This window comes from Diabrotica undecimpunctata, chromosome 1, assembly GCF_040954645.1.
Source record: "Diabrotica undecimpunctata isolate CICGRU chromosome 1, icDiaUnde3, whole genome shotgun sequence".
NCBI lineage: Eukaryota > Metazoa > Arthropoda > Insecta > Coleoptera > Chrysomelidae > Diabrotica > Diabrotica undecimpunctata.
The window spans coordinates 179,204,129-179,266,778 of record NC_092803.1 but is presented as its reverse complement, the minus strand read 5'-3'; the positions used below and the strand labels follow the sequence as shown (position 1 = coordinate 179,266,778).

General features: G+C 33.7%; 1 long non-coding RNA gene across 1 annotated transcript; it reads left to right on the top strand.

Annotated features, from left to right (window-relative positions):
• The first annotated feature begins 3,486 nt into the window (after positions 1-3,486).
• LOC140432638 (uncharacterized) lies at positions 3,487-40,135 on the top strand. Its single transcript, XR_011949827.1, has 3 exons — positions 3,487-3,545; positions 27,428-27,508; positions 39,800-40,135. It is a non-coding gene; the product is annotated as an uncharacterized lncRNA (long non-coding RNA).
• Positions 40,136-62,650: the final 22,515 nt, after the last annotated feature.

The following is a 62,650-nucleotide window of genomic DNA, read 5'->3' as shown; positions in this document are numbered from 1 at the left end:
GATCCATGCTTTAATTTCCTCCCCTGTCCTCATGCTCCCTCTTATTCATCTCCACAGAGATCAGATAATGTACTTCTCTCCATTCTCTCTCTTCTCTCGTCATTATGTTTACCATGCTTTTCGCATCCAGCCTGAAACCCATTCGCCTCTCTAAGACTACTCTCTTATTTGCCCACCTCTGACAGTTGAAAAGGTAGGCGAGAGCGCCCGGCACCCCCTAAAACGATACAGTCCGCCAAGGCAGAATTGCCTATCATATTTGTAAAAATGCCAAAACTACCATGTCCGGTCAAAAACCGCATCAGGAAGTAGTCCAGTTTCCTGAACTTACATTTCTACCATGGCCTCAGATCGGGAATGAGCTCCTTCCTCCACCTTGCCTTTCCGCTATCATTCACGCATCCTCTCTGCTACTCCTTTATCGTTCTCTCTCTTTTCCTTATCTATATTTTTATCCATTCTTCTGGCATACTCCCTTGCTCACTCTTTACACAACAAGACGGTCGGTATCACCGCTCCAATAACATACAGAGCCTCATTTGAGGTAGTCCTGTAGACGCTAGATACCCTAAAGAGTATTCGTCTTTGCGAAGTCTCTATCAGCTTGGTATATTTTGCAGTGTTCAGCCACACAGTAGCTGCGTAGGTTACCACCGACTGAAAAACTCCATTTAGCACTCTTGTTTTGGTGCTACTTGGGCCTCCAATGTTCGGCATTACCGCCGTATCAACGCCTCTAGACTTCGGTTCGCCTTCTCCACCGTTCTTTTGAACGTATACTTCGAACTTTAATCCTTTCGACAACCAGACTTCGAGATACTTAGCGAAGAGAGGATTTGTCCAGGCTCCATTTGATAACTACCACCCCAGATTTCTGAGGTGCTGACTGTAAATCATTCTCTCTGATCTATTTTAAGCTATTGCTATTCTAAGCATCCTTCTGTAACATTATCATCATCAGCCGTTTTGAGTCCACTGCTGGACATAGGCCTCCCGTAAATAATTTCAATGCATTCTATCTTGAGCACTCTGAATCCAGTTGTGCTGAATGCGCTTGATGTCATCTGACCACTTTGTTGGAGGACGTCCTCGATTACGATAAGCATCGTGTCTAGGTCTCCATTCCAGAATTTCCTTCCATCTTTTAATCTGACACCATGCCCCGCCCAGTTCCATTTCAATGTTGTAATCCTCTAAACTGCGTTAGTAACACCAGTTTTTCTCCTACTTATTGTATTTGATACTCTGTCTCTGAGGGATATATTCAGCATTGACCTCTACATCGCTCTCTATGCCACTTGTATTTTATTGATTACTTTTCTGGTAAGGGTCAATGTTTCTGCTCCATACGTTAGAACTGGGAGTACACATTGATCAAAGACCTTCCTTTTCAAGCACATGGGAATATCTGATCTAAAGACTTCTCTCAGTTTTCCGTAAGCCGCCCATGAAAGTCCTATTCTCCTGTTTAGCTCCGTTGTTTGATTATCTCTTCCTAATTTAATCTCGTGGCCCAGATATTTATAGCTATACACCTGTTTAATTTGCGTGCCGTTAGTTGAGATGTTTTTCGCCAGTACTAGGTTGGTCATATATTGTGTGTTGTAGAAATTAATTTTAAGTCCAACTCGTGTACACGAGCTCTGAAGGTCTTGAAGAAGCTGGCAGGCATGATCTACATGGTCTGCAATAAGGACTATTTCATCTGCAAATCTCAAGTTGATCAGAAACTCTCCATTTATGTTAACTCCAATATTCTCCCAATTATTGTTTCTCATAGCACTCTGCAACAAAGCGGTGAATAGCTTAGGAGAGATGGTATCTCCTTGCCTAATACCCCTCTCGAATAGAAATGTATTTGTGTTCCCATAATACATTATAACTGGAGCTGTTGCGCTATTATATATATTCCGAAGAAATGTATGTTCCTTCTGTAATACCAAATATCCAATGACTGAAGCTTCTTTATGTGTTCTTGCTTCAATTTTCAGCTTTCAAATCTATATTGTAGTGTAGAATAAAACGTTACATCTCAGAGCTCTTACTCTTAGCTCGAATTCCTCAGTATTCTCTCTATTCTAAGTATTCTCAGTATCTTAGTGTTCTAATCTCAGCACTTAGTATTCTTAGTACAGTATTCACTTTCGTCTTCAACGTTTGTATTTTTGGGGATTTAAAAGGTGGAGAGTAACCATTGTTTCGATGTATATTATGTTTTGTATATTGTGTTAAACAAATATGCAAGTCTAGGGTTATATCATTTATGCATTTTAAATTTTCTACTGCGATTTGGTCTGGACCTACTGCTTAGCCATTTTTACTGTTTTTTAATGATATTTTAGGTTTATCTTTTAATATCACCATCTGCTACTTCTCTTCTGTTCTATTGTCTTTGGACCATTAATTGATATTCATCTTTTTAATTTTTTGTTAGTATTCAACATTAGTTTTCCATTTGTATCTTTCAGAATTCCAGATTTTTTTCCTATTGTTGTGAGTTAATTGTTTAGTTTTTTTGTATGTTAAAACTATCATGTCTTTTCTGGTATTCTTTTATTTCTTGGAATTGTCCTTTTAATCACTTTTCTGTCAAATTCTTAATTATATATTTTATTTGTTTATCCACTTTTTTGTACAATTGAATATTTTTGTTTTTATGTTCACATCTTTCCTTCATTAAATCTAAAATTTCTTCTGTCATCAGTTGTTTCTTTTTATATCCACTATTTCTGGTTGTTGTCAGAATTTCTTTTTGACTTTTATCTACTTCTGTCTTTATTAATAACCATTTTATTAAAGAAAAAAACAAGAAAAAATCCAAAAATTGTTAGCAAACCACTTTCAGAAGAATGGTCTCAACCATCAATCGATTCAGTTTTAAAACCGCCAGGCGATGTCTTATGAGTGGGTTCCTTAATTTACTTGTATCGATTTGTGCATCCGTTGTTCTTCGTTTTATTATTTTCATTGTGAGCCTAATTTTAATCACTACTGGGTTGTAATCTGAAAATATTTTTCAAATTTGGTACTTAAAGTAATATTTTATAAATCCAAATCCAACGGATTTTTACACGAACTAAAAATAAAACAATGCAAAAAGAAGAAAGAAATAATTTAAAGTTGTTAGTATTGTAGTAAGTTATGTATAGCTATTTAGAAGTACGGCATGAAGGCCTTACGTCTGAATAGAATGCAAGGGGGATTAAAATTATAAAAAAATTACAAAGTTAAAGTCATAAAAGCAGTTTTCTTGGCATAAATTTGTCTAAAAGGCATATTTGTTCACAAATAACATATTTTTGGTCTACCAAAGTGTTTCTTTAAAAAATCTAAACTATCAATTTCCTATCAAAGCATTTGTATCGCCTGATTTAATAAGTGTCACCTACTTAATATGACGTTACGTTAGCTAATATAATAACTCACAGCTAGACTTATGTTTTACAGGAGTATGTTGAACTGCGTTAACGCATTCGAACAGCATCTGCCAGTTACCGAACAAGCTGGTCTGGTTGTGGCGGAAGAGAAAACCCAGCACGACTCATGTAAGAATAATTTAGTAGCAAAGTAATCTGTATTGTTTTTGCATTCTAAATTGTGAATTGGATTGTTGACTTTACACATGACTTGATGTTGCTCTTGCATCCTAGTGCAACTGTTAAATTAGAATGTTTGTTTTAAAGAAAAAAATATTAAGAGAAAATAAATAAAATCTTACGGTAAATGCAGAAAGTAACAAAAATATTTCATATTATTTTTCTTGTGATGTACCTTCACGCAGTAATAATATTTTTTAATTGAACTACTCCTTAGTTTAACTTTCAAAATTTGTTTTTCCCCTCTATATTTTGCAAACATTTAAAAGACAAAGTTTCATAAAAATATTTGACCTTTTAAAATTAAACAAGAGTTCTTTTTTATTAGTTTGTTTTGTGTTTTGTAGTAGTACAATGTTATTTTTAACTCACTTTTGTGGGCGAGAAGACCCCATAGATGATTTTAAAACAGAAATATTTTTTCACTTATTACTATTAGCATGATTATAATGACTTAGTAGAAGAACAAAAAGGGAACCAAAACGGGTTTTTTTAAATTCAGTCAATAATTGACATGGTGATCTATCTTGCTAAGGGAACATATTTTACTTCTTTATTTGGAACCTTTTTTTAAAATGTCTTTTTTCAAGCAAACCAATAATGATATATAAACCAAATTTTTCTTATATCCTAAAACACGTAAGCCAAAACCTTACGACTTTGTTATTTTGAACAACTTTGCCCGATTAAACACAGCATGAAAGGCTTGCAACTCCTTTGAATGATATTCAAAGGAGGTGTATTATTGGAGTAAGGTGTATTAATTCGTGAAACCAGGAACCACTCCACCGCACTCCAATGCTCCAGACCATCTTTTCCCCCTACAGCACTCTTATCAGCCAAGTGCTTGTCGCATAGGAGTCCTGGGAACAATAACTCCAACACGATATCCTAATACGATTAATGCAGGTTAGCGTGAGGCGCTTTTTTTCTGCTTTCTCTTTTGACAAATCTTCGAACTGAAATTGCTACTCAGGTCTTAAGTCTGCACTCTGGGCTACGCGCACTTCGGCGACTCGGTGCTCGAGAATGTGGGCCCTTTGTGTCCGGTTTTTGAAGTTTTGTTAATTTTTTTGAATGGATTTAGCCTTTTGTTTGTGTTTTGTAACTACTTTCCACTCAGCCAAGTGCCAATTTAAGTTTAAAATGAAGTGGCGGATCAATGCCTCATTCTTTGTCACATTCCCATACAGACATTACGGTTTAATGTGTTAAAACAATTTTAAACAACGCTCTAAAACGTCGTTGTGTTGTTTTCTGTCGATTGGGAACAAATGCTGCACTTAATTGGAATAGATCTTTCTAATTGGCAAATATTCATGCAAATGTTCAGTAAATGTACAGTTTTGTTAAATATTTAATTCCTCTTCTATCTCATTGGTGTTTGGTTGTATTTTTTGGGACAACTATCGAATTTTTGTTTAGCACCATTTGTGACTGTACAACTGTTCTTATTATCATAATACTACAGATTAAACATAATATTGTCTGCGATATAGAGTCCGAATTATATTTAACGGTCATTGCTGTACTAGGACAGTACTTTTTTAACAAATTCAAAATCCATTGTAAAAGTACCTTCACTCTAACCACTTTGATATATAACCAAGGTTTATTGTTTTTTGATCTATTTGTGTTAATTGCTCTTTGTCCTATTAGCTATATACATACCAGATGAATGAAGAACCAGTATAGCAATACCAACATACAAAAAGGGACCAAAAACCAACCCAATTAAAGATTAATAACGCTGCTCTAGTCTACAATAAAATAAAATCTTGTTAAAAAAATTAACTAACACAGCAGGAGTATCAGAAGAACAACAAGGGTTCAAGACTAATAGATCTACAACCGACGCAATCTTCATATTACGACCACTAGCAGATAGAGAAGTTCATATTTTTTACCAAACCCCTTTTCCTGTGGTTTGTAGATCTCACAAAAGTGTTTGACAGAGTCCAACTGAAAGGCGTAAATAAAAACAAAACATGGACTGGCCGAAAAAATAAACGTGCCGAATGTCTTTAACATGATGATGGACAAGATCGTAATGGGAAACAGAGCTTTGAGTATCGTCTACTATGCGGATGATGCAATAATTCTAGCAAAAAATGAAGATGACCTCCATCGTCTACTTTACAGATTCGATATGACAACACACAAGTTAAACATGTTAATATCCCACGAAAAGATCCAGTCAATCGTTATAGCCAAGAGCCCCATCAGATATAAACTAATGATTAACGAATAAATTATACAACAAGTCATGGATTTCAAATATTTCAGAACAGATATATTGTATGATATATATACTGTAGAAGAAGTGAAAAAATATGTCAACAAGTCAGCCCGAATATTGAGATACTTGAGGGATATTATATGGAGGAACAAATATATGAGCGTAGAGAGCAAAATCCGAATATGTAAAGCATGTGTAAAGCCAGTACTAACATAGGTAGCGGAAATAAGAGCTGAAACGTCGGTCGCTTACAAAAAGATTGATGAGAACTACAGAATTTAAATTAAGAAGCATAAGAAAAATTTTTCTCAGAGACAGGATGTAGTGAGATAAAAACGAAGTCGACGCAATAAATGGAGAGATCATGTTAACAGAATAGCCCAGGATAAATTGCGAAATGGACAAAAACACATTAACCTGATACAAAATGACCACTAAGAAGATCCCCAAAGAGGTGTTAGGACAGCTGGACATGAACATCGCAAGATCTAGGATAAATAATAATATTGTAATAAACTTGACCAGGTCCTACAAGAAGAAGAAAAAAACAACTTAAGTTTTGCCGAAGATATAGTCGTAATAGCTGATGATCTTTGAATGACAACAGAGATTGTACGAACTCGTGGTTACAGAAAATAGAGGTTTAAATATAAACATCTCGAAAACAAAAATATTGACAAATTTGGTACCCAATCAAAACATTAGTATTGGTGGACAATAAATAGATCTCGTAGATAAATATTAGAAAATTAAAATTGGCAGAGATAATCAGATACTGAAAAGAAAAATTGATCAAACTGATAAAAATGAGCTGCCTATATGCCGGAAAAGAAAGAAAAGTGTTTGATCAATGCGTTCTATTAGTGCCGACCTACGGAGCAAAAATAGTTATCTTAACAAAAATTTCAGCTACAAAATTAAGAGTCACACAGAGAAGAATGCTACAACCCATATTAGGAACAACTCTGCGAGACAAATTAAAAAATGAAGATATCAGAAAAAGAACCGGTGACTGACACCATCGAAAGGATAACCATACTAAAATAGAGATGGGCATTACACATAGCTAGAATGACAGATGGGCGATGGACATAGAAATTGTTAAAATGGAAACAAAGAGAAGTGTCCTTTTTTTAATTAAAAAAAGAATAAAAATAAAATTAGTACCTTACTGTATAGGTGGTTGACATACAATTTTATCTTGAAAAATCTGTATAAAGGTAGTTCCACACGCAAAGGGAAAACCTAGGTGAACCTAAAAAGATGAGAGTCTTCACGCACTACGAAATATACAAAGGCTGGCTTTAAGGCTTTCCAGATAATGTGTTCGCGTAATGGCGTCAATGGATGATGTTCTTGCTGTTGTCAATTTGGTGTAAGCTATCGAAAGTAAACTTATTAAAATAACCGAGGTTCAGTCCGAAAGATTGACACAATTATTTGCTGATGAGTTAATTCCTTTTGATTATGTTTTGCACGGGCTATGATTGTAAAATAAAACTGCATCTAACAACTCAGCTAGTACAACTAACTGTTAACGAAGTGTTTTTTTTTTTTTTTCGTGGCGTATGAAGGTTTAAAAATGTTTTAGCTTAATCCGAAATATTGTTACTTTCTCCATAACTATTAAATATATTTAACTTTTGAACAAAATTTTAAAATTAAATAATTACAAAGATTCAAATACAAGCAATACAAAAAATATATAATTAGTAAAAATACAATACTATTAATAAATGACTGGCAGTGTTTTTGGCATCTGCTTCCTTATTCGCCATCTTCTTTAGGAAGATTGAAAAATATCAAACTGTTATAAAGAACTTTATAGAACTACATTTAAGAACGATTTTCTAGTTTTAATTTGTTGAGCTCCAAATTGTAATAACCCCACATATTGCCAGTATTTTTTTGCAATTTTCGAAAGTTCAGAACGTTTGCTCGAACAAACAAATTCAAGTAGAAATGTTCAGGTCTAACAAGGCGGTATATTATCAATTCTATTATTTAACGCTTACTCTGAGAAAATCGGACTGCAAGGTATGGATCAGAAATAGCAGGGATTAAAGTAGATGGGTTTTTTTAGTGAAAATATTAGATATGCTAATTCATCATCTTCTTTGGCTCGACAATCCTCTGTGGATCCTGGCCTGCTTTAAGATTAGGTGCCATTCTGTTCAGTTTCTGGCAACGTGATGCCATATTCCGATCTCTAGTATCCCTAAGTTGGTCTCAACTCTATCTAAACACCTAATTCGCGGTAGGCCTCTGCTTCTTCTTTCTATAGGTGTTGCTGTCGTTAGCTTTTTATCAATCATGTTATTATGTCATCTAAGTCGCTGTATTTGATACGTTAATGAACGTTACGATATGTAGTTCATTAAAGAGTTGGTATAATTTGAAATATTTAATCTTTTACGTCACTGCCCTTAATCGTTTGTAGCTCCAAATATTTTGTGGAGTATCTTACGCTCGAATATTCCCAGAAGTCTTTCATCCTTCTGCGTTATGTGAAATTGTTTTTGGAGTCCAAAGTATGCCCTATTTGTAAGGTTTATTCGTCTTTTAATGTCTTTACTTGTTTTATTTGTAGTAGTCACTAGTCAGCCAAGGTATGCGAAGCTGTCAACACGTTCAAAGATACGACTTCCAAATGCTGATTCCCGTTCCTCATTTGCTACAGGATTTTTAGTAACCAGCATGTACTTGGTTTTTTCTTCCTTGATGACTATAACGACCTATTTCGCCACCGTTTCAAATTCTAGGAAATATTGCTCAACATCTCGCTTGCCTCGGCCTATGTCAATGTCATCAGCGTATGCTAAGATTTGTATCGATCTATTGTAAATAGTACGAAACGGATTGGGAACACCAGAGGCTCTTTTTGCTTTAAATTTGTTAACGCAACGATGCAGAGACATGAATGTAGAGGTATATGCATGTTTTATTGACAATCGAAAAGCATTTGACTGCGTTAACCATCAAAAAATGATCGAAATTCTGAGAACAACTGGAGTTGACGAACAAGACTTGCGAATTATCTCAGAACTATACTGGCACCAAACAGCAACAATTGAAATAGAGCACACAACATCCGAAGATATACAAATCCGACGACGAATGAGACAAGGTTGCGTCTTATCACCACTACTGTTTAATTTATATTCGGAGTCTATATTCAGAGAAGCATTAGACGAGGTCCAAGGCGGAATTAAGATTAACGGAATCAGCATAGACAACATCAGATATGCTGATGATACCGTCTTAATAGCAAGCAACGCACAAGAACTACAAAATATAATAAATGCGGTAGTTCACCACAGCGAAATGTTCGGTTTAAATCTAAACGTTTCCAAAACTAAAACTTTAGTATTTTTAGAGACACCAATAAACGTACAGGTGTATGCCAAGGGTCAAATAATAGAACAGGTAAATTCCATAAAATACTTGGGAGCAAATATTAATAGTCAGTGTAATCCAAAAAAAGAAATCCTATTAAGAATCTAACAAAACAAGCAAGGAAAACATTCATAAGCATGAAAACATTTTTTACAAGATCAGACCTTAGTCTACAGCTTAGAATCCGAATGATCAGATGCTACGTTTTTTCTGTCTTACTGTATGGCTGTGAAAGTTGGACAATGGACTCTGAAATAAAAAAAAAGAATAGATGCCTTTGAGATGTATATATACAGAAGAATGCTGAGAATTTCATGGGTACAAAGAGTTACTAATGTTGAGGTACTTCGTCGCATGTGTAAACAAAAAGAATTACTAAGAACAATCAAAGAGAGGAAAATGCAATATTTGGGTCATGTGTTGAGAGGCGAAAGATACGAATTACTTCAAGTTGTACTGGAAGGAAAAGTACAGGGCAAACGATCAGTAGGGAGACCTATAAGATCATCCGCAGAAATCTTTTGCGCAGCAGTTTCCAAAACTACAATTGCCATTTGGATCGCCAACCTTCGAAAGGACACGGCGTCGTGAGAAGAAGATTGTAAATAGTACCGCCATCTCTAATTCGTGTGTCTCGGACTGTCTTTTCTAAGGCAATGTTAAATAGAAGGCAAACCAGGGCATCCTCTTGTCTGAGTCCATTTTTTATCTCAAAGGATCGAGAAGTTTCTTCCTGTATGCTAAAGCTGACTTTTAAGTTAGACATTGTCATTCTCGTTAATCGGATAAGTTTTTCCGGTATGCCAAACTCACAAATTTGTTGGTATAAATGATAGATATGCTAATTACACCGAAATAATAGCGAATATTTGGAGAATATAAAAAAAATAATGAATAAAATATTAAAACACAGTGGAGAAAAGGGACTCTTCTCTAAATTAAAAATAGTAAGCTTTTGGAAAATAGTAAGAACAATAACACTAACGAAATCCTATTCTTAGGTAGATAAACCTGAAAATAAAATTGAAAAAAAAAACATACCAAGTTTAGAACAATGAAGAAGGTTCTTTGTAGCAGAGATTTTGAGATAAGCCCAAAAAATACAATTGACTGCATGTTACTTATACAATGTTCCATACTATGGAGTTGAATCGTGAACATTGAATCAAACTACTTTGATATGTGGAGGTATAAAAGTATTCTGAAGATCGCATGGGTATTAGATCACTCATGGTGAATGAAGAAAAATGTTGATATTACATTAAAAAAAAATAAAGATACAGTTTTCCGGACATATATAGCGTGGAGAAAAATACGGCATCTTGCGGTTCAAATTTAAGGCCAAATAGAGGACGGAAGTAACATAGAAAGAAGACGAATATCTTGGTTGAAACATGAAAACGTTGAAAACCAAAGAGAAGGATATGGTTACAGCTTAAAACAACTCTTTAGAGCACTTGTTTTGAGAGATAGAGCGGCCATGATGACTACCAACCTCCGTAACAGAAATGGTATTTAAAAAAGAAAAAAAAAATCACGAGAAGGTGAACGTTATTAATAAGAGTTTATGACGAATTCGTCGATGTAGATAAAATTTTATTTTAAAAGAGCTTGTTTCGGCTTGAACAAAAGTAATAATTTCAGCAGTTGAATGAATGCATTGATTATTGATTATATTGTGAAAATTTGTACGGAGTAGAGGCATGCACGCTCTCTGAAGCTTCTTTAGGAAAGCTCGAAGCCTTGGAGATGTGGTGTTACAGGCGCATCTTACGAATTTAATGGGTGGATCGTGTGACTAATATTTAGTTTCTACGTCGAATGGGCAAGGAATGCGAGATCAATAACACAATTAAAGAGCGCAAATTAGAATATCTTGAAGATGTTATAAGAAATAAACACAGATATGGCTTATTGCAACTCATTCTTCAGGGAAAGGTATTTGGAAAGAGAGGACCTGTTTGGAAACAGAATGATAATCTACTAGCTTTATTTTAACATCTAGTCTCAATTGATCTTTAACTAACCACGTCAACATTTTTTAGGTTAAATTTAACTACTTCTAAATGTGCCTATCTTCTAGAGATGTTGGCGACCACATTGACCCATCTTATTCTATTCACAGCAGCTCGAAATAGATCTATTGACGTTAGACCAGCCCACTTCTTAAGATTGGCCACCCAGAATGTACGTTTACGTCCAGGGCCTCTCTTACCCTCAATATTGTCTTGTAGAATCAACTGTAGACGTCGGTATTTATTATTACGCATGATGTGGCCGAAGTAAGCCAATTTTCTGTTTTTTATGGTGTTAATAATTTCTTTGTCTTTTCTTAGCCTCTGGAGAATAGTTATGTTACTTGTGTGGTAACATACTTATATAAGACCCTCAACATACGTCCGTAGCACCACATTTTAAGTGTCTCTAATCGTTTTATGGCATCTTGTGTAAGGCTCCAGCTTTCTACTCCATAGAGGAGGACACTTAAAGATAAGTTGCAGGGAATCTTCCTAAAGCTGTTGAAAGAGCTTCTGGCTTTTTCAATACGAGTTTTTATTTCGTAGCTATGATCACAAGTATCCTTAATATTGCAGTCCAAATAGCATACCTTTTCCACTCTTTCTAACGGTGTATCGCCTATTGTAATTTGGGCGTTTTTGTTGGAGTTCTTACTAATGATCAATATTTTTGTCTTCTTACAATTTAGTTTTAGGCCGTATTTGTAAATTTAGCACATTTTAACAAATTTTTATAATTAGCATATTTTTATAACTTATGGATTGAATACATAAGAGCACCAGTTTATTGATGAAGCATTTACTCTTTATATCATAATAGTTCAAAAAGTAATTCATGTTTTATGAATGACAAATGATCTCTCTTTATATTCGAAGAAATTCTAGAAGTTTTAAAATTAGATTAGATTAGGCAAACAAATATTATTTTAACATGGTTAATCAAATGAAGGGGGGAAAAGATACAACCATCTTATTTAAGAGACCGATATTTAAGTTTCTAACTTAAGCTATAATTACAATTTCATTGTAAACTTGCAACGTTTTCCCATGGATGTTTGAATCTTTGTAAAATAAATGCTTTTTGTTTTATAACAAAAATTCTCAGTAGAAAAATGTTTAAAATTTGTATGTATGTATTAAATTCGAATGTATTTCGTTTAATTTATTATAAGTAGTATCTGCATTATTTACTTTGCCTTAAAGTTTATTGGCTTATTTGAAGTTATTAAATCATTTAAAGGGCATTTACTACTTTTTCGTGAATAATGTGATTTAAAAGAATATTTTTGAACATATTTTCTAAACCAAAATAAAATTTTAAACTCGTTTACATCGATTACCTGTATCTAATTTGTTAATACTGATACTGGATGAGTACACAGTGAAATAGCTGGTAAACTAACCAGAAGAGAATAAACTACAAAATACTTCGGTTCCGAGCTGGCCGTAGGAGTTTCAAAAAGCAACGTCCGCCATCGAAAAAAAAGTGAATTCTAACACAATATACTAGAACACATCACTTATTGGGAAAGTATACCCTGACAAGCACATGGTAAAATGTATTGGATCGACTTGAGCTGAAAGAACTGAAGTACTGAGAAAAACATATGAAATCAATTCAGAATCATAACAAGCTTCCTTACTGGACATGTGCTATTCAATCGACACCTGCACACAATGGGGCTGTTTCATGAAGACTCAAGTTGCAAAATTTGTAGTGGAGAATCTGAAACAGTCAACTCTATCTTACATGACTGCGAAGCATTAGATCGTAGGCGGAAAATACGATTTGGAGACTATCAAGTCACTCTAAAAACATGTAGTACCGACTCCACTGGATCTGTACAAAGATTCCAGAATTCTGGAATGGGTATCATGTATACATGGAAGATGTTAAATATGCAATTCACTGCAGTAATAATATTAACAATATTGTATGCTGTGCTACTTTCCACGTCCAGATGCGTGCGAAAATTTTTGGGAGATACACCTACGTACCAAGTCATCTAGGGCTCAATAACATGGAAAGAGTCCCACCAGAGCTTAATCCTTTTAATACCTTAGGTATCTGGGATAAGTGAATATTCTCCTTAGAGGAAGTGTGAGCCGTATGGCTAAATCTTGTATGGCATGTTTGCCTAAAGAGATTCTTTCGGATTGTTCTGGCGTCAATTGTATCTTTAACCCTGTTCCAGGTAACTAGTGTCGATGCACACTAATTCAGGGGCTGATATCTCTATGTGCTCTCCTTGAGTTACCGGAAATTTTATTTCAGGCGTATTTCAGATCGCTTAGGTGTGTGGTTAACGTCCATTGTATCCCTCTTGTGCCGAAGTTTAGTATGTAGAGAACATAATCTACAGCTATGTTAAAAAGAAACGGAGAAAGCACGCATCTCTGTCTGACTCCAGTAAGTATGTCAAATTCGTCGCTGTTGATTCCAGTGTGTCACACTGCATTTCGCCTCAGTGTATAGTGAAAATTATTTTATGCGAGATGTTTCTTAGCTCTAAAATCTTTCATAAATCAGCATGAGATAAAAGCCTGTCAAAAGCACGCTCGAAGTCAACAAATGCTCTTTCCATCTCCCTACTTGGTCATTTGTTGTAGTAAGTAATTCGCCTGTCTTGGATCTTACAATGTTTAAACAGTTGAGCCCATTTTTTGTTAGTCGTCTAGTAATTTGGTATAGCTCTCTAGTTGTGTTGTGTTGTGCAGCTGTTTTAGCTTATTTTGCCAGGTCTTCAGTTTACCTTCTTTTATCTCTTCTTGCATTTCTTTTAACTGCTTTATACACTGTTTCATATTCTTGTTGTCGGTTCGCTCTTTCTTCTACAGTTCTTGCTTTCAAATATCAAACTCTTTCTTTCAAAACAAATATCTTTCTTTTGCTGTTTTCTTTCCTCGATAAGATTTCAAATTTCATCTGACATCCATTCTTTTTTATGTTTCTCTTTTTTACCAGTTTGTCTTCAGCTATTTCTGTCAAAACATCTGCCAAATCTTCCCAGCTATTTACTTCACGTTCTCTTGTTTTGAGTTGGAGTTTCTCCCTAAACATGTATCGTCCTGGAGCCATTTTTAATTTGTCTAGAATGTATGTTGGTCTGTTGGTGTTTCGCATGATTTTGTTTTTTGCCATCTTGATTTTAATGGTACCGTTTACTAGATGATGGTCACTTGCGAGGTCTGCTCCTCTTTTATTACGTACATCAAGAAGAGATGATCTCCATCTTTTTGATATGGCGATGTGGTCTATTTGATTTTCTCTTATAGGACCTGGTGCAGTCCATGTAACCTTGTGGATATTTTTATGTGGGAAGATGGTTCCACCAATAACTAAGCTATGATTGGAACAAAAATTGAACAAAAAAAAACGGTAGATTAGATCGTTTATTTTCTGCAGGACGGTGTATGGTATATTGATTAAATTGATAAGCAAAACATCAAAAATTGTAACAAAAAAGGTTGATATTAAAATATGGAACCGAAATACAGATATTTAGCTCAAAAATACAAAATAAAATTTATATGGATTAAATAATAAAAAAGTTAAATAAAGAACTGATTAAATAAACGAAGCGCAAAGGCAATCTTATGGATATGCAAATATTGATAGTATTATTGCTGATACTGCAAAATTTAAGTACTACCTGTAGCATATTTCTAAAAATAGAAACCTGCAAGCTGCAAGCAAGCAAATCAAGCTGCATATTATGGCGACCATGCAAGATCTAAGAGAAAATAAAAAAAGAAAAAATTGAAGAAAACAGTTTCAAAGAGGATGAATATCTGAAAAAGAAATCAGAATTAGATACAGTAGAAATGTTGATAGATATCCACACAATTTCATACACAGTGTGTATGTAAAGTATGGAATAAATTCGATATTTCCTAAATGAAAAACCTTTTTAAAAAAATCTAAAACACGTCGATTTTTAAATTTAATGTTCTACATTTTACAATAAAATTTCATTATACAAGGTGATACACATTACAGGGATGACATCATCGGCTATTTTTTTAAATGTAACACCCTGTATTTTAGGACATTTTTAGATCGATAAAAATGAGCTGATTTCAAAAAAGTATAATACTCGGGTCTAATGGATATAATTTGAAAGATATGCGCTTAGAAAATAAATTATTTATTATCAATTGCAAAAAAGTAGTCTACTTCTAGTTTTTGGTAAACTGTAATTATTTTCAGTAACTTTCAATAACAATTAAGTAGTAAAATAATTGTATTAATTCGTAAATGTTCTCTTTATTGCTTAGAATTAATTTTAAGTAGAAATGAATTTGAGTGTAAAGCAAAGAATTGAAATACTCATGATGATTTGGTATGCAGACAAATTACGAACTCAGATGGAAGGGTGTAATTTATTTAATGATAAATATCCACAAATACCCATCACGCAGTCAACAGTAAGTAAGATTGAAAAGAAATTTCGAGAAACTGGTACGGTTGAAAATGCACGCTAATCAGGTCGTTCCTCTGTAAATTATGTTACATTAGATGTTCTATTTGCTTTTGAAGGATGCGCACACTTCTGTTCGTAAGGTTAGTAGTGATTTCGATGTTTGCAAAATAACAGTACACAAAGTACGTAACAGTAAGTAAAGTAAGTAAAATGCACAGTTGTACAGAAATTAAACGATGATGATCCAGGTAAAAGAATACAATTTTGCAAAATAATAATGGATAACAGCTACCGAAACGCTCTCTTAGTTCAAAATATTATTTTTTCTGATGAGGCTACATTCAAATTAAATGGCGAGGTCAACCGTCAGCATTGTAAATACTGGGCAAAAGAAAACTCCAACTGGATTCGGGAACATCATACACAATACCCGCAAAAGGTAAACGTATGGGCTGGCATTGTAAGAAATAAGATCATTTGACCCAACTATTTCAAAGGTAATTTAAAAGGGGCCAGCATACCTTCAGTATTTAAGTGGGTATCTCGTCACTTAAAATATACGTCCAAGAAGCATTGAGGAATTGGAGAAATAAATGTAGATTTATGGGCATCGAAGTGGGACAAGAAACTCTGTATACATTGTTGTCTGCAGATGATCAGGTGGTGGTTGCAACCGATGAGGAAGATATAAATTATATGAATCGAAAATTATTTGAGGAATATGCCAAATGGGGGCTTACTGTTAACATAAGCAAAACAGAATATTTAAAAATTGGAGGAAATACCACAGATCTGAGGCTTGAAAACAGTATCGATCGTTCCTTTGGCCGAGTCAGTCGTTAATTTCGTTAAAGGCCGAGCCGGTTCCTAATTACTTGGTGTTTGGTTTTAACTTTTTACATATAAGACAATAATTAAAAAGTGTAAACTGATAATTAATACGAAATAATATCGGTCCCCGATGGGGGACAAAAATAAACAAGAGACGTCTTTGATGACGACAGATACTGACATGAATAACAGTGATTTAAGTGTTAATAATATTAATAATAAATCTAGTGAGGATAGTGATGTCCAGAAAACAGCGAAGCAGTTGGAACCGAAAACAATCAATCTCCTCTCAGATAAGTACAACGTGCAAAATATTTGGGTATATATAGAAAGTACCGACAATAACAATTTAGGTAGATTGCATCCAATGACTGTTGGTCATATTCTTTTTAAAAAATTTAATCTTAAAAGCATTCTTGAAATTAAAAGTATAGGCCGAAACCGGATTAAAGTGTTATTAAAATCACTTCTAGAGGCAAATAATTTAGTAAAACATCCTCTACTGAAATCAGAAAATTTAAGAGCATTTATACCGAACCATTTACTAGAAATTAAAGGGTTAATAAGAGACGTGGATACTCGTTATGATATCAACTATCTCATGGAAAATATCGAATCAGACTCACGCGTTACTAACATATATAGGGTAAATAGAAAAGTCCAAAAAGAAGACAAAACAGTCGAATTTGTACCTAAAAAATCTATTGTCGTTACTTTTGAGGGGAATATTTTACCAAATCGCGTAGCTTTTAATCGAGTTTTTTTTTCGGTTGAACAATTTGTAGGTAGAATAACCCAGTGTTACAAATGTTTGAGATATGGGCATGTATCTAAACAATGTAACAGTACTCAGGAAAGGTGTATAAATTGCGGTGAGATTAAAGATGATAAACACAATTGTGATAAAAATTTGATTTTTTGTATACACTGTAAAAGCAGAGATCACGTATCCATCTCAAAAAAGTGTCCCTCTTATGACAATCAAAAAAAAATTAAAAATATAATGATAGAGCAAAAAACCTCATTTAAGGAAGCCAAAGAAATATCTGAGAATTCCGTATCCAGTTTAGTAAGCCACAATTCCTTTTCACCGCTAACAAATTATGACAAACATTTTCCAGAACTTCCTAACAACGATCGTATATTGTTATCTCATCCAAATCGTAATCAAATCTCTACAAATTTCAATGGCAATCAAAATAATTCCTTTTCCCAACAAACTCATGCGAGGGATAGACCTCCAACCAAAAAAAGAGAAAATCAAACTCTCCCACTATCCAATCACCTGTTCAAAAACCATTATTTCCATTCACCTTTGGACCTTCACAACCTTTGACAATAAATTCAAATAAACCAAACTACTCTAGTTTGGAAATCAAAAAAAGCAGTATAGCTAGCAATTTATCAATTTTTATCATGGACTTTATTAATAAAATAATTTCAAGTAACAACAGACAACCTGTTGATATTAACGTAATTACAAGTAGTATAGAACAAGTATTGGAGGATACTTTGAAAAACCAATAAAATTCAATCCTAAAACACGCAATTTAAATATAATGCAATGGAATGCACGTTCTGCTATAGCTAACAAAAATAGTCTGGTACAATTTGTTTTTGATAAAAATATCGACATTGCGCTTATAAGCGAAACTTGGTTTAAAAAAAATCAACAATATAGTTTTAGTGGTTACAATATAATACGCAATGACAGAAACGATGGCTATACTGGTGTGGCAATTTTAGTACACAAATCTCTTCAATTTGTGGAACATAAGATCAATATAAATTACAATGAAGATATTTTAGTGTGTGCTGTACAAGTTAAATATGGAACTTTATCTTTAAATTTTGTATCTATTTATAAACCTCCAAAAATACAAACAATATATGAAGATTGGGTAAAAATTTTTGAACAGTTTGATGGGCCTTTAATTATAGGTGGTGATTTTAATGCACACCACTCTATATGGGGCTGTCATAATAATGATACCACAGGATCACAACTAATAAATGTCGCAGATGATTTAAATTTAACTGTTTTAAACAATGGAGAACCTACGATTTTAAGACGTCCTGATCAACGGGATTCAGCTGTTGATGTAACCTTTTGTTCACCTGAACTAGTTAACAAAACATCTTGGAATGTCATCTCTGATACCCTAGGATCAAATCACTATGTCATTTCTATAGAATTAATTTTTGCAATTAATGAAAATGAAATATCTCCTAAAAATAAATGGAATATTAAAAAAGCCAATTGGGCGTTATATACCTCGACGATTCAGATTTTGCACGATACGAACAACAGTCACTCGGATAATCTAACTGAACAGTACTCCTCCTTCATTAATAATATAAATACGGCCGCAGAAGCAGCTATACCCCAATATAAACCTTATAAATGTAAACGGCACTCACCCCCTTGGTGGAATATTGATTGTGACAATATTATCAAACAACGAAAATTAGCCTTAATAAATTACAAAAAAAACACTAATTTTGAAAATTACCTTCAATACCAGGAGATCTCGGCTAGAACCAAAAAAAACATTAAAAAATATAGCAAAGAAACATTGGATTGAATGGGTCTCTTCCCTGAATAAAAATACACCAGCTACAACTCTTTGGAATCAAGCTAGAAAAATTTACAGAAAACCAATATCAAAAATAAAATCTTTCGATCAAAAATGGATGGATGACTTTCTTATTAAAGTTGCACCACCAACTGCGAACCCTCAAAAATCCAGCTACATAGATTCAACCCCATCTGAAAAAAATCATTTTTTACTAAAACCTTTCACTTACAATGAACTAATTTTCGCTATAAATGATCGTAAAGATAATTGTCCAGGATACGATCATATCAAATACTCCATGCTTATTAACCTCCCAGAAGTAGCAAAACATTTTCTATTAGACTTTTTAAATCGAATCATTCAAGACAATTCTGAGGTAGATTTTTTTAAAGACATCATTGTTATTCCGATTCTAAAGCCTGCAAAAGATCCAAATTCAGCAGAATCTTATCGACCCATTTCTCTCTTTTCTTGTGTATTTAAAACTTTGGAACGAATGTTAAAACATAGACTAGAATGGTGGGTCCATACCAAAAAATTACTACCAAATAATCAGTTTGGATACAAACGAGGATGTGGAACTTTAGATGCACTAGCTACACTTGTAACGGACATACAGAGTAACTTTTCTTCTTCTTCTTCTCGTGCCACTCCTAGCGGAGATTGGAAATCATCATGGCCACTGCGACTTTGTTAGCAGCGCGCCTAAAAAGTTCAATCGAACTACACCCGAACCATTCACGTAGATTACGAAGCCACGATATTTTTCTTCTTCCCACACTTCTTTTGCCCTTAATTTTGCCCTGCATGATATTTCTTAAAAGTTCGTACTTTTCACCTCTCACAATGTGCCCCAAGTATTCCATCTTTCTAGTTTTTATCTCATTTAGAATTTCGCATCTTTTGTCTAAAGTTTGGAGTACTTGCGTGTTAGTGACGCGGTCCATCCATGATATTCTGAGAATGCGCCTATAGCACCACATCTCGAAAGCTTCGATGTTTTTTGTGGTCAACTGTTTTAGTGTCCAAGCCTCTACTCCATACAACAGGGTAGAAAAGACATAACACCGCAGCATTCGTATTCGTAACTTTATATTGATATCACGATTGCAAAAGAGTTTGCGCATTCTATTAAAGACTGATCTAGCGATTTCTATTCTACATCTAATCTCTTTTGTTTGATCAGTATCGTCTGTGATCCAAGCACCTAGATATTTATAACAGGACACACGCTCAATCGTTGTATTGTCTATTACAAGATTAGCTCTGATGTTCTTTGATTTCGTGATTACCATAAATTTAGTTTTTTTCAAATTAATTTTCAAGCCGTAACTGTTACAGTATATATTGAGACTTTGAACGAGATGTTGTAGTTCTACTAGCGTTCCCGTTAGGAGAACCGTATCGTCAGCATACCTTATATTGTTGATCGTCTCACCATTTATTATCAGACCAAGATCTTCTTCCTCGAGTGCTTGTTCACAAATAGCTTCACTATACAGATTAAATAAAAGTGGCGACAAGATGCATCCCTGCCGGACTCCTCGACGGATTTGAATTTCTTCTGTTAGCCTACCCTCAACCTTCACATTTGCTGTTTGATTCCAATATAGGTTGCATATAATTCGAATATCTCGGCTGTCTATATTTTTCTTTATTAGAATTTGTCTTAGTGGTTCATGTTGTACTTTGTCAAAGGCCTTTTCGAAATCAATAAAGCAGGTGTAAATTTCTTGGTTCATGTCTAAGCATCTCTGTGAGAGAACGTTCATTGCAAACAGAGCCTCCCTTGTACCCAGCCCTTTTCTGAATCCCATCTGAGTGTTACTGATGTCTACGTCTAATTTCCTATAGATCCTATTATGGATTATTTTCAGGAACAGTTTTAGAGCATGACTCATCAAGGCTATCGTACGATATTCGCTGCATTCCCTTGTATTTGCCTTTTTTTGGCAGTAGTATAAAGGTCGAACGGAGCCATTCCCTAGGTATTATTCCAGTTCTATATATTGTGTTAAATAGATCTAGGAGTATTTTAATAGATTCATCGTCCATAAGTTTGAGCAGTTCTACGGGAATTTCATCAGGACCGGGGGCCTTACCACTTTTCGCTTGTTTGATTGCATAATCTATTTCTTCTCTGATTATATCAGGCCCTGTATCATCTGTATATTCGTTTGAGATTTCTTGTCTATCTTTGTCATCAAAAAGTTGTGATATGTATTCTGTCCATCGATTCATTTTTTGTTGTAAATCTGTTATGACTAAACCATCTGTATCTTTGATCTGTCCTGTCTGTGTTGTTCTTCTCCTTCCTGTCATTTCTTTAATCTTTTTGTGTACATTAAAAAAGTCATATTTGCGCTCCAGTTGTTCCAACTCCTGGCATTGCTCACTTAGCCATCTTTCTCTAGCTTCTCTTATTTTATTTTTTATCAGTTTATCTGTTTCTTTGTATCTTATCGGATTTGTTTTGTGTACCCTTCTTTCACACATCAACTGTAGTATTTCCTCATTCATCCATTCTTTATGTTTCCTTTCTTTCGGTGTTAAATTTTCTCTCCCTGCCAGCATTACGGCATGTTTAATATTCTCCCATTTTTGGTCTATGTTATCAGTATTTCTATTCAGTTTCTCTATATTTTGTAAATTTTCTTTGATGTTCACTATTGTTTTCTCTTTTATATGTTGTTCACTCAGTCTTCTCACGTCAATTTGTTTCTGTATGTGTTTTTGAATGATCTTTAGTTTTATTCTTAATGTGACTACTACAGGATTGTGATCCGAGCCTATATCTGCTCCTGGGTAGGTTTTAGCTGAGAGTATAGAGTTGCGGAATCTTTGTCTAACAAGGACAAAGTCAATTTGATTTCTGACTACTCTACCTTTGGTGTCACTCGGAGATTTCCATGTGTACAGTCGTCTGTTAGGTAACTTGAAAAGAGTGTTAGCAACTACTAACTCCTCCGCTTGACAAAATTGTACCATACGGTCTCCTCGTTCGTTTCGTTCTCCTAATCCATAGTCACCCACGTAACCATCCACACATCCATGTCCAATTTTGGCATTAAAATCGCCCATTACTACTGTAGTGTGATGTTTCTTCATTGATTTTAGAATTTGTTCCAGATCGTAGTAGAAACTTTCAATTTCATCATCATCTTTATCAGCTGTAGGAGCATATACTTGTATAATATTTATAATTTGTTTATTTGACTGAAGTTGTAGTGCCATTATTCTATCAGAGAAGGGAGTAAAGCTTGTTACACAGTTACTGATTTTCTTTGATACCAAGACAGCGACACCGTAACGATGAGTTGAACTGATGGTGCCTGAATAATAAAGTGTTCCACTATTATTCGTGCATTTTCCTGATCCTGGCCACTGTACATCACTTATACCTAGGACATCAATTTTAAGGTTTTCCATTTCAAGGGCTACATTAGTTAATTTACCTGCTGCAAAGAGGCTTCTTACATTCCACGTCGCTATTCTTAACATCTTAAGGTGATTGACATTACTTACACAGGGATTTCGCTGGTTCACGACCTGAGAGGCCCTATGGTCTGTCTGTGGTTTTCCTCTCCTGCCGGATCTTGGGTTCCGAGGTCCATGATCAGTAACATGAGTGATTGATGTGACATTTGCCATCATGATTATACTAGGGAATCTTAAAGATCATTAATACAGTGGTTTCCCGTTGCCTTCTGTATCCTTACGCCGTTGACCATTCCTTGATTCATCCGCCTTCGAGACAGATTTCTCTGTCTCAGGACAAAAGAGTGCCCTACCACTTACTCACTCTTCCGCCCGAAGCCGTTGGTAGGTAAGTGGGGGATTGCTTATACCGGCAATCGCTCGGTGGAATTGTCGCCATATCTAGCTACCCTCACTTAGTTTAGCCTGCAGACCAATGCAGTTGCCCGGGGTGTGGCACGTGGAGCCATAAGTGAGAGTTAGTTGTCTTATGAGGACCAGTTATCAAGAACCATCTCCCGTCTATGACGCTCGATGTGGTCGTTCCGATAAAAGGTGCTACCTCTATAACACAACTCTACACCCCAGTAACTTTTCTAGAAATAACTATTTGCCTACTTTATCTCTAGATATAGAAGGTGCTTATGACAGTGTGTGTTTACCTCGATTAAAAGACAAAATGATCAATCAATTTCAAATACCCACAAATCTGGCACAAACCATAATTAATTTCTACACTAATAGACGCTTATACGTTAGAAACTATAAAAATGAATTTCTTGGACCACGTTATAATAGTTGGGGATTACCTCAGGGATCAGTCTTAAGCCCTTTTCTTTTTAATCTGTATACTGCCGATTTTCATAGTCTTAATATACCAAGTATCACTTACAAAACAATCCAATATGCTGATGACTTCCTAGTCTATACAGAAAGGAGTAAATATGAACCTTCCCTTACAATTTTAAGAAAATTACATGAACATTTCTCAAACTGGTTTTGTAAAAATGGTTTTAAATTTATCCACTAATAAATCAAACGTGTGCATTTTTTCACGACATAATATTCCAAACATAAATACTATTTTATTAAATGGCCAAAGTTTAAATTTCTGTAAGTCAATAAAATATCTAGGTATGTTCCTAGATCAAAAGTTAACATGGAAAGTACACATCGAGTATATGCTTGACAAAAGCAATAAAGGTCTCAATTTTTTAAAATCAATTTCTAAAACTTGGTGGGGTGCTGACGTAGAAACAGCTTTGCTTTTTTACAAATCTTATATCAGATCCATTCTGGACTATGGATGTATACTTTATGGATCAGCAAGTAAACAAATTTTAAATAAAATTGATGTATTTCAACGGACTGTTCTACGTACTTGTATGGGAGCAATGAAGTCTACTCCAATAGCTCCTTTGCATGTTGAAGCTTTAGAACCTCCTTTAAATTTTAGACGGGATTATCTAAGTGAAAAATTTGTAGTGAAAATTTCATATATCAACAATTCTTTATATTCTGGCATAAGCTCGCTAAATACTGAGGATCTAACAAACAGTTACTGGATTCATAAAAATTCACCAACCCTTTGCACGGCCTTTAGAGCCACGTGTAACAATAAGTATACCAACAGTATTAGCAACCTTGAGATTAACGACTATTTCGCATTTTTTAATGAAGCTGATATACACATACCAACATATTATAGTATTCCATCATTAGATTCATGCATCTTAAATTCTTACATAAAAAAATGGCCCATGGCAACTGTAATCTATACAGATGCATCCAAAACATCGGAAGGGACCGGATGTGCTTTCTACATTCCATCCAAGTCAATAGAAAAAATGTTCAAACCACCACTCAATTGCTCAATTTTTAGTGCTGAAGCTGTTGCAATTCTTGAAGCCTTGAAATATTTCGACAGTTTAAACAATAATGCAGTTTTAATAATATCTGATTCATTATCAGTCTTATTATCTCTCAAAAATACAAAGTTACCCAAATATAATTCTAATCCTTTTATTTACCAAATTAAGAACATACTTGTTAACCTTAAAAATAAAAATAAAACTACGAATTTTATTTGGGTAAAGGCTCATGTTGGTATAAAACATAATGAGCATGTTGATTACATTGCAAAAGCTGCAATAACCTCGACAGCGGAAATTTTACCAGATGAGAGAATTTGTGTTCCTGATGCTTTTCTCATCTCTAAAAGAAATCAAACAGATCGTTGGAATACCGCCTGGCAAACTTTTTGCGACCACTCAACAACACAATACGTGCATATACAACCACACATCCCTAAGTCCAGATGGTTTAAGAATTTCAATACCGCTCGTAAATATACAACAACTTTAATAAGATTGAGATTTGGGCACGCTTGTTATCCTGTTCATCTTGCACAAATCAAAATATATAATTCAGACTTATGCGAAACTTGTCAAGAACAAGGAGATCTTAACCACATCTTTTTTAAGTGTTCCAAATATCTTCAGCATTCAGGAACTCTTTTAAACAACTTAATAAATAACCTGTTGGCTACTAATAATAAAAAAGTTTATGATTGTTTGATTAAATTTATACATAGTGCAAATGTGTGTCTGTAGTCAATCTCAGCTAAGCTCGTTAACCTTTGTTCTAACCCAATTGTTTATTTACCTTTTTTTCCGTGACCTATTGCTAGTAATGTCTTAAACAAATGTCCTGATGGGTCCCTGGACGAGAAGTGAGTATCCCTGTTTGTTCCTTATATTTGTTTTTTCTTGATATAATTTTCTCTTTTTGTTTGATTCAGTTATAGGGATTTTATGAGGTTTTTTGACTCGAATAGATACACTTTTTGCACTAGCAATTAATAGTATAGATTATACACTTATGTATGTATTCACTGTATAATGTACACTTATGTATGCACTTATGTGTATATGCATACACTTTTTTTTTCCTTAGTATTAATTAAATCAGAATATTGATATTAGTAATTTTTCTTTTATTATATCTCAATATGTAATTGGCTAAATAGCTAAGTGCTAAAGCCACAAAAAAAAAAAAAAAAAAAAAAAAGGAGGCTTGAAAACGCAGTCATAAAAGGCTGCAACCAGTATAAATATCTAGGAAGCATCATATCAGCAGATGGCAGAGTTAAGATAGATGTACAAAACCGAATAACCCAAGGGAAAAAATGCATCCGAATACTGAATTCATTACTGTGGTCTAATAAAATAAAGATGCATACCAAACTTCACGTATACAGAGCAATTGTAGAACCAATTACCACATATGGTGCCGAATGTTGGACGATGACAAAGAATGAACGAGATAAAGTAGACGTTGTGGAAATTGATTATCTTAGAAGGTCATGTCGAGTATCGAGAATGGAAAGAATCAGGAATGAGGAAATACGAAACCGTACAGGAATTAGAGATACTCTTTCAGATAGAATACAAGGAAGGCAATTACAATGGTATGGTCACGTGATGAGAATGGAGGAGGAGCGGTGGCCAAAGAAAGCCTTAATGTATGTTCCGCCAGAAAGAAGGAAAAGGGGAAGACCACCAAATTCCTGGAGAAGAGAAATTACAAAAACAATGCAATCTAGAGGCTTAGAAGAGGGAAATTGGAGAGATAGGAAAAGATGGAGGCTGAAATGCGGGAAGCAGCAATCGCCGTAGGACCCCCGTTATATGATGATGATCTCGTACCTACTTTTGTTAATTTATTCCCCAGTACAATTAATCTTGGAGGTTTTGATAAAAGTTTATAGTTTCAACAGGATGGTGCGCCTTCGCATTATGCTTTAGATGTTCGAAGGTACCTAAACGAAATTTTTCCGAACAGGTGGATTGGAAGACGTAGACATATTGAATGGCCAGCGAGGTCGCCAGACCTCAATCCTTTGGATTATTTTATTTGGGGTCATTTAAAGAATGTTGTTTATAAAACGAAACCTGCAAATATTGGAGACTTAAAAACAAGAATTCGTAAAGAAATAAGCAATATTTCTCAAGAAAGCATAAACAAGGATCTACAATAATTTGTACAACGTTTGGGTTACTGTCAAATACAACAAGGGCTACAATTCGAATATTTAAGATTAAGTCATGTATTAATTACAGGATTACTTTCAAGTTATTTATTATAATTTATTTATAATTTATTAATATTATAAATCAATAAAAATTAATTTTCTAAGCGCATATCTTTCAAATTATATCCGTTAGACTCCCAGTATTATACTTTTTTGGAATCAGCTCATTTTTATTGATCTAAAAATGTCCTTAAATACAGGGTGTTACATTTAAAAAAAGAGCCGATGACGTCATCACTGTAATGTGTATCACCTTGTATAATGAAATTTTATTGTAAAATGTAGAACATTAAACTTAAAAATCGACGTGTTTTAGATTTATTTAAAAAGGCTTTTCATTTAGGAAATATCGAATTTATTCCATACTTTACGGACACACTGTATATTTATGCTTTTCTAACATAATTAAGCTTTTGTGTGATTTTTATTATGTTTTAAGATAAACTTAAAGATAAATTTAAAGATTTAAACAATGTTAAACTGCATACTTAACATTTACTGATAAATAGTTGAAAAATATATATAATTTCAAATGAGTACTTATTTCAAATCAAATACTATTTTATATTAAAAAGTTTTTTCATATAACGCCAGATATAATTTTTTAAATGACATTATTCACACGATTTATCTATTTTTTTAATAATAAACAATAATTCCAAGGTTGGATAATTTACAAAACTAACTACAAACCCAATAGAGTAAATATAATTTTGTAGCAAATAAAATCAGTAAAGGTTGTCAATCATTTTATTTACATATTATTTTCGATAGTTCCAAATCCATTCGAGAGGCCAATGTTCAAAACATCATCATATTCCCTTAGAAGACATTCAGCATACGCCACAGTACCAGGTATACAACTTAACAACCAACAACCAGGCACATTTTAGACACTGTAAATACAACGTGCACCCCAATGTATTAAATATAACAAAACGTGTAAAAGGTCGAAGGCAGGCAGAGCTTTAACCTTTAAAATGTATTTACTCTATAGTAAGTGAGTTTTATTAGCATTATAATCTTATATCTTTGAGTTAAACAATTGCAGATGGTGTCATCATCATCATCATCCAGCTTCAAGAGTCCACTGCTGAACATAGGCCTCTTCCTCATGTTTCCAACCCCGTTTATCTTGCGCCGCTCTTATCCAGTTTTTATCGAGTCTTCTTAAATCGTCAGTCCATCTTGTAGGTGGTCGACCGACGCTTCTCTTGTCTTCCCTTGGCCTCCATTCCAATAATCTCTTTGTCCATCGCCCATCTGTCATTCTGGCTATGTGTCCTGCCCATCTCCATTTTAGTCTGGCTATCTTCTCGATGATGTCAGTCACTCAGGTTCTTCTCCTGATGTCTCCGTTGGTTATTCTGTCTCGCAGAGTTATTCCTAACATGGACCGCTCCATTCTTCTCTGCGTGACTCTCAGTTTGGTAGCTGCTGCTTTTGTTAAGGTAAGTGTTTCTGCTCCGTACGTCAAGACTGGGAGGACGCACTGATCAAATACCTTTCTCTTTAGGCATGTGGGCAGCTCACTTTTTAAAGTTTCTCTCAGTTTTCCAAATGCTGCCCACCCAAGGCCGATTCTTCTCTTCAGTTCATGAGTCTGGTTATCCCTACCAATCATAATTTCATGTCCCAGGTATTTATATCTATCTACGAGTCCTATTTCTTTCCCACCAATACTGATGTTCTGGTTGGGTACCAAATTGGTCATGATTTTTGTTTTCGAGATATTTATATTTAAACCTACACTTTCTGTAGCCACAACGAGTTCCTGTACCATCTCTCTTGCCATACCTAGATCTTCAGCTATTATAAATATATCATCGGCGAAACGTAAGTTGTTTAGATATTCTCCATCTATTTTTATTCCCTTTGTCATCCAATCCAAATTCTTAAAAGCATGTTCTAGCACCGTATTAAAAAGTTTAGGTGACATTGGGTCTCCTTGTCTAACCCCCCGTTCTATTTTTATGCGATTACTGTTAGTATGTAATCTGACAGTGGTTGTTGCCTGCAGGTATATTTTGTATAATAATTTAGTATATCTATAATCTAGCCTGCATTCTTTAAGCACCTGTAATATTTTGCTTAGCTCAACTGTGCCAAAGGCTTTGTGAAAATCGATAAATATTAGAACTAGAGGTTTATTGTATTCCACTGCTTTCTCTATTAGGGTTTTTATACTTTGTAGATGGTCATTTGTTCCGTAACTTTTTCGGAATCCTGCCTGTTCCCTTGGTTGATAGGTCTCTAATTTTCTTTCCATTCTCTTTACTAGTATTCGCGTAAACAACTTATATATATGGCTGAGGAGGCTAATCGGTCTGTAATTCTCTAAATTTGCTTTGTCTCCTGCTTTGTGTAATAGAATCATAGTAGCGTTGTTCCAGTCTGTTGGAATATTGGCGCTGTGAAGGCAGATATTGAAAAGTTGTTTAATTTTTTCAAGTAATACATCCCCTCCAATTTTTAGTGCTTCTGATACTATTCCATCTTCACCCGGGGTTCGATTATTTTTCATTTTCTTCAGGGCTTCTTTGATTTCTGATTTTGTTATATCGAGCATTAAATCTGATCCTTGGTTTAATACCCCAGTTTTTAGTGTAATTGGAGGTTCCGTATTGTTATCTTTTTTTCTTGATCTATATAACTCTGTGTAGAACTCTTCGACTATTCTTAATATTTCATCTCTGTTCGTTGTTTCTTCTCCAGTTCTGTTTCTCAGTTTGTTGTCTGCAGATGGTGTATCGTGAACCAATTAGTTTTAAGGCTACCATATTTAAACTTCTTCTTTTCTTACGGTTCCTATCCGTTCCGGATGTTGGCGATCAGCATAGCTATTCTAACTATAGTTGCAGCTATTCGGAATAGTCCGGTTTTAGACATATTGAACCACTTCCTTTTACACCTAAGCCAAGATATTCTTCTTCTCCCTGGTCTTCTCCTTCCAAATACCTCGCCCTGAAGAATAAGTTGCAATAAGCTAAGTCTGTGTTCATTTCTCATAACATGGCTAGGATATTATAATTTGCTTACTTTGATTGTATTAGTGATCTCGCATTCCTTGCCCATTCTACGTAGGACCTCAATATTAGTCACACGATCCACCAATGAAATTCGTAAGATGCGCCTGTAACACCACATCTCGAAGGCCTCGAGCTTTTCTAAAGAAGCTTCAGAGAGTGTCAATGCCTTTATTCCGTATAATAATGTAGAAAATACGTAGTATCTGATAGATATTTTGGTACTAGGATGTAAATCGTGACTTCTGAAAAGAGACTTCATCTTTACGAACGCTGATCTTGCTTTCCCTATGTGTTGTTTTATTTCAGTAGAGTGGTCCTATTGACTGTTTATATGTTAGTACCAAGATATGTGTAGCTGTTTACCCTGTCAATTGGCTGTTGGTTTACCAAAAGATGTGTTCAGTTATACGTTTACTACTTTCTATAGTTTCTTTCTCTATAATTTAGCCTTGCTTATTATATTGACAGATTATTTACTGGACCTGTAGGCTGTGGCCAGGAAATATTGCTCACTAATATTTCGTTTACTACTGGAATAAATAATAAAGTCGATGCGGCATAGGTCTGAGATATCTTCTGCTTCTTCAAGTTCCGCTCCTATCGGGGATTGGAAATCATTCTGGCAATTATAATTTTGTTATAATTGATGGATTCGACCGTTACTTGATGGAAATTCATTTTATGTAACAATAAAACACTGAAAACTTTGTTTTCAAACTTCCACAACATTTATTTTAAATTCTTATCACTACAGCTGTTTCGGCTGATTGCCTTTCTCAAGTGATCTGTTTTTGGTATGGGTTTACACTTTATAGTCTCTAATGAAATAGGTTGAGGAGGGGAGAACTGTTTGTCTCATGCTGGTCATTCAGAATTATATCTGTGTTTTTTAATTTGTTGATTTCCATATATTCTAACAAAGATAGCTTAAGGCCTTTATTTTGAATGTGAAGAATTTTAAATTCGTCATTAAAAGAATGATTATGATCTAGAAGGTGAAGTGCGTATGTAGAATCTGTTTTTCTATTATTGAAAGCCCTTTTATGTTCTGCTATTCGTTTATTAAAATTTCTACCTGTTTGACCAATGTAAGTTTTTGGGCAGTCGCCACATTTAAGTTTGTACACACCACTGTGTAAGTGTTTTTTATGTTGGCTCTTGTTGTTTTTAATATATTTGCCTAGGTTGTTATTTGTTCTGAAAGCTGGTGTTATTCCTTTCTTTTTTATGTGTTTGGCTATTTTTGTTGATATTTTGCCTGTATATGTAATCGAGCAGAAGGTACTGGGTTTTTTCTCTGGTGGTGGAAATACTAAGTTCAGGGCTTTCTTGTGTAGTTTTTTATTTAACATTTTATTAATTGTTTGTTCGTTGTATCCATTGTTTACTGCTATTTGCTTAATGATATTTAATTCTGTCTCAAAATTGTATTTTGACATAGGAATTGCTGTTAATCTATGTAACATACTATGATAGGCTGCCAGTTTATGTTGTGTGGGATGGGATGATGAATTGTGAATAGTCGTGTCAGTATGGGTAGGTTTATGAAATATGGAGAAGTCATGTTTGATTTTAAGTGTGGTAATTTTTAAGTCTAAAAAATTTATGGATTGATTTTGTTCTGTTTGTATTGTAAATTCAATATGGCTATGAAGAGAATTAATATACGATAAAAATTGGTCGAGTTGCCTGTTAGTTCCTGTGAAACATACCAGTACATCGTCTACGTATCTCCACCAATATAAAAACTGTTTGAATATGGGATGTTTTAAAATCTTTGTCTCTAGATGATCCATAAAAATATCTGATAGCAATGGGCTTAGAGGATTGCCCATTATAAGTCCTGCACTGTTATTTGTATATAATTCATTATTAAATTCAAAGTAGTCCTGGTTTATGCAAACTTCAAGAAGATGTAAAATTTCAGATGTAATGATTGGATTTGTACTATTTTGGTCTAAAAGGTTTTTTACTAGAATAAAAGTTTTTGTGGGAGGGATACTAGGAAAAAGATTTTTTACGTCAAATGAAATTAATCTGGAGTTGTTAAATCTAAAAGGTAAATTTAATGTTGTATAACGATGTTATTCGAAGCATTCTTATTCGGAGCGATATATTGATATCGCGATTACAAAAAAGTTTTCCCATTCTATTAAAAGTTCCGTCTGGAGACAGTGTCTTATCTAACAGCTTCTGCGTGAAATTACATACGTAAGTTAAGGATCGTGTGTTTATAGATAACATTCTCCCGAACAGAACGTTCCAAGTGATTATGAGAAATTTTATAACTGGAATGGAGGAAATTGATTAATGGACTTCTACAGAATTCTTTCTTAATACTGATTTTGGTTAGATATGCCCTGCACTCAAAAAGCTACTTTTGAAAATATGACCAAACGGGATGGAAGCTTGTTGTTTTCATTTGAAGAAAAACCTCCTAATCATGGAAGAAATACAAAAAATTACCAACAACCTTCAACTCTCGATACATGAACATCTAAGAGTGCTATAGCGACAAAGACTGAAGTCCAGAGATCCAACTCTAATAGGATGGGTACTAGGAGGAGTACCTGTACCTAGTATCATGTATTACACAAAATCCAGTTGGTGGTTTTGAGCTATCAAGAAAAACATGGACACATATCAATAGAGTCCGCACAAATAATAATAGTGACATATATCGTTATAATTTACAAAAGGTATAAAAATTGACTCAAGCGTCCCATAGGATTAGTTTGGGCAGCGTTCAGTAAATTAAACTATGTATTTAAATCGGACTTACCCATATGCCTCACAAGAAAATCTTTGACTAGTGTGTGTTACTTGTATTCACAGGTAACAGGAGAATTGGGCAGGACACGTCACCAGATTATCAAACAATCGATGGACAAAACCTATTGTCGAGTGGAGACCAAGACAAGAAGGACTACGGAAAAGAGAACGCCCACCAACCAGATGAACTGACGATCTGAAGCGTGCTAGCGGTAACTGGATGCGAGCAGCCCAAGACGGAGACATTGAAAGAGCTGAGGGAGACCTATGTCCAGTAGTGGAAGCATACAGGTTGATGATGATGATGATAGAAACTGAGGTAGCTTGCTGTATCATTAATTAAGCTTTTAAATAGATATTTGAAATGTCAGCAACTATTGACATAATTTCTCCAATATTTATTGGTTACTCTGGAGACATGGGTGGACTACTTTCGATCCTTATTTACTAAAGATAACGATAAGACGATAATAAACCGTCAACACTAGAGGTGACTGCAAACCAAGAAATAAATATTGAGGAGGAAAAGGTAAAGAAAGCATTAAGGAAATTAAAAAGGAGGAAATCACAAGGAGAGGATAGAATACCGAACAAACTCCTAAAGTTGGGAAAGTCAGATCTGACCAAACAACTACTAAAACTAATCTAAAAAATAATAGAATAAAACCGAATTCTTCAAGAATGGTGATCAAGTATTCCAATACCTCTCTTCAAAAAAGGAGGCAAATCAAACCCGGAAAATTACAGAGAAATTAATTTATTAAACATAACAACACTAAACTAAAGTGATAACAAATAAACTGAATTAAATTATAACACTAGCAGAAGAACAGCAAGGTTTTTGGTCGAGAAGATCATGCACCGACGCTATATTTATAATGAGGCAAGTGCAAAAGATATCATTAAAACACAAAAAAACCTGCATATCTATGTTTCGTGAATCTTTAGAAGGCGTTTGACTGGGTCAAATATTAAAGACATTTACACTTATTGTACGCAAGAGAGATACATTTAGGAATAATCAAAACAAACAAAAATATCTACCAAAATAACACAATAAAAGTAAAAGTAGAAGTAGAACTAACTGACCCTGTTGAAGCTGGCGATGGGATAAGACAGGGAGATTTCATGAGTTCTTTATTGTTAAACCTGATTATTGATGAAAAGTAAGAACTAAAAAAAGATACGAAATGAGAGAAAAACAACTTAAAATATTCTTCTGTGCAGACGACGCAACACTACTCTCTCAAGTAAAGATGATTTACAACGTATGCCAAATAAATATAACCGCCAGAAAAGTTAACATTTCTTCAAATTACTTTTCCCAAAAAAAAACAAAATGCATGGTTATTGCATGGGTTTTGCAAAAGCAAATTTCTTCTTCTTCTTCATGTGCCATCTCCTCTAAAAAGGTTGGCAACCATCATGGCAATTCGCACTTTCGATACCGCTGCTCTAAAGAGGTCAGCAGAAGTGCAGTTAAACCAAGCTCTTAAATTGTTTAACCAGGAGATACGTCTTCTTCAGCGACTCCTTTTACCCTATGTTCTTCCTTGTATTATTAATTGCAGCAAGTTTTAACGGTCGTCCCTCATGACATGTCCCAGATATTGCAGTTTTCTGACTTAAATTGTATTTTGAACCTCTTTATCTTTTCCCATTCTTCTCAACACCTCGACATTCGTGACTCTATCCACCCAACTTATTCTTAATATCCTTCTGTAGGCCCATTAGTCGAAGGCATCTGTCCAAAACATCTTTCTTTAATGTCCAAGCCTCCAACCCATAAAATAATACGGAAAACACGTAGCATCTCAGAAGTCATATCTTTAAAGAAATTGAAATGTCCTGGCTGCAGAGTACTTTTTTCAGTTTGTTAAAAGAATTTCTTGCCTGTCCTATTCTTGCCTTAATCTCTTCTGTGTACTCATTATATTCGTTAATTATTCTACCCAGATATTTATATTTTTCAACTTTTTTAATTTGTTCTCCATGTATTGTTATGTTTTCTTGGCGCTGTTGGGCTTTTGTAATTACCATAAATTGTGTCTTTTTTGTGTTTAGGGACAGTCCGTTTTCTTCACTGACTTCTACCAATCTGTCAACCATTTGTTGTAAATCCTCAAGACATTCCGCTAATAAAATAGTGTCGTCGGCAAATCGTATATTATTCATTGGTCGGCCATTTACTTTTATTCCCATAGTTAGTTCTTCTAGTGCTTCCTGGATTATTTCCTCTGGATACAAATTGAACAAAGTAGGAGACACGACACAGCCCTGCCTGACGCCCCTCTCAATCTGTATTTCATTTGAAAAGACGTTGTTCTCTTTTACCATAGCGATCTGATTATATTCGTATAATCGTATATAACTCATATCTAAGTTTTTCTTTTCAAGTAATTCGATTAGACGGTTATGTCTGATCTTATCGAAGGCTTTGTTGTAATCCAAGAAACACATATAAACTGGCTGATTAACATCCATGCACCTTTGCACAAATACATTCACAGCGAACAGGGCTTCCCTCGTTCCCAGTGCATTTCTAAATCCAAATTGTGTGTCACTGATGTCCTGCTCAAGTTTGTTGTGTACTCTCCGGTGTATAATTATTAAAAATATTTTGAGCGCATGGCTCATTAAACTTATTATCCGGTGGTCTTGGCATTCTTTTGCATTTGGTTTTTTTTTTTTGGTAATGTTATGAATGTTAACATCAGCCAATCTCTGGGAACGATTCCTGTACTGTATATTGTATTGAATAAGTCGACCAATATTCCAACTTGCTGTTCTTCTATTAACCGTATTATGTCTACAGGTATTTCGTCAGGACCTGTTGCCTTGTTGTTCTTTGTTCGCTTTATCGCCTCTAATACATCATCTTCTTTTATGTCTGGGCCGGTGTCGAACTTTTCCTGCTCTAGTACTATCTTAGTCCGTTCATCTTTAAATAGCTTTTAAATATATTCCTGTCATCTTTTAAGCCTTTCACCGACGTCTATAATTATTTTGCCGTTTTTATCCAGCAGTATATTTGATTTTTTCTTAATATTAGTGCCTGTTATTTCCCTAATTTTATATGAAGGTTTAAATTATCATGTTTTTCTACCAACTGTTCAATCTCTTCGCATCTGTCACTATACCATCTTTCCTTTGCATCTCTGATCTTTCTCCTTATTTCTGTGTGTATAATATAAAAGCAAATTTACTAAGATGTAAATTGGAGCTGGAAGGTCAGATAATAGAACAAGTTATGCGGTTTAAATATCTAGGCATCACATTATCTAGCTACGGAAAGCTCGAAACGGAAGTGGAAGATCAAGTGAATAGAGCAAACAGTGCCGCAGGTAGCCGACTGACAACAAATAGAGTAGTTAAGACGGTACGAGATGGTTCCCCAATAGGAAGATGATCAGCATAAAAACCACGAAAACGATGGAACGACAACTTACTGGAGGCCCAGTAAAAAACAGATAAAGTCATTTTTACATTAGAAGATGAAGAAAAAGAAGAAGACTCTGTAGGGTGCACCTCCTAAAGGTCATATTTCGAACTCCAACATGACTTCTATAATTCTATCTTGGTCGACAGAGTTATAATATGGATTCTTGTTACTGTATCTATTGTAGTTCCCAAGATTTACTCAGAGTCACAACACTCTCTGTCTTATGACTATAATTTTATTACTTCAAATTGCTTATTTTTATAGCAGAAATACTATTATAAAACAGCTGAGCATCATTGTAATGAAACTACGCTCTAACTGGCATTCTTGTACATTGCTTATAAGCTTCAAATCTAATAGTGCTTCGAAATCTTCTACTTCTGATCTAATTCTAGAATTGTTAGAGGTGTAGTTTGCATAAAACAGAAGCAGGTAACCTATTAAGAGCAAATACATTTTAAAATGTGACATTTTGACCTTTATACACTTTTCAAATAGAAAACATTTTTTGGCACTGCTAACCTACACACAGCACTTGGCTATCCATACGATTAACTAAGATACTTTATAGTTTGTTTAAACCCATCCACTGAGTTATTCGTTAAGTTTTGTACGCATATCAGTTACTGGGAACTGTAAACAAACGATTGCCACAACCTTTTTAAAAAAACTTCTGGCTTAAATTTTTTATAGATAATAGACGCAGACCTTTTACCAACCTTTAATACCTAATATTTCTTTTTTAGTGTAAATCTTATTAAAGGTAAGGCCCATGCATGTATCAGCTATTTATTTTATTTTAGGGATATTAGTGTATTGCGAATTGTACAGGGTTTCAAATTTTTAAATATTTAAAAAAATAAGGTAAAGAGACGCAAGCAAATTAGTTGATTACAATTTTAATAAGTAATATTTTTAATTAACTAATCTTTGACGTTTCGATTTCTGCTCTAGAAATCGTTTTCAAAAAAAGATTATTAGTTTTTATGAAAGTTTGTGTTATTGGTTATGTCATTTTAAAATTGACCTGCTGGACCTCGATCTTGTAGGCAAACAGCATATAATGGCTGTACAAATGTGGGTGGTGTTTTTATCCTAGGAATATTAAATTTTGATTATTTTGTGTATTTTGTGTTATATGTGTAAAAAATTGTGTCGTTATTGTGGTTGAGTATGTAAATTGATCAAAAATCGATTTTGTGTTTATGTGTATTCTGTGTTGCATATGTGTTGTATGTAAGATTGTAGATATGTTTTTAGACCTCCTATTACTGTGATTATTTATATATTTATATATTCTTGTTGTTGACTTCTTCTTTTAATATTAACAAAATTTTTTGATATGATTTAATTGCAACCAACAACAGCAATCAACTTAATATTAACAATGCTGGACTTTCTTCTTCTTGATGTGCCTATTCGTTACGAATGTTGGAGATTATCATGGCGATCTTTATCTTATCTTCAGCAGCGCGAAAAAGCTGCACAGATGTTGTATTGAACCAGATTCTAAGGCTCTTTAACCAAGATGTTCTTCTTCTTCCTGGACCTCGTTTTCCAAATATTTTTCCTTGCAGGATGGCTTGAAGGAGAGCATATCTGGATTCATTTCGCATAATATGTCCGAAGAATTGTAACTTTCGAGCTTTGATGGTGGTCAGTACCTCTCGGTTCTTATTCATTCTTTTGAGGACCTCCTCATTTGTGACTTTTGTGTCAGTCATATCTCAAATACTTCTAGTTTTCTGCACATATCGTCGTTCAAGGTCCACGATTAAACACCATCAAAAAGGACAGAGAAGACGTAGCATCGCAGCATTCTTACTTTTGTAATCAAGAGAGAGGTTGTGACTCTTAAAGAAGGCCCCCATCCGATTGAAGGTGGATCTAGCTTTTCCGATGCTTGCTCTAATCTCCTGGTTGTTGGTCCATTCTTCATTTATTATGGTGCCGAGGTAGTTGTAGTGCGTCACTCTTTCTACAGGGGATTGATTGACGTAGAGTTGACCTTCTGTTATCCTCTTCTTGCTAATTATCGTAAGCTTTGTCTTCTTAACGTTTATATTGAGTCAATATTGTTGACTGTAAGACATGATTTTGTTCATGAGAACTTGTAGGTCTTCTAAGTTGTCCGCAAATACTATGGTGTCATCTGCATATCTGATGACTATCTGTTGTTTCTGTTATCTGTTGTTTAGTCGGTAACCATTTAGTAGAATACCTTTCTTAAATTCGTGCAAGATTCGATAAATATTCTTTCAGACTACAGATTGAAGATTAGAGGAGACAAAATACAGCCTTGCCTCACTTCACGCTTGATTTTCACATAGTCAGTGTATTCACCGCCAACTCTGAGATTTGCTGTCTGATTCCACTAAAGATTTCTAAATATTTTCAGATCTTGGTTGTTTATTTCTGCTTATTTTAGTATTTGCATCATCTTGGCGTGCTGTACTCTATCAAACGCTTTCTCGTAATCAACCAGACATGCGTATACGTCGCAGTTGACGTCTCTGCATCTCTGGAATAAGACTTGCACTGAGAACAAAGCCTCTCTAGTACCAACAGCATTTGTGAACCCGAACTGGTTGGGGGAAATTTGACTTTCACACAGCTTGTAGATTTTCTTATGAATTATCTTTAGAAACAATTTAAGGAGATGACTCATGAGGCTTATAATACGGTAATCTTCGCATTTCTTGGCTCCGGGATTTTTGGAAGTGTAATAAACTCAGATTTCAGCCATTCTGTTGGTATTTCTCCAGAGTTGTATATATTGTTGAATATCTTTGCGGTTATTGTTATTGATTCGTTGTCCATTAGTTTGAGTAGTTCTGCTTGTATATAATCAGGACCTGTCGCTTTGCCATCCTTTAACTGTGTTATTGCGAAATAAACTTGCTGCTGTAATATTCTTGGTCCATCATTTAGCTCTTCTTCTAACTCAAAGGTGTTATCTCTTTGGTTTTCAAATAGTTTTTCTAGATATTCTTTCCACGTTCTTATTTTACTCTGTTTGTACAAGATGATGTTTCCATCAGAATCAATTATATTTCCTTCTGCCTTCGTCTTAGTTGCCCTATAAGTTCTTTAACTTTCCTATGTACATTGTGACTATCGTATTTTGACTGCAGAGTCTTAATTTCTTCGCATCTTTCCCTTGCTTCTTATTCTTTCGCTTCTCTCATTTTCGTTTTTATTAATATATTTATGGTTTTGTATTTATCTGGGTCATTTTTGGCTTCTCTTCTTTTGTCTATTAGCTTTAGGATCTCATTTGTCATCCATGATTTTTTCTTCATTAATCTATCTGTCTCTAAGTGTTTATCCTTTACATTTTGCACTATTCCTGTAATATGTTTGATCGGTTGTTCTTCATTCGAATCGTTTTTAATTGCAGTCACTTGCTTGTTTAACGTGGCTTGGACTCTCATCCTCGTATCAAGGTCTTTCAGCATACGTAAGTCGTATGGTTGTGCTCTCCTTTTCTGCACTGTTTTGAGTTTGACTCGAAATACTTCCACTAGTGGAACGTAGTCTGTCTCCAAATCTGCAATGTTGGACTTAAATCACCAAAAACATTCAATAAATATTTCTATTAAATTTAAACCTATGGTCAGTAAAGACAGTCAATCAGACGTAGTTTATAAAGTAAACTGTAAAGACTGTAACTCATTATATACTGGACATACACATCAATATTTATATAGACGAATTATTGCACATAAAAACACTATAAAACATAATAAATCTAAGTCTAGTAATCTAGTAAATGTATATATTAACTTAATTACAACTGCAAAAGAACCGTATATACACAATTTGCAATACACTCCATATATATTGTCGCTCAATACAATAATTAGAATTGTAAAACTTAAATTATCTGATCTGTGCATCTAGCTGGATCTGACCACTCCTCGCGTGCAGGAGAGAACAACTCCAACAATCGCCCCCCACCCCCACTGCCGCCTCCGAGGTTTCCCAACAGCGCCGTTTGACAATGGGACAGTCTTAATATCGCCACCACCTTCAGCTTGCCGATGACACCCCTTCTAGTACTTGAAGACCATCTAGTGGAAATAATAGCTCAGAGGAGTCGAGCTTGTGCCACGTTTCTTCGCCACAGCTTCAAGAGGCCCCAACGACACTAACGCACCACTGCCCGAGTTATTAATCAGTGCGGTTGAAAAACGTATTAGGTCTAAAAATTAAATTGTAGCGTCAACTGATTCTGAAATTATTTACTGCTATGCCTGTGCATATCGAATGTATCAAAAAGTGATAACTGATCCGTGTAAATTTCATCTCTACGTTGCGTTAACTCATTTTAATAAACTACTTGCTACCTTACTGTTCGTCAATTATATTTAAATATAAGACAAATAGGTTTTATTGTTTAGTTGATCTTACGTTTTAAATTTTAGGTTACAGGGATCGGTTAAAATGTTTTTAAAACATTCGCTGGAATCAAGTGCGCGTTTGACTCCGTGATGAAGACGATTTATCAATTTGAAACTATTCTTCCAAGGTTTAATATTGGCCTTAAAATGCTCATTTATTCGAATAAAAATGAAGTGAATTGCCGCCAGTGCCGTCAAAAGTTTTTTGCAGACTATTTTCCAAAAAAAAAGAGGTGGCCCGAAGATTATTCTTGAATCAGCCGAGAGAATTGTTCGATGATTTGAATTTTTATTAATAACAATATCTAAGAGACTTGTAATCAATTATATTTATTTTGTTTTCGCCTTCTCTCGACTGAAATATTTTCGATGAGAAAAGAACTTTAGATGAGTTTAAAAAACTGACCCCTTCCCCAAGTGCGAAATAAACCTTCGTTCGACAGAAAAACTACTTAAATTTGATGATTAACTATCAGCTAATAATTTAAGTGCGAATGTAAAACAACTTAAATTATTAACTAAGCCAGCTTTTACCTAAGCATGCACCTACATTATATTCCTTTTAATTTTGTAGAAATCGTAGATTTTCTGATATGTCCTTGTAGATTAAAAGTATTTCCTTTTTCTCATTTTTGGTACAAACAGCATGTAATAAATTTATCTTTTTATTGATATTTTTACACGTACCAAGTTTGACTAATATTTCATGTACGCTTTAAAAATTAGAAATGATAATTTAGTAATACTGCAAATATGATCTGGATAAACATTGATATTTACTTTTAATTTAAGAAAGTTAAAATGTACTTCATTTCTAATATTCAGCAATGCAAAACAACATTAATAATATTTTTGGATTCTCCTATTTTTTAAACTAAATTATTTTGACATAGCAACTGTTTAATAAAAAAATATAAAGACCAAAGTAAGCAGAAATCCTAAATATAATCGGCTAAATATAGTAGAGAAAAATACAATAATCATACAAATTGGGATGGGCACTGTCTTTGATTTGAATAGTTTTAAGGTTCGATACACGCTCCAATCAAAAAATGTTCGAACGCATTAGTATAAAAGTGGATCTAGCCATGAACATATAAATCTTCCGTTGAGAGACACAACTTTTTAAATCTACAGATATATCAAGAAATACAAAAGTAAAACTCTACAAAACAATAATACGCCCAGTCCTAACATATGGTTCATAAACCTGGACTCTAACAAAGAGCAATGAAAACATGTTAGAATGTTTCGAAAGAAAAATACTAAGGCACATCTATGGAGCGGTAAATGAAAATGGTGTCTGGAGAAGACGATACAACTTCGAACTCTATAGGATATACCAAGAACCAGATATCGAAAAACACATAAAGATAACACGTCTGAGGTGGGTAGGCCATGTAATGCGGATGGAGCAAACCGACCCAGCTAGAAAAACGCTCCTTGATAGACCAATTGGTCAAAGAAGAAGAAGAGGAAGACCCAGAACAAGATTCCTAGATAACATCGATGAAGACATGAGAAATATGGAAATACGTGCTTGGCGGAGGAAGGCGATGGATAGGGACGACTGGAGAAAAATTCTTGGGGAGGCTAGGACCCACACAGGGTTGTAAAGCCAAAATGATGATGATGATGAGAGACACAATAGATATTCCAATAAATTATATCCGAAATACCTCCATCTCCTTGGATCCATATTATCTTTTTGCCAATTTTGTATTCTCATTGAACTTAAATTTTTTAAGATGATATATCGGTTTCATGAGCCGTTCTTCCTGGCCTCTCTGCACATTTACTATCTACCTGAGCCTCTTAACTCATCTCGTTTGTTATACTTGGGTGGTCGTATATGCTTTCGAACTCTTCATTTATTCTAATTCGGTATTGCCCAGTTGTGCTGGACAATATATCCACTGCAGGACCACATTTTCTCTATATTTTACGTCTATCGAGCGCCGTGGTAAAGGAAAATGGTGTCAAACAAAGCAACAACATACTATTAAACATACTGACTAGGTTCCATAAACAAACAAAAATTAAGAAGCCTCCAAAAAATATATTATGACAAGACTGTCAAAATTAGAAGGTAGCAATAAAAGAGCTTCATCCAGACCTAGAAATGGTTCTAGAAGTCATTAAATTATTGGCTTTGAATGCTAATGGTCTAACGAAGCTTAAAAATTCCCTGCAGATGTACCTAGATCAACAAAAAATAGACATTTGCCTTGTTCCTGAAACTCGTTTTAAAAATGAAAGTTATATAAAGCTAAAAGGATACTGTACATATCACACAAATCATCCAGCAAATGCTGCAAGAGGAGAAAGTACAGTGATTATAAAACAAAACGTTAAAGATCATGAAGACACTTAAATTATTGCAGCAATCAAGTTAAAATTGCAGCAATATATTGTCTACCAAAATATAATTTCAAAAAACAAGATTACTCGGAACTAATACAAAGCCTTGGCGAAAAATTTATCTTAGGCGTATGCGAACCACACCTACTGGGGCTCCAGGTTAATCATCCCCAAAGGGCGTGCACTATATTGTGCAGCTAGAAAGCATAACTGTAACTTTTATCCGACTGGTCTACATATACGAATAAGATACTAGACCTATTAGATTTCTATATTGCTAGAAAAATCACACAAATTTTTATTAAAATAGAAGAGGGGCTAGACTTAGAGTCATTTCACTCCTCAGTAACAATAACAGTAAGCGATAAAATAATTATAAAAGAAGAGAAACAAACATTGTCTAACAAGACCACAGATTGGACAGGTTTCTTACAGGTTTTAGAAAACAGAATAAAACTGAATGTCAGCTTGCAAACAATTGAAGAGCTTGACCAAAATACAGGGAAGTTAAACATAGATATACAGCAGGCAGCGTGGGTGAACACTATGCTAATTAAAAGTAGGACAAAAGGTAATAATTATCCAACTGAGATGAGAATTATGGTTGCCGAAAAAAGATGGCTGAGAAGGAAATGGCAGCAATGCAGAACAATTGTGAATCAAACCAGGTTAAATTAACTAATGTAAAATATAAGCAGAGAAATTTAAAAAATTAAACAAAAATCAATATACAAATTCTTATGGTGACTATTCATTTTGAAGAGCCACAAGAAGACTCAAGAGGCCAACAAGACAAAATCCACACATTAGAAAATCTGATAGTGCATGGAATAAAAGTAACCAGGAAAAAGCGGACACGTTTGCTGATAATATGGAAAATACTTTTAAACGCATGATACGCAATTTCAGATTGCTAACTTTCCAATAGTAGATAAAAATATTAGGGAAACAGTGCAATTAATAGCACCTAAAGAAATTAAAACTGAAATACTAACAATCATTCATCCAAAAAAGGCACTGGGTATGACCTCATAACAAGAAAAATATTGAAAAAGTTGCCGAAAAACAATAGTTAAGCTATCAAATCTATTTATTGCGTCGATTAGTTATAGATTTCAACAAAAAAAAATAAAACACCTTTAGTATTAAATGGCACTACTATACCCCATGCTAATACAGCAAAATATCTTTGCATGAATCTAGGTGTCAGGCTAAAATGGAAAAATCACTACAAAAAGAACAAATATAGAAAGCTGTACTGGCTCCTTGGAAGAAAATCGGAGCTATCAATACATAATAAGCTTTTGACATATACACAAGTACTGAAGAAGGCATGGACGTGTGGCATACAACTCTGGGGATATTTTAGTGTGGGTAGCATCAAAATGATTCAAAGTTTTCGGAATAAAGTACTGAGCGACATTTTAATTGCTCTGATGCATAAGAAGTAGCGATCTACACAGAGACCTAGCTGTGGAAATGGTCACATATAAGATTAAAGAATTTGCAAAGAAGCATGAAAACAGATTTCATAACCATGCAATCGTAAAGGCTATTTAACTGCTGGATCAGCATCGAATATCGAGAAGACTCAAAGGAACTAAACATTTCGAATTAGTGTAAAACCTCTTGAATGCAAATAGTTTATGTGTAAAAGTCCTGTGCGTAATAAGTGCTATGTTGAAGCCAAAAAATTGAAGAATATCATTGGGGGAGAACTCAGCAAGCAATAGTTTTTAAGATGGTTAATAAAAAAATTGGCTCGTTATTGTAATTTTCTGTGACTACCTGTAAATAACTAAGGCACCGCTTAGGTGTTTTTTTAAATAGAAAAATGCGTTTAAAATGTCTTAGAATTAGTTTATTTTATTTTGTAATGGTCCACGTTTCTAAATTGTTTGTTATGACTGGTCCAATCATTGATCTAAATAGCATCTTTGTTATGAGTAATAGTGGCCCCAAAATACTGCAATTTTTTTTCACACGTTCAAAATTGTATGTATTCATAACTATATTTTTTCCTATTCTGTCTTTGTCTACTCTACAATGAATGTGCGTATATTTCTTCTTCTCTTCATCGATCTTTTGTTCTACTTTTACTGTTACTAACTGTTATTAACAGTGTCTATCCCGTCAGCGTATGGCACAATCATTAGAGGGACTGATCTGAGAAAATGTGGTGGCCATATTTATCACAATATTAAAAAGAAGTAGTAATAGTATGTCGCCTTGTTTTAAACTACTGGTAATAGAATAACTTTTAGCGGTATATTTCTCTACTCTGACCTTAGTCGTTGAAATCTTATTAATTATTTCAGTTAAATTGATACATTACACTTTCCATGACCATCCACATAGAATTCTTTACTCTGTTATCATAAGCTTGTCAAAATCTTCAAACGACTAATAAACATCTGTAATAAATTCTTCTCCAGCAATTTTCTAATAGAAAAACTCTGATCTACCGTCTTCCCTGCCAAAAGCCGCACTGGTAGTCTTCGAGATTCTTTTGTATCACACTATTATACAGCGTGTAAATCTTACACAATGCTCTGTCATCTTAGGGATAATTTTACCTTTATTTCATTCCTCACTCATCTGCTCTCCTGCATATTTTATGGGTTCTGTAATTATGTTGTCATTTCCAAGGATTCTGTTGTTTTTTAGCTGCTGGATTGATTTTTGATACCTCATTTTGCCCATTTATCTGATATGTCGTAATTGCGATGTTGGCTTTACCCCTTATATGCAATAATTTGTTAAAATATTTTTTCTGTATTTTGGTTTTAATTAAGGCATTTTTCTAGAGAACTACTTCTACTATTCAAAAAAGAAACAAAAAAACAGAAAAAAAACTACAGAAGCATAAACTTGTTAAATACTACCCTAAAACTTACAACTAAAGTTTTACAAGAACTAATGAATCAGAGGATAAGTTTAGCAGATGAACAACAAGGTTTTCGTACTAGAAAATAGTGTACAGATACAATATTCGTCATAAAGCAAATTACTGAGAAATCACTAGAGTATAATATAATAGACCAGCGTTTGTCTTCTTAACTTGAAGAAAGCATTTGAGAAAGTAAAACTCAAAGATGTCATTCATGTAAGTACTTCTAAATATCATAAAAACTATTGAAAAAATCTACCAAAACAAGTCAGAATGGAGAACTTACAGAACCTATAGACATAGGCAGCGGAATAAGATAAGGGAACCCATTGAGCCCTTTGCTCTTTAATTTAATTATGAATGAAATCATCAATCAGATGTAAAATAGAGATCCACTAATGGAAACCACTAGTGGAAATAAAATATCTTAGAATTACACTGTCCACTATGGAGACCTAAAGTAGAGTACCTGAAGTAAGAGATCAAGTACAAAAAGCAAATAGGCTGGTAGGATGCCTTAATAACACTATATGGCAAAACCGACACATTACCACTGAGATGAAGTCATGAATTTTAAAAGCCAATGTAAGACCAATAATGACATATGCCACAGAACCAAGACCCGACACAGCCACAATACAAAGACTACTAGAAATGGCAGAGAAGAGAGTACTAAGAAGAATTACAGGAAATACGCCGAGAGTTCGAATGAGGACATTAGCAGCAAATAAGGAATAAACAAATAAATAAAATAAATAAACGAATGTACACCTATACAGAAAAAAAATGGAATAACCACATGAGTAGAATAAGGAAAGCCATGTGATCAAATTAGCAAGAGATAAATTACCAATAAGTAGAAGTATCGGACGACCGCGCAAAAAATGGAGTGACAACCTTCCATATCCGCCAATAAACAAACAGAATTACTTCTAAAGAGGAAGAAGAATAAAAAAGGCACTGTGGTTCCCATAAAGTTTATGTATTATGTTAAATTAATATTGCCATATAAATCCAAGTTCATTATTTGTAAGCATTCTATCAGTTTTGATTTCGTGTGGAATTTCATCAGAAGGTTTTTACGACACAAAATATTTTTTGTCTGTGTCACAAAGCAAAGGAAAGATAAACAAACAACATTGGGAGATGAGAAATGGATATAAAATACATCTAGTAATATATTAGATATGGCAAAATGAAACAGGATTAAAAGTAAAAATGTTATTAAACGCTAAAAAGGAGCAAATAATCAAAACAATAAAACATTGCAAACTTGAGTAATATAGGAATATAGCGATATTGAAGCAATAAAATACCAATTGATAATAAAAGTCGGAAAAACTTAAAAAAGTCAACACAAAAATTTAGGAAGATCTCAAATGGGTAAATAGGTAGAAGAGGAAATTCAAAAAAGCAAACGAAAATGATAGAAAAAATTTCAAAAATTTGATTCTACAAAAACGTAATTGTTTAAACCGAATTAAGTTGAAAAAGAAGAAAATATTGCTTATTATTAAACATTATATGATTTTAAGGTTTGTTTTTCTTCTTATAGTCCTGCTATTCCAAACCGAAGCCGTTTCAAGCTTGGCTTTTTTCTACTTTTGCTTTAATTTCTTAATGCTAATAATTTTTTATTGAGATTTTTTTAAATTGAACTTGAACCAATGCTACCAAAGGTTTCTTAGCATTGTGTGGTTTAGATGAGTAGACTACCCCGTCAAATACCACGTTTACCAGCATTATTTAATTAAACATTAATTATAATTTAGAAAATGTTTTCCGTTGTCAGATTTCACAATAGTTGAGTTGGATAAATCAGTCGAATCCGAATGCTGGTCAGTTATGTATTCCCAATTTTTCTCTACTGTTATGAGAGCTGGATTCTTAACCCCTTACTAGAAAAACAGTAGATATACAACCTACATCCTGGCGCAACCCCCAAATCGCAACTTCTTTCTGGTCGTAATTGCCAAACGGATGACGTATGAGATATCGTTGAAAAGGGGATGAAAAATTTTATATGTGGTTCGTCTGTGTACATATAGTATTTGGTCAGTGATTTTCGTAATATACATTATATATAATTATATATTGTATAGAGCACTTGGTGCAAAATTGAGCGAGTTAGGATTTGCTAGAGATCAAAATGCGATAAGAGAAGATTCTGTGCCAATGGTTTTGTTTTGCCGCCTTTAACAATAAATAGGCAGTTAAAATTCAATTATATTATGTATAAGGCCGCTTTGGATCCTATCATATATCATTGACATGAATTATGGAATTTTATTGTGTGACCCCTCAAATTAAAGGATTTTGAATGACAAACTACGTTGTGATGCGGGATGAGAATTGTCATGTGTTTTACATGCCAAATTGTACATGCATTGTCCCTTGCCTTTTCAAAATCATGCTGTTGGAGGTTCATGTTTAACGGTGAACGTAGTACATTAGACACATATCTATCAGTGGACGTTGCCACAATGGCATACGTGGGAACATGACACCTCAAACTTTTTTCCTACCAAACCCTTTTGATAATGCCACCATCTTTGTTTTTTTTTTTTATAAAAAAATCATCTACGTCTAATCTCCTTTCCTAACGAAGATATACTGCAATGCCCTTTTAACATGCTCCAAAACACATGAAACATAGTGCATTCAACCCCATTTTTCATCCCCTTGTCAATATATCTCATACATCATTATACGTCATGCCGTTTGGCAATTACGACCAAGGAGGGGTTACGATTATGGGGTTGTGCCAGGATGTAGGTTGTATATCTACTAAAAATGTATCGAAATTTTTGAAATGTACATTTGTGTGAGAATACTATGTATTCCCTGGATCAAAAGAACAACAAATATCGAAGTTTTATAGACATGCAATATTTCGGTTGATCATTGAAGAAGAAATTTAGGTGGAAAGGTAAATAGGAAGATTCTTGGCTTAAGGAAGAACTAAGTGCGATATTGGCTCGGCAAAAGATCGACCGAGATCTTCAGAGCCGCTGTTTCGCGTGTATCTGTAGTCAAGTGGATTGCCAACCTTCAAAGGGAAACGGCACAGTAAGAAGAAGAATTGAATAACTTACTGTTCGTTTTTCATTGAGATAAGGAACTCAGTGTTTATAGCACATATATCTTGTTAGTATTGAAAAAGTACTTCGATACTTTGGTGATTTTGAGTAATATACCAATTATTTAACTAATTTGGTAATCCGGGGAAAATTTATATTCGACAAGATAAGGACAAGAAGTTGACAATTTTTGTGAAAATATTTAAAAAAAGAGACAAAAAAGAATCTGCAAAAACTCTATAGATAGAAGTTGTTAATATTTTTTGTTATATAAACTTTTACAGAAACACATTAAACATGTTTTTGAAAGGATCAATGTTACAAACTCACTTAATACACTTCATTGTACTTGTTTTCAAGTTCAAGATATTATAAACACCACAAGGAGTATTTGTAAATATTCCAAGTACTGTTTTTCATATCTTGATCTAGAGATTCAATAGAGTGGTCTCGAGAAAAAAATCAAGTACTGAAGGCGCATCAACAGATAAACAGAGAGAGTTAAAACATAGCCTAACCAAAAAGGATTTATTTCCAGAATGTAAATTTATTATTAATTTTTATAATAATGATAAGCTTAGTAATCTTATAATCTTAATTTCAGCAGCTGCGGAAGATTTTCTGATAATAATTTTGAAAGCGAAATAAGTAATGAAGATATTATTTTTTTTAACACTAATGTTGCCTTCATGACTACTATTAAGCGATCTTTGCATATTATTAAGTTACTATTTCAAATTTTAACCAGAGTGGCAGTAACTGAATTATATTTGGCAATATTTCGATGAAATATTACCAAAAGGAACAAATATTTTATTACCACTTCATTTATTAATTGATATTGTTGGTTTTATAGTTTACCGTCATTCTCAAATCTATAATTTGGTCAGCCTGTGGTGTAATATAATATTTAAGTATTATGTAGTTGCTTTAACAATAACTGAGATACTATAATATTATATTTAAGGATAAGTGAGGCTCTTTATTAGCCAATCTAAAGCAACCTAAGACTACGCATAAATGAAAATTTGTGTGAAGATGATAGACAACAAAATTATCGTATTTTGGCGAAAACTATATACATTCACACAGTTATATAAAAAATTTTCACATATGATGCATTATTCTTTTTATATACAAGATTAAGAAGAAGTTTGATTGATTTGAAAAAGCTTCGCACCCTTTATTATTAATATAATAAACAACAACCTACAAACAAATGATTTAAAATGGGCACCATTTGACTTAGGAAAATTGTCCACAACTTCTACCTTGTAGAATTTGAGTCTTGTATAGATCATTCCTTCTAAAACTGAGTACAACTTGTAGTCGAGTGGGTTAAGATCTGGGCTGGCTGGCGCCTAATGGTCACTACTAATAGATTCAGGTTCATGATTTTTAAGGCACTATTGAGTAGTTTTGGCCTTATGCGCAGGCCTTATGCAGTTAAAATATCCATGGTATATTTTGAAACATAGTGTGGTTTAAGGGCTCCAATAAATTTATTAAAATGTCCTATTGATAATTATTCGCTGCTGTTTCAGCGCCCTTTTCACAAAAATTTAAAGAACTGACGCCGTCATATGACACTCTCCACCAAATCATCGCTGAGGCAAGACAACGATCTTGTTCAGTCCTTGGTACCAATTCGCGGGATTCCTTGAATAACTGTGCATAAACTGTATCGCTTTAAAAGTTTTCTTTACATTATAAATGTTGGCATCTGTTAAGAGAATTTTTTGTAGAGCTCTTTACCGTACAACTACAATAGGCGATGTAACGGCAAGACGTTGTCCTGTTTGTTATATGAAAGCTCCAAGTCTTGTTTGATAATGCGATTCTACGATAGAAAAAAACGCGGTTTTAGTAATTAAAAAATACGAGCTTCTTCTATTCCGCACTTTTGAAGAGCAATGGCAACAATACCATTCCCTTTGTCTGTCCAGTCTATTGTAACGGCTCAAAATAAACTGGAATGTTTTGGCGCGTTTAGAGTACCTACACGTCAACAGTCAGTAATGTCAACATAACTTTTGGCTGTGCGGTCAGTTTGTCCGCCGTCCAAGTTGTGTTTACACTTGTATCAATATTCATGGCAGGACTAGTAATGGTAAGAGACATATATCAGGACATGTTAAGGACAGTATGGTAAGAGATAGGAACTTGGGGCTAGTTGGATTACCCTACATTATTAAGCCTTTAAAAAAAAACGGAAAACCAATATAAATAATTTACTAAAATCTGACGATCATAGCACAGAATAAAAAGAAACTGCAATAGATGGTGAATACTATTCGAGTAGCAGAGGAGTACCATAATGTTAACATCGCAAAAATAAATAAAACACCAACTCATAAATGAAAATGAGAAATTTAAATATCTTTATATACCATTTAAAATAAAGCAATCGGAGCACTAGAAGATTACATAAAATTCCATGTGTCGATCATATTATAAATGAAGAGGCTCTAATAAGAAGAGCTAATACTTAAAAACGGCCAATAACCATAGTTAAACAGCGGAAAGTCTCATACATTGGCCAAATTCTAAGAAACATAATTTGTAATGTCTTCTTAATCAGCAAAATGGGAGGTCGAAGTAGAAGTAGGTCGCAACCAATACTCACTGGTCCAGAAAGATGCGACAAACTTGTGCGACATATATAAAATCAGCACAATAATAAGATGAGCAAAAGAACGATCCCTGCGCATCCTCTAACCAGCATGAAACCTTCCCTACGTAACATACGATTCCAGGAGAAGAAATAGCAACAGAATAGAATTATTTTTACCTGCTTGTTCAATTGGGTTTTTTCAGTCATATACCTTCCTTCTAATATTCACCTCTTCATCTGTTACCCCATTGCTCTCTAATCAAGATCTTAGATACCAAAAACTCAACCTTTCCACAGTCATTTGATCAAATACGATTTTTTTCTCTATGAAAATTCTGAATATTCCCCTGTTGTCCTAAGTTTAACATTTTTCTTCGAGCATTTTCTTTCAATCCGTTTTAACGAGGACAAAAATTAAAGATAACAGAATATAAAGCACGGTATCCGTCGAAAACGGAATAATACGAAAGGTAAAATAATACATCAGAAAAACTATTAATTTAAACATATTTTAGTTTGTTGGTGTGAACTACATTTTATCTTGATAAAATATTCCAAAATATCTCATTGATTTAAGGTTTACAAAGATTTACATTAAAATGAACTGATTATCATTTTTAACTGGTAAATAAAATTTAAAAATATGAACCCCACTTGCTGACCAAATTTGTCTAATTTATATGTAGGTGCATCTATTAAATATAAGGTACGTTGTTGAAAAAATAATGTGCCATGATCGTGTATAAATTTTTTTAAAAGCACGCTCTCGCATTAACACGCAATTCATTGTTTAAAATATTTTTAAACAGTGTTACTATACCATATGATTAATCTTATTGCCAAAACAGTTGTACAAAAATAACGGCTTAGTATCATTTGAATACCAGTATTTAATTTTTCAAAAACAAATTTTTAAAATTATGTTCAAAGAGAGCGGTGTGTTATGTAGGAGAAATAAATGTCATTTATGTTTAAAAGGTTGTGCTATGACCACAGTATGACATCTTCTGCCCTACTCATCGGATAATGGTAGGTTAGAAAATAGAAAGGCAAACTTCTTAACCAAATTTACCGCTTCGGAATGTAAAGCAGCGGTCGTTACGTAATTCAGGAATATACAGATAATTCTAATTGCTGTTATCCAAGGTAGGTGGCGTCTACATGTTGTTGTCCACTCGTAAGTAGGAAATATGAACAAGAGGCATGCCCTTCAAGTTTTTTTCCATCTGATGAGTCCAATATAGGGTAAAACATGACATAGTGTGGATAAAACACAAACTTTGGATGGCAAAAAGGGAAATTATGCTTCTGAGATGCTTAATACGCCGACTTCTTGATATAAGTTTGCCTTATTTGTATACCGACATATACATATATACATTTTGTGAATAAATATTCCAAACAAGACTATTTCCCAGTCTAATACTGCCACAGAACTCTTAATAATGTATATTCAATAATATTAAACGTTAATTAATTATTAATGTCATGATTAAAGTCGGCAATGGACGAAAAGGTAAAAATACATTTATATTACTAACTAATTTGGAAATGAGCAATAACAATAAATTAAATTAAAAAGGAGAAGGGCTATTTCTATTCGTCTTGTACATGATCATGCCTAACAAGTTTTGCAATGTTATCTTTTTGTGATAGACATTTTGTGTTTCTCCGTACGAGTTTTTGTATATTTCCAATTATTTTTGTGTAATTTAAAAGTTCATATATTTCAGATAGAAGAAATATATTTCAGAAAGTGATAAAGTCGAAGACAGGTGGGCAAAAATTAACTCTGATATCAGCCTAAGCTGAGGAAGTTCTTGGCAAAAAAAAAATATAAATAAAAACACATTCTTCTTAAGACGAATAACACATGGTTTTGTGCAGAAGTGAAGAAAAAATGTAAAGAAAAAAAAAGCTTAACCGAAGTACATGCAACCAAGATCCAAGATGCATAAGATAATTACAAGACAGTAAGAAACGAAACATATGCACTTGTAATAAGAATGAGAAACGATCACTAGGAACGCTTTTCGAAAGAAATAGAACATGATTTTTATGGTCGATAATAGAAAGCATGGTGCTTTACACTTGTAAGAGGTCAAGTAACGGAGGTAAAAGAATTAATAAAACTGAAACTCATATAAAAAGGATAAATGGATCGACTATATAAAAAATCTCTATATAGAAGAAGAACAAAATCACGATAGAACCGGAAACACCAGAAAAAAAAAACACAAATGAAGAGTTAATATAAATATAATAGGAAGTTCGAAAACATTATTTAAAAAGCTGAAGAACAAAAAAGTTGCAGGTAAAGACGGAATACCAAACGAATTACTAAAATATTGTAGACAGAACAATTACCAACATTAATTAAAAAAATTATAATAAAACACAATAAAATACTGGAAGAATGGAAAACTATGGAACTAATTCTACTATTCAAAAAAAAAACAAACCACCCTAAAACTTACATCTAAAATTTTACAAAGACTAATGAATCAGAGAATAAGTTCAGCAGATAAACAACAGGATTTTTATACTTTTACACATTGGCGCCCAACGTGGGGCATCAATGTGTAACAATCTAACAACCAATGATATAGATAGGGGCTTCACTGTTATACATTGATTCTTAGATTATTACAAATTTGTTACTGATATATTTTTTACCATTTTTCCTCATTTTTATATAATTGTTTGAATGTTATTTATGAATGACATTTATTATTTTATTAAAACATTGAGAAAATGGTATCAACAGTTATACTGCCGAGAAACATAATATTAAACAAAGATCAAATCAGAATAACTTAGCTTTGTATATATAACTTGAAAAATGTATTATATTTTTTGCAAAACAGGATTTTATTACAAACTGTTTTGGCAATACTTTATACATGCCCGTATGTCGTGGTTTATATTCTAAAATGTCCCACTGCCAACCCGAGCATCCATACGAGCACGTATAGTTGATGTTGAAAAAATGTAAAATCGACTTACATTTTGAATAGAAAGCATATGTGATTTTTACGTTTATAAACAATTTTAGGATTTGTGTAAGTAGAAAATTATCGAATAGTATAATTATGTTTTTGGTTTAAAAATTTTTGTGACTGGTGAACAGGTGCTCAATTTTTGAATAGTGCGGCCACCATTTTTATTATTGAATGTAAAAGATTTCTAAAATATCAGGACTACGCAATATAAATAAGATTTTTCACTATAACAATGTTATTTATTCTTTTAGTTTATTTATTGGAACGTAAATGTTAAACATGTGTGCGGTTATTTTTCTAATCCCTGGAAAGATGCAGATAATTTTCCAATTCATGTATTTTGTCGTCTGAATTTGGAAAATTATTGTTAATTAAATAATTATGGCACATAAATTGCATTATAAACGAACATGCTGTGAAAATTTCCACACAAATAATTTTTTTATTAAACATAGAAGAATATTTATAGTGAGGGATATATTGTTCGGAAATCTGACATCTCACTTTTCAATATTTTTTGAGAATAATGCCACCATAATAGTTAACAAATTAATAAACGTTTTATTTATAATAATTAACATTTTAATTTAAAAATCCTTCTTATAATATCACAATAACTTCCACTTTGGACGTCTAATATCGTATTTGCCATTTATGTACTTTGCGTAATTTTCTTCTTTTAAATTTATATAAAAATGTGCACATTTTAAACTGTTTTAACATGTGCACAAGGATTTTTATTAATTTTTTACTCACCTACTTTTTTCTTCTATAATTTTGTGCATTGCTAAATTGAAGAGTAGTGGGCTAAAGGTAACTTCCTCTCGGATTCTTAAGAAGATGCCTACTTTAGATGTTAGTTTAATCTCTACTCTAATGTTAGATTATTTGTGTTAATATCATTAAATATCTTTACCATCTGATTATATCCTGGTGGTTACAAAGACCTATTATTTTGTATTTTTTTTGTGTTTTGCTAGCTATCAGCCTCAATGTCTTATTTTTCACGTTCCAGAAATACCTGGTTTGCATCAGCATTTTTATTTATTTTCTACTCATCTCCTTCTTTCTTCTATAATTTTGCTAAATTGAAACTAAACCTAACTTCATGTTGGATTCTTAAGTTGATACCTACTTCAGACGTTAGTTCAATCTCGACTTAATGTTAGATTTTTTATGTTAATATCATTAAATATCATTTCCATCTGTTGGATGCTTTTTTTCTCTGAGTGATTTTAACACATCTTCTCGCCTAATGAATTCAAAGGTTTCAGTCAAATTTACAAAACCAGTATATGTAAGTTTCAATATTACAATGACTTCTTAACAATTTGTCTGACTGTAAATCATTATCAGCCCATTTTAAGTTCACTGCAGGACATAGACCTCTCCTGTTTGTATCTAGAGTGCACGGTCTTCTGCAATATGATCCAATTTTTCGTCATCTTTCGTAAATCACCTTTCACATTGTGTAGGTGGTCTTCCTCTATATCTGTCCTTGGTGTCCATTCGGTTAACTTGCGTATCCATCTTTTATCCATCATTTATCCTTGCCCCGTGGCCAGCCTATCTTTATTTCAATCTGCAAGCTCTCTCCAAAACAACTGTAACTCTGGTTCTTTGTCATAGGTCTTCGTTTGTGATCTTTTATTGTTACTCCTATCATTGAACGCACCATCCTTCTTGATGATACTCTCAGTTTTAAAGCATTTTTTTGTTAGGGACAGTGTTTCCGCAACCTATGTTATTACTGGCAGAACACACTGATCGAAGACTTTCCGCTTCAGATTAAATGGTATGTTGCCATCTTTAAATACGTTTTTAAGAGCTCCATATGCTGCCTATCTATGTACTATTTTTCTTGATACCTCGCCTGTTTGGTTGTCCTTGCCTATCCTTATTACGTGTTCAAAGTATGTTTTGGTCAACAAGTTCTACTTCGTCTTTCTGTTTTAAATTCTTACTGGGCTCGAGGTTCGTCATGTGTTTTGTTTTGGTGATATTTATTTTTAAACCGTTTTCTCTACAGGCTCTTTTCCGCGTTTTTCCCACGTATCCCTTTGTATACCAATTCAGGGTTTTAAAAGCATGTTCTAAGGCAGTTATAAAAAGCTTTGGTGTATGTCACCCTGTCTGACACCTCTTTGAATCTTAAAAAAGCAATTTGCTTCATGAATAAGGAAAAAGAAATATTGGTCAGTGAGATTGTTACAAACTAATAGTTTATCATTTTTATTTATTAAACAAGCTTTATCCTCGAATATACTACGCCTATATATTAGATTCGGGCACACAATTTTAACATTTACGTATCAGACATGTTACATAAAAACCTTCCACCCTAATATAAAAGTGTGTAATTTTTCGCTAATTTTTCACAGTTCTGATGCCGGAAGTGACGTCAGAGAAAAATGGAAATTCCCGCCGCGAGAAACTACATAATGGACTCGTTATATTTAGTGTTAACCAATAAATCAAACGAACTATTCAATAAATCGAAAAACTAATTAAATGCGGAGATAGTAATTTATAAATTTTTGCTTTGAAGTTGTTTATAATATTCACAGAAAGATGGAGAGGATTTGCAAAGTTATTAATGTTTTTAAAATGATAGAACAGTACTCTAGTTCTTTCAGTTTGTCTTCTCCGTTAATGTTATCAAAATGTTCCAAGTGATATAATGGATCCATAAAATAACTACACCAGCACACAATTATTTTTCAATTCCAACTTTTCAATTGGAATTTAGAGAAAAATCATTATATAATAAATTATTCTATGTATCTTTTTTACAGTAATAATATTGTTTATACCATTTGTACGATATGTTAAACAAAATTATTTAAAAAAATTAACATATCAGTGCTTATTTCTATTTAAAACAAACGTTATTTAACCTTCTTTAATACAACAGTTTATTCAATTATTCTTAGCACTCAGTCGTTTGGAAGAACACCTAACAAAGATACCACAGTAGGATAAACGATACTATAGCCTGTAATATTACAGTAAAGTCAAGTAACTAATTTTCTTTTTATGTTTACGGTGCCCTTGATTAGCTGTACAAAATGTTTCATCTACAATTCGTTCAACTCTTACTCGCCTACTTTATATTTTTCTATAATGTATTAATAAAAATTTATAATGTTTGTACTAATATACCATTTATCAATATAATCGGAATATTATGTAATTTCAAAGAAGAGAAATATCTTAAGAATAGTACAGGCCAAAAAGCAGAAAAGAAACGAAGAAGTCAACCAAAAAAAAATCGATAAACGCAATCCAAAGGGATATCGAAAAAATGAGAATTAACAGACACTGAATAAAACAAAGGATAGAACGCTATAGCCAAAGATATTGTACATACATGCCGTACATAACAGTTTTATACTTAAATATCTACAAATGATTCTTTACCTTTACTTTTAGCCCCCGGACTATAAACTGTGGTTAAGGAACGAACTGAATATTTTGCAGCGTTGCAAGATGTATAGATTTCAAGTTGATTTCTTTGAGTTACAACCCTGTATATAATATATTTGATATTTTTGTTGTATATAATTTGTCCAAGTATGTACCTTTAGTGGTTCTATACATTAATATACGCTCTTTTAACTTGGTATAATAGCTGCCTTCTAAATAAAATATTCAATTTGTTAAAATTTTATTAAATCTTTATTAATCCAATATTTGCGTTTGCTAGTATTATAAACATCTTGACAGACTAGTATTATAAACTTTCACGGAATAAAATTAAATTCTTCTTCTAGTTAAATATAATTTCAAAATACAAAGGAAGTGTTAATTGAAAATCTATGTACCTATGTGTTTTTTGAAGCAGTTTTATTATCCGATCACAACACAACTCTTTTAGATCAAAACGGGAACACCTTGATAACCACTAACGACGAACTAAAACAATCGAAAGAATATATTGAAGAGTTCTACAAAAAATAAAGAGGAAATCTACAAAATATATTGATAGAAGAAAAAGAAACTAGGGAAGAATTTTCAAAGAAAGAAATACTGTATGCATTAAAGAGCACACGAACAGAAAAAGCCCTGGGTCAGATCAACTGCTTATCGACATCGCTAATAGAGCATGAATATATGGATGCCCTGGTGAAATTATTTAATTAAAATTATCAATCGGATAATACACCGAACGAATGGTTGACCTTAATATTCATTTCCAAAAAAGAAGAACGCTAGGGAATGCAGCGACCACCGCACCATAAGTCTGACGTCTCACATACTTGGTTTTAAAGATTATTCACAGACGAATTTACCAAAAACATGATATAGACATCAAAGAAAACCAATTTCGATTCCCTAGAAGCGTAGGTTTTCAAAAAGCTCCCTTTTTATTCAATGTTCTAATCCAGATATGCTTTAATGTGCGTCTGTTTCATAGATTACAATAAGGCTTTCGATAAAGTATGTCATAAACAGCTAATAAATGTCGTTAAAACAAAAGAAATACATTATAATGACTTTTGAATTATGATGAGTCTATATTATAAGCTGCAGGCACATATACACACTTCAGAAAAGTTCAATGAAAAGAGGTGTGCCACAGAGATATGTATTTTCGCCACTATTGTTCAACACATAGTCTGAAGAAATTATGAAAAGAGCTGTCGAGGCGGAAACAGCTGAAATAAAGGTTAATGGAATACCAATTAACAACATTAGGCATGCGGACGATACTGTCATAATCCACGACATCCAAAGGCTAATTAACAAAATAGTTGAGTATGGAGAATAATGTGTTCTATCAATAAACATCAAGAAAACTAAATTTATAAGGTTATCAAAAAGCCAAAGTATTTATGAACGATTGATAATTAAGGGTAATACTTTAAAACAAGTAGAAAACTACAGCTATCTTGGCACAATAATTAATCACACAAATGATTATTCTAAAGAAATCAAAGTTCAAATAGAAAAAGCACAACAAACTTCAATAAAATGAGAAAAGTACTTTGTACAAGAGAACTGAAATTAGACTTGAGAGTTGGGCCAGAAAGGTGCTAAATTTTCTCGACTCTATTTTACGGAATGGAAGCGTGAACCCTTAATGCGGCGACTACTAAAAATCTAGAAGCGTTCGAACTATGGATATATAGAAAAATACTGAAGACATCATGGACCGAGCATGTAACAAACAACGAAGTCCTGAGAAAAGTTAACAAAAGAATGGAAATAATGGAAACATTAAAACACGAAACATGCGTGGTGGGAGATAGATACTTTAATTGATTATACAAGGGAAGATCCAAGACAGGAGAAGTATAGAAAGAAAAAGAATCTCATGGCTGAGTAACTTGAGAGAATGGTACAGATGCACCTCAATCTAAATATTCAGGACAGCTACATCTAAGATAAGAATAGCCATAATGATTGCCAACTTCTATCGCGGTGATGGCACGTAAAGAAAAATATTCAAGATAATATCCTCTAATATTAGTACATTTTAGCCAGAGATGTTCCACTTTCAAAGTATTCCTCAAAAACTGCTTTAAAGTACTTATATGTAGACAGAATGACTTCTTGATTGGACTAAAACCGCTGATAAGCGATGAAGGTTTTGAGCTTTCAGAAGAAATTAAAGTATGGGGTGACCAAATCCGAAGAATAGAATCGATGTTCCAATACTTTGTAGTGTAGATCACTCAAAACACTATTGTGGCAAAGTATCTATAAGCTGAATCTGTTTTCATGAATGCTTGCAGTCAGTTTTCGTAGAATCTGAATGAAATATTATCCAATTAGGATTTTACCTTTTTCAAGTTAGTCGAAGAGCAAAATTCCATTCGCATCTCAAAATACCGATCGCATGAGCTTTGAACATAAGGATAAGGAAACAACTATTTTATGCTTCGTAGGGAGCACACAGATAAAGGTTTTCAAATCCCAATTGTTTCATACGACTGCTTACTGTCAACTGAGGTCTGGAATGATTTTCAATTTATCATGGCGTCTCTAATACGTCCACTTGAATAGAATCGGAACTTTAGAACCTTGTTGGCTGATCCCTTTTTTGCGGGAGCTTTTGAGGGTGTCGAACAACATTAGTTGCAAGTAGAGTTTTTGGTATGCGGCTATAGAGCGGGGGCTTAGATGGTAAAAAGGAGCGCTATGAGGGAGAATTTAGACTAACGTTCGACGAGCTTAGACGAACGAAATAAAGTTCGTTCCCAGCAAAGTGTAGAAGATTGATTGGAGGGAATGAAACCTTTGTTAGGGGGAGCCTAGTGAGTATGTACTCTCGGTGGTGGCAGGGAGTCCTCAGAGTTTTCTTAGCCCTCTTTATTGATGTTTTATTCGCAATTTGGTGAATTAGTGCTGACAGATAATTTACATGTTTCTCATGCATTTTCTGAGCATTTTAGTTTCTATTGCCACAATGGCATTGGTTTGACGAGGATTAGCAATGATAGGCCTGATAAAAGTCTTGTTGGTGTACAAGCGAGTTTTATTAGAGGTATTTTCAAGTTTTTCAGACAGCACGCCCATCTGTTTAGCTGGTTCTCTTACCCTGTCTAGGATGTCTTTGATATTAGTGTCCCAGTTGAGAGTCCTGCTAAAATGAACTTCCAAGTAAGACACCGAGTTTCTGTAATCAAGATTTTCTCCTATGAGGGCTATCTGGTTTGCGGCATCGCGGCTGTGAAGGGATTAGTTAAGTACACTTGAAAAAGGTAAGGGCCCTGTTATACGAGTGCTAATGCCGTCGCGTTAGCTTTAGCCCAGACGGGCAATGGTACTACCATGGGGTAAATAATTATACAAACCATATTTTCGTCAGCGAATCCGAGTTATCCCGGCACCAACCATTATCAGCACGGCTGATCGCGCTTGCACCGTGCATCGAATTCATCTCGAAACTATATAGTACTACTAAACTAAACTAATTACTTACGGTACGAATTACGAATGCAAATACATCCCCAAAACGCTCCATGTACCGCGCTGACAAAATGATTTCAACGCGGCCTAACTACAGTCACGTATAACTTGAAATGACTTGAAAGTAAACAAAGAAAAATGCAAATACAAGAGGCAAATAAACAAAAACTGTATAAAATATTACAATTTTAAAGTTTTTCTTAAACTACAAAAGCACAAATGATATGTTCTGATTTTTAAATTTATTTGAATATTTGGATTTAGACCTTATTGTTCTAATTGTTTTAAGTAGTACAATTGCTAAAAGTGCAAAATTCATTAAAACTTTAAAATGCCAATCAATTAAGATCTTACTAAAAGTAAAATAATTTAAAAAATACATATATTTCAAAGGATAAAAGTATTCTTGTCCTTAATTACGCCAAAAGGAATTAAAACGTATTTTTATAGGTTATGTTTTAATTCATTGTTTTATAATAATTAATATATTTTTGTAACATTGTTATCTAATAACTTTGCAAAACCTGTTGACCCACGATTAATTCTAAAATGCATGGGTACAATTATTTGTTTTTTATATAGCGATGTTTAACAAAAATTTAGCTCAAAGTATTTTGGGTGATGACGTCTCTACAACTAATTCTAACACATATTTTGTAATAATACATGTAAATAACACAAGCGTCTATTGCTTAGTAACTTTTAAATTTATTTTTTAAAATGATGATTCCACTTGTAACCACTAAAGAACACTTCGATATTTATATTTTGAGAAGGTATAATTGTTCTAAAGTTTATTTTGTAATAAAGTTAACAATAGATTATGTTGTTAATTGATAAATTTTCAAGAGATATCAAAAATATTTTTGTTGTCAAGAAACTTTTATTTATATATTGTATTTTATTACTAATTTTTAAGGTCACTGAATTGCATGTGTCTACGAAATAAATATTTTGCAAAACAAAAGTTTCCGTATCATTTTTATTTCGGCTTCTGATTCCGTTTTAATAAACATTTAAAAATATCAAATTTATCTCAGTCAAAGAACCTTCCTAACCAATTTAAGTTGTCTCCTCCATGGGTATTCCAAACTCCCCATGCAATATAAATAAAATCATCTTCTACTAAAAAATTCTGGTCCCAGCGAATTTCTAGAATGTAATACCAAAATTCTAGGCACTAAATTGTGACAAATGATAATTGAGTTCTGATGACAATACTTTTGCCAAGTATAGGTAATTTATCAGCTTGTACAATAATTCACATAACGCTAACCAATAGAAAAGAACAGTAGGTCATAGAAGCCTCAAGTTAGAGAGAGATATATTGCCCAGTCTTGACGTTCACTTCATACCCAATAGCATATCGTATACGCCGCTGGAGTAAATTTTAAAAATTTCCTAATAAAAATAGTATTTTTATTAAATTTATATGTTTTTGTATGTTTTTGAAACATAATTACGTAAAGCTTATTTGGCAGTTAAAATT